At 46.6% G+C, this 71,218-nt stretch overlaps 3 protein-coding genes across 6 annotated transcripts in view; 1 reads left to right on the top strand and 2 right to left on the bottom strand.

Annotated features, from left to right (window-relative positions):
- The window catches only part of LOC141237983 (carbonyl reductase [NADPH] 1-like), a 15,347-nt gene extending 11,480 nt beyond the window's left edge, over nt 1–3,867 (bottom strand). Inside the window, exon 1 of the mRNA XM_073668383.1 lies at nt 3,484–3,867. Within this exon, the coding sequence (XP_073524484.1) occupies nt 3,484–3,769 (286 nt within the window). The 5' untranslated portion in view covers nt 3,770–3,867. The remainder of the gene's footprint in view (nt 1–3,483) is intronic.
- Nucleotides 3,868–26,186: 22,319 nt separating this feature from the next.
- On the bottom strand, nt 26,187–31,861 carry LOC141237967 (carbonyl reductase [NADPH] 1-like). Its single transcript, XM_073668382.1, has 3 exons — nt 31,458–31,861; nt 28,753–28,860; nt 26,187–26,785 (listed from the first exon to the last, which is right to left on the bottom strand). The coding sequence occupies exons 1-3, from the start codon at nt 31,741–31,743 to the stop codon at nt 26,349–26,351; spliced, it is 831 nt and encodes a 276-aa protein (XP_073524483.1). The 5' UTR covers nt 31,744–31,861; the 3' UTR covers nt 26,187–26,348.
- Nucleotides 31,862–34,139: 2,278 nt separating this feature from the next.
- On the top strand, nt 34,140–56,129 carry SETD4 (SET domain containing 4). Of its 4 annotated transcripts, none has more exons than XM_073668381.1 (11): nt 34,140–34,246; nt 37,682–37,771; nt 41,384–41,479; nt 45,688–45,725; nt 46,575–46,663; nt 47,114–47,426; nt 49,105–49,279; nt 49,477–49,558; nt 51,102–51,182; nt 54,086–54,209; nt 55,817–56,129. In XM_073668381.1, exons 2-11 carry the CDS (start codon nt 37,708–37,710, stop codon nt 55,943–55,945), a joined length of 1,191 nt encoding a protein of 396 aa, XP_073524482.1. In that variant the 5' UTR covers nt 34,140–34,246; nt 37,682–37,707; the 3' UTR covers nt 55,946–56,129. The 4 variants fall into 4 exon arrangements, with proteins under 4 accessions (XP_073524482.1, XP_073524479.1, XP_073524481.1 ...); XM_073668378.1 differs by having other exon boundaries at nt 47,114–47,543; XM_073668379.1 differs by lacking the exon at nt 34,140–34,246 and adding an exon at nt 34,262–34,433 and having other exon boundaries at nt 47,114–47,543.
- The last annotated feature ends 15,089 nt before the right edge of the window (nt 56,130–71,218 follow it).

Here is a 71,218-nt window from a genome sequence, read left to right as displayed (position 1 = left end):
TGCTCCTCACAATCAGTGTCCCAAGCTGGTAGCCTCAGATCTTTTTCGGGCGACGTGCAGTCCCCTGGACCCTCTGAGGCCACCTTTTCGGCAATGTTATTGTGGTGGTTGGCAGCTGCACCTTGAAAGTACAGTAGCCTCCGGTTATCTTGCTGAGCCTGATTCTTCTTCACTAGTTTAGGGGCCGGTCCCCTCTGCGGCCTGATCCCTCCATGTTCGTGTGGATTCAGGCGCACGGGTGGCATCCGCACTCACCGTGCCCCTAGGACCCCATCTGTCTCTGGAGCCTTCCCTCTGCTCCCGTCCTCTTCTCTCTCTCTTTCCTGGGCCTCTCTTACTAGGCCCCACTCCTCTCAGCTCCTGCTCCAAGCACTGGAGGCAGGAGCCTGGACCTCCTCCACTGCTCTCCTGAGCAGGACTCCGCTCTCACTGAACTCCTTCTAGATGGTTCCCTGCTTTCTTATACTCCTACTGAAGTGCTCCCCTAAACTACTTCCTCCACCCACACCCACTACATGGTTCCACCATCCAGCTAGGGATCAGAGACTGCGCTCTCCCTTAGGAGCAATCTCGCCCTTCCCTCTGAAGTGGAGTGTAATGGATACAAGTGTGTGGGTCCCGGGCAGTACTCCATCCTTACCTGAGAGTGGGATACCACACCTCTGGGTGAGATGCAGTACCTCTGTGGCGACTGAACCGCAGGGGCGCCACACATGTTTAAAGCATGAGGGGAAAACACCAGTTGTTAGTGATAGATTGAGGAGATGGGTTAGGGTTGGGATGAAGACTGTGGTGAGGCTTGGGATGAGGTGGGACAGGATCGAGTTATGTGCACAGGTGGTGAGATGTGATCTGGAGAGAAGAGAGGAAAGTTGATCTTCTGTAATGGTGGAGAAGCTGGTTTTGGAGGAGGAGGGCTGGGTAGTTATGAGGAAGAGCTGTGGGGACTATAGGCCAAAACTTTCTCTGATGTTATCAATCTTTTGCTTGACGAATGTGGCAAAGTCTTCAGTTTAGATGAGAAGGAGGAGGCGCTGGGGGACGGAGGAGAGAATTGAAAGTGTTGAATAGCTGTTTAAGGTTATGAGACAGGGAGGATATGAGGGATGAGAAGTAGGTTTGTTTTGCTGCAGTGAGTGTAGACTTGAAAGTGGTAAGGGACACTTTGTATGTGATGAGGTGCCTGTTGGAATAGGACTTTTTCCATTTCCGCTACGCAGCCTTGGAAGCACACCTCAGTTCTTTAGTCAGGCTGGGGTGCCAGGGTTGCCTGTTGATTGAGCGAGCTTTGGTATGTGAGGGGCGTCCGAATTGAGAGCTGCAGCTGTTGTGGTGTAGTATAAAGCGGCAGCAGCATCTGCATCGTGTATGGAACCTATGTCTGTAACTGGGAGAAGGGACTCAGAAAGTGACTGTAAATCAAGGTATTTGAGATTTCTGCAAGGCTGTGCAAGTTTGTGGAGTGGGGATTGTGCACCTGGAGAGGAGAGGGAAGAGAATGAGTGGTCAGACAGGGGAGAGGTGAGCTAGAGAGGTTCGATAGGGAACAGAGGCAGGTGAATATGAGGTCCAGTGTGTGGCCATCCTGTGGAGTGGTTGCGGAGGACCAATGAGCAAGGCCGAAGGAGTAAGTGAGCGCTAGAAGCTAAGAGACAACTGAGTATATCCCCCAAACTAGGCACTGTTCAATCAAAATACTGCATAAAACTCTTCAAGAAAAAAAAACTATTCCAGAACTCTTAAAACATCATCAAAATAACTTCAGGAAAGGCTTCAGGATAAAAAAAAATTCTCCAAAACCTACCACTAGTGATGAGCGAGCATGCTCGTTACTCGAAATTTACGAGCATGCTCGGGTGTTTTCCGAGTATCTTCAGCATGCTCGGGTGTTATGATGTTTCAGTCACTCCGTGCACATGATTTGCGAATGTTTGACAGCTTTAATACATGTTAGGAATGCCTGTTTCTTAGTATCTTTTCTTAGTGTCAGCCCTGCACTGCACCCTCAACTATACATAGAGTGTAACCCAAAACAACAACAACAGAACAGAGTGCACACAGACAGAGGGCGAGACACAGGGCTAAAGAAGTGTTATGAATAATGGAAGTAAAAGAAAGGAACCCAAAAGGACCTTTGGTATATGTGGAAACCCCCAGACCCTAAATGTAACAAAATGGAAACAGAGCTGAGAAGGGGAATACACAAACTGCAGGAGAATCAATGGAGAAAACCTCAGCAAGATAATCCTTCACTGAGGAGCTGGGACTCCAAATATCCACCTAACTTGGAATATAGCCAGGAAAGACTGCATGTGCCAGGAGAGAATAAATAGCCCGTTCTAAGATGTGATAGGATAAAACAAAAGGAGGAAGTGAAAATACCTGCCTAGAAGCAACACCGCAAAGCAAAGACAAAAGCATTATGGAAAAGTTGGAAAGATACAAATCAGGCTGTGGTCAAACAGAGAGGGAAACCTGCCCACAGCCAGAGATCAGCGGATCGAGTTCTGGGGCACAGCCATGAGACTACATCGTTGTACAAGCTTTTCATAAACCATTAAAGACAAGAGGAGAGCAAATTTGATTTTTTTTTCTCTCCAGGAGCCACAGTGGCTTCTTCTAAGGTATGTAAGTATTTGGTGAGACATAGTCTCCAGGACTGGGAGGGGTCAAACCTGAAGCTTGTGGTGCCCAACCATAACAAGACAGTATTGGTCTTCTCACATGGGTCAAAGGGAGCTTTTAGGCTCCCCTAGGTTTCAGGGTGACTGCAAGCCCTGCACCATGACTAGTTAAACCACTGGAGAGATCCTATGAAGACTGAAAATAGCAGGACTATGTGTAAGTAAAAGAAGAGGTATAGCAAATCAGTAGAGGAACTGGTAAAGTTGGACTCATCCAATTCAGAGCATCTCACGGTGGGGATCTGATCTAAAAAGAAGGCCTTACTACAAGGAGACCATGGACTCCATTAGGTAACAAACCCACCTACGGGGATATCTTAATTTCGATGATGAATCCAAGGTTTTATTAGGCAAAGCCTCTTCAGGAAAGAACCGTCAAGTCTTTTTTCTCAAGCAACTTATCTGGCAGTTTTGCCAACATCTCTTGATCTATAAAGAGCGGGTGGCTTCCGAACGAAGCCACCTGAAGAATGAGCATGCCACTTCTTCTAACTACTTCACGGTTTCCTGAAGAGGTTAAATGAATTAACAAAAGGCTGAATATGTACACAGCAATCTCGTTTTTACATTGCTGTGCAATATGTTCATTTTTTTTGCTGTCGTGCACATACCCTAAAGCTGTGCTTTGGAGTTGATATCTTGCCTCAAAGTACAAATCTCTCTTTTTTTTGGCTTATTCCCAAGTAACTTGTTTGTCACCACTGATGATATGATCTGTGTGTGCAGTGACAGCAGGTTTTATACGTCTTATAGCAATAAACTGTGTTATGATTTCTGGCTCTAATAGGACAGACCGTACCTCTAAATGCGATTCCAGCATTATAGATTAGAACATCCAGACCACCATACTTTTCCATCAAGAAGTGCCGCAAAGCCCGGATGCCGGTCACGTCGGTAATATCCAATTGATGGAAGAACAGGGACAACCCCTCATTCTTCAGGGTCTTGACAGCTTCTTCTCCAAGTTCTGGGTTCCTGGCTGTCAGATACACGTCTCCCTCGAACTGCTTGCACAGGGCCCTGACCACAGCCAGTCCGAGCCCTTTATTGCCCCCTGTGACTACTGCAACCCGCTCTCCAGCCATACTCAAAGCCTCGAATGAGAATGTACTAGACCTGGTAAATATGTTGTCATCTGGTTCGGTTAGTGGCTTCTGGAATTTATTACAAAAGCTCCACCCACAGAAGAGTAAGCCAGGACAGCAGATCATACAGTTAGAGTAATGATTATTATGAGCCTTAGAATATGTTGACATCCAGCGTGGCAAAGGGAAGTGAGATACTCTGCTTCACAGAGCTACAGCTGGGACACTTTTTGTATTCATGGTGACTAGTGTTGAGCATTCCGATACTGAAATATCAGGTATCGGCCGATATTCGCGGTATCGGAATTCCGATACTTAATTCCGATACTTTTGCAATATCGTATACCAGAATCGGAAGTTCCCATAATGCAATGAGCCATTTTCATTTTATTCAGCCAATGAGGATCCTAAGAAGTGTGGGCACATCCTGTTAGGCATGTAGGCATCTTAACTAATGGCATGGCTGTGATTGGCTGCTGAAATGATGTCATGATGCACTTTAAAAGCCGCCGCCGCCATTTTGAGCTCACTCTGCTGTGAGTTCAGTTAGGGATAGGATGCTGTTGTTCTGAGGGACAGTTTTAGCTACCTATTTGGTCTATTCTGCTTTACCCAAGCTACTTTATAAATCACTGTGCCTTGCAGTGCTAGTGCACAGTTCCCTGTGCTGTTCACCGCTGTCTGCAAGGTCTGGTGTGTGAGTGCAGCTCACCCTGTAGTGTGTGCTTCAACCCCGTCTGGTTGTAGTGCACTCAGTGTGTGTCACTGCCTCATACATTGTCCTTTATTGCCAATTCATAATTTTTCCTGATATCTCCTATTAGTGTGGTGGTTCCATCCGTATTCAGCTAAATTGGTTCCAAACACACTATATAGGAGTAGATAGAGAAATTTTTTTGGTCTTGCAGCGCTAGTGCACAGTGCTCTGCATCTGTACTGTTCACCGCTGTCTGCAAGGTCTGGTGTGTGAGTGCAGCTCACCCTGTAGTGTGTGCTTCAACCACGTCTGGTTGTAGTGCACTCAGTGTGTGTCACTGCCTCATACATTGTCCTTTTTTGCCAATTCATAATTTTTCCTGATTTCTCCTATTAGTGTGGTGGTTCCATCCGTATTCAGCTAAATTGGTTCCAAACACACTATATAGGAGTAGTTAGAGGAGCCTTTCTGCAGCATTGGGCCCTGCAGCCCCAGCCAGATTAGTATTAGCCTATTTTTTGCAGCCTCATCTATTGCATTGTAGGTTACCTTCCTACATTGTAATAGCTACAAAAAGTTTGTGATACTATCGTTATTACATCTTTAGGCACATCCAGTGTCTTTTTGTGACAAAAAAAACCTAAATAAAGTTCACCAAACACTCCACTTTACAGTTGTGTAGGCCACATTAGCTCATATTAAAGTCTAGTCCACACTTTATAAAATTAGTGTTTCTTATACCTGTTAGCAGCTGTTCAGGAATAAGCACACTAAGCCCTTAGTACTTTTCTGCCTATCTTTATCAGTCTACCAAGATGAAGAAGGCAGGGAGTAAGGCATGTGGTCGTGGGCGTGGGCGTGGAGTTTCTGCAGGGAGAGGACGTGAGGATTCTGTGCCTGCAGGGAGAGGACGTGGGGATTCTGTGCCTGCTGCGGGCACCAGTGACTCAGCATCCCCCAGTTTTACCAGGGAACAGTGTAACATACCTGGCGGCGTCCTTGCATGGTGGTCCATCTCCCACTGTGCAAGAGGGCGCACTTGATCTCCTGTCCAGAATGTCTCTCTGGCTTCCCTCCATGCTGTCTGTTTGTGTCTGTCTCTGCTGCTTAGGGCGGCGCCCGATCACTTCCTGTCTTTTGTACCTGCTGTGGGTCACACCCCTTGTGCGTCCTCAGCCTATTGCTGTCTGACACTTGGTATATAGCTCAGCAGCTCCCTTCTATCCCTGCCTGAGCATATGTGTTTCTTTCAGTGTGTGCTTGCACTCTGAAGTTGCCAGGTCCCGTTCCTGTTTCCCTGTCCGCCTTTCCTGGAGGCTGTATTTCCAGGCCTGTCTGAACTGTGTCCTGTATTTCTCCTGCCTTGCGGTGTCAGCTCCCGTGTCTGAACTGTGTCCTGTATGTCTCCTGCTTTGCGGTATTAGTTCCCGTGTCTGAACTAAGTCCTGTATTTCTCCTGCCTTGCGGTGTCAGCTCCCGTGTCTGAACTGTGTCCTGTATGTCTCCTGCTTTGCGGTATTAGTTCCCGTGTCTGAACTTAGTCCTTTCTGTGTTCTCTAGTCTGTCCTGTCTGTACACGCTCCTTGCCTGTTCGTCCCGCCTCTCTGGGGGCAGTATTCCCAGACCCGCTCCTGTATCCCGCTGCAGTGTCGGTCTCCTCCGTACACTCAGTTCCAGTCTGAACTCTCTCCTATCCTTTACCTGTTTTGCCTCTATGTCCGTTCCCTTCCTTTTTCTGCAGAGTCTGAACTCGTACCTAACTCCTGCCAGTTGTCTCTGTACTCCCGTTTGTGAGTTTGTGATCCACTCGCTACTTCACAGCAAGTACCCTGTGGGTGTCTGGCTCTGTCTTTCCCTTCCTGTCTGTTCCGTGTGAACAGAGTCCTGTCCTGCCCTGCTTCTACCCGCTGCTCCGGCAGTCCTGTCCTGCCCTGCTTCTGCCCGCTGCTTCGGCAGTCCTGTCCTGCCCTGCCTGTACCCCTCTGCCTGTAATGTTCCTGAGTCCCAGTGTGTACTGGGCCCTATCCTGCCTGTATTGTTCCTGAGTCCCAGTGTGTACTGGGCCCTATCCTGCCTGTATTGTTCCTGAGTCCCGGTGTGTACTGGGTCCTATTCCGCCTGTGTTCCTACCTGCTAGTGCCTCCCTGTCTGCACTCTAGCTGTGCTTGCCTTTACCCCCCTGCCTGCATACCCGCCTGCCTGCATACCAGTCGTGCCTGCCTATACCCACCAGTCTGTGTGCCAGCCTACCAGCCTGTTCCTGTATTCCCCTGTGTGGGTCAACAGCCGTGTCCGGGGTCTGTCCTGGAGTAGCACCTGGTCCCTCTGCTCGGTTCCTCCTTGGTGCACTGGCGTCGTATGCCGTCGTGCGACCCTGGTCGGATCGGGTGAATACTTAGTCACGCCCCTCCAGGCATACACTCTCCGGCACGGTCCAGTGGAATCACTATCAATCACACGCACACGCCGCTTAGCCCGGGCGTGTGCATAACAGCATGCTCAGGCCATGGTTCCCGTTGAGCCCCACGGCCTTCGCTCTTTGAGAAGTTTTTCCAGCGAATATATGCATTAAAATAAATAAATAAATTTTTTTTTCCCTTAGCTGAGTTCCAGGCGAATTACGCACCGTCCAGATGGATCTATCAGCTCTCGTTCCTGCGGATCCGCCACGTTACTATGGGGATCCGAGACAGTGTCGTGCATTTGTGGAGCAATGCATGCTACACTTTAAGGCCTACCCTCTTTATTTTCCTTCCGATTGGGCTAAAGTGGCCTTTATGATGTCTTACCTGGCGGGGGATGCCTTGGAATGGATCAACCCCCTATATGAGACACAGGATCCGATCCTCCGGGACCTAATGGCCTTCCTGGTGGCCTTTCTAATGGTCTTCGATGATCCTAACCCGGAGGCTCCTGCTGAAGCTTCACTTCCCAATATCCCGGAGCAGCCCCAATGGGTAATGTGTGTGGGTAGCGTAATAGTTCTCCAGCCCAATGAGACTACTGCCCACCCAGAATCCTCACAGGGTGACTACGCTTTCCGGAATACTTCTCCCAACCTCAAGAGGCAGTCCAGACGTGCTAGACTTAGAGGCAAGCAGTCACGCCTGGGTCTGTCCTCCCTGAGACCTCCTGAACCCTTCGGGGTGCTACCTGGTAACGAAAGGACAGAGACTCTCCTATACTCTGTACCTGATACCTCGCTCGCTTCGTCCAGTGAGTCCAACCTAGTGTACTCCGAAGCAGAGGTTACTCCCGAGTCTCTACACCCCTCCGACCAGGCGGAGGACCTCCAGTTGTGTTCAGAACCCTTCGGGGTGCCACCTGGTGGTGAATGGACAGAGACTTTCCTATACTCGGTACCCGATACCTCGCCTGCTTCCTCCAGTGAGTCCGACCTAGTGTTCTCCGAAGCAGAAGTTACTCCCGAGTCTCTACACCCCTCCGACCAGGCGGAGGACCTCCAGTTGTGTTTAGAACCCTTCGGGGTGCCACCTGGTGGTGAATGGACAGAGACTTTCCTATTTCCTGTACCTGATACCTCGCCTGCTTCCTCCAGTGAGTCCGACCTAGTGTTCTCCGAAGCAGAAGTTACTCCCGAGTCTCTACACCCCTCCGACCAGGCGGAGGACCTCCAGTTGTGTTTAGAACCCTTCGGGGTGCCACCTGGTGGTGAATGGACAGAGACTTTCCTATTTCCTGTACCTGATACCTCGCCTGCTTCCTCCAGTGAGTCCGACCTAGTGTTCTCCGAAGCAGAAGTTACTCCCGAGTCTCTACACCCCTCCGACCAGGCGGAGGACCTCCAGTTGTGTTTAGAACCCTTCGGGGTGCCACCTGGTGGTGAATGGACAGAGACTTTCCTATTTCCTGTACCTGATACCTCGCCGGCTTCCTCCAGTGAGTCCGACCTAGTGTACTCTGAAGCAGATGTTTTCTCTGAGCCTCTGTACTCTTCTGACCCGGCGGAGGACCTCCAGTTGTTTCCTGAATCCTCCGGGGTACCACCAGATAACAAAGAGACAGTGACTTTTCCTCATTATGTACCTGATAACCCGTCTATTTCTTCCTGTGAGCTTGACAAGATGTACCTCGAAGCAGAGATTACCCTCAAGTCTCTGTTCCCCTCCAACCCAGTGAACGACTGGTCCTCGAATTCCCTGCGGAAGATTCTGGCAGGCCTGAAGAAGAGGGGGCGTAAGGGGGGAGGTACTGTAACATACCTGGCGGCGTCCTTGCATGGTGGTCCATCTCCCACTGTGCAAGAGGGCGCACTTGATCTCCTGTCCAGAATGTCTCTCTGGCTTCCCTCCATGCTGTCTGTTTGTGTCTGTCTCTGCTGCTTAAGGGCGGCGCCCGATCACTTCCTGTCTTTTGTACCTGCTGTGGGTCACACCCCTTGTGCGTCCTCAGCCTATTGCTGTCTGACACTTGGTATATAGCTCAGCAGCTCCCTTCTATCCCTGCCTGAGCATATGTGTTTCTTTCAGTGTGTGCTTGCACTCTGAAGTTGCCAGGTCCCGTTCCTGTTTCCCTGTCCGCCTTTCCTGGAGGCTGTATTTCCAGGCCTGTCTGAACTGTGTCCTGTATTTCTCCTGCCTTGCGGTGTCAGCTCCCGTGTCTGAACTGTGTCCTGTATGTCTCCTGCTTTGCGGTATTAGTTCCCGTGTCTGAACTAAGTCCTGTATTTCTCCTGCCTTGCGGTGTCAGCTCCCGTGTCTGAACTGTGTCCTGTATGTCTCCTGCTTTGCGGTATTAGTTCCCGTGTCTGAACTTAGTCCTTTCTGTGTTCTCTAGTCTGTCCTGTCTGTACACGCTCCTTGCCTGTTCGTCCCGCCTCTCTGGGGGCAGTATTCCCAGACCCGCTCCTGTATCCCGCTGCAGTGTCGGTCTCCTCCGTACACTCAGTTCCAGTCTGAACTCTCTCCTATCCTTTACCTGTTTTGCCTCTATGTCCGTTCCCTTCCTTTTTCTGCAGAGTCTGAACTCGTACCTAACTCCTGCCAGTTGTCTCTGTACTCCCGTTTGTGAGTTTGTGATCCACTCGCTACTTCACAGCAAGTACCCTGTGGGTGTCTGGCTCTGTCTTTCCCTTCCTGTCTGTTCCGTGTGAACAGAGTCCTGTCCTGCCCTGCTTCTACCCGCTGCTCCGGCAGTCCTGTCCTGCCCTGCTTCTGCCCGCTGCTTCGGCAGTCCTGTCCTGCCCTGCCTGTACCCCTCTGCCTGTAATGTTCCTGAGTCCCAGTGTGTACTGGGCCCTATCCTGCCTGTATTGTTCCTGAGTCCCAGTGTGTACTGGGCCCTATCCTGCCTGTATTGTTCCTGAGTCCCGGTGTGTACTGGGTCCTATTCCGCCTGTGTTCCTACCTGCTAGTGCCTCCCTGTCTGCACTCTAGCTGTGCTTGCCTTTACCCCCCTGCCTGCATACCCGCCTGCCTGCATACCAGTCGTGCCTGCCTATACCCACCAGTCTGTGTGCCAGCCTACCAGCCTGTTCCTGTATTCCCCTGTGTGGGTCAACAGCCGTGTCCGGGGTCTGTCCTGGAGTAGCACCTGGTCCCTCTGCTCGGTTCCTCCTTGGTGCACTGGCGTCGTATGCCGTCGTGCGACCCTGGTCGGATCGGGTGAATACTTAGTCACGCCCCTCCAGGCATACACTCTCCGGCACGGTCCAGTGGAATCACTATCAATCACACGCACACGCCGCTTAGCCCGGGCGTGTGCATAACAAACAGTCCTTTATGCGCAGCTTTGTAGGAGCTAGCCGTACCCCACTGCTGCGCGAGGACCAAATTGAAGCCGTTGTCGGATGGATGGCAGCTAACGCATCGACTTCAATTAGTTCCAGATCCTCTCAGGTCCTGAGCACTGAAGAGCACCCATCTGTCTCTTCACCACCTGCCAAATTGCCCAGGCAGTCAGAGAGCCCTGGACAGGAGCCATCTCTACTTCTGTTTTCTGAATCTCTTGGCTTGGAAAGAGGGGGCCAGCCAAGCAGAATTCTAGAATTTGAAGAAGAGGTAGTATGCAGTGATGCGCAACCGTTTTGTCTCTCTGAATCTGAAGAGGCGGGTGGGCCAGTGCCTATGGTCAGCAGCACACCTCAGTACGCATCTGATGATGAGACTCAGGTGCCACTTTCTGGTGCGTACTGTGCTGTCGAGACTACCCAGGAGAAGCAGTTGTTTGAAGAGGGTGGTGTAGATGATGAGGTCCTTGACCCATCATGGCGTGAGGGACATGAAGGTGGTGGGAACAGCTCTGAGGAAGAGATTCCCCGAACGGCCCAAAAAGGAGGGAGAGGGAGGGGGCAGACTTGGTTGCCTGTAGCCTCCACTTCGGCACCCATTAGGAGCATGGCTCTTCCAAAATCCAAAGCGGGCGCTCCCAAGACTTGCAGTGCCTGGTCCTTTTTTGACACAGTTGCAGATGACATTTGCTTTGTCAAATGCAAGCTGTGTAATCAGAAGGTGAAAAGAGGGAAAAGTGTCAGCAACCTCAATACCACAAATATGTGGAAACATGTGCGGACCAAGCACGTGGTGGAGTTACAAAAACACACTGAAGACCTAGGCCAACCTACAGCGCCACCTACCACCTCTTCAGCTCGTGTTGTAGCCTCTTCCTCCAGCTCACACACAGCTGGTTCGGCTTCCTCACAGGATCGCCATGGAAGAATCTCTGGCACTGTTGTACAGAGACACAGTGTAATTCCACCCACAGCACCACTTTCCCAGTCATCCTCACACTCCCAGGCCAGTCTACAGCCATCGTTAGCACAGGCATGGGAGAAAAGGCGCCCATACTCGGCAAACCACCCCCGAGCACAGGCTCTGAATGCTGGCATTGCTAAATTACTGGCCCTTGAAATGCTATCACTCAGGCTGGTGGAGACTGACCCATTCCGTAACTTTATAGCATTGGCAGTCCCACAATACAACGTGCCCAGCCACTTTTATTTCAGCAGGCAAGCCGTCCCTGCCCTGCAACATCATGTGGAGGGAAAAATTAAACATGCGCTACAAAACGCCGTCAGTAGCAAGGTCCACCTGACCACCGATGCGTGGACCAGTAAGCATGGACAGGGACGATACCTTTCCCTCACTACCCACTGGGTAAATGTTGTGGAGCCGGGTACAAATCTTGAGAGTGGCGCTGTACGTGTTCTGCCAACTCCAAGGATTGCAGGAATCCAGTCTGTACACATTGACTCCTCCTCATACTCCAGTTCCTCTGAATCAGCGCTGCAGGAGCCGTCACGGTCTACCTCCACATCGACCCGTGAACGGTTACCTGTTATGATGACCGATATGAGCACAGCCGTGGCCAAACGTCAACAGGCCGTATTAAAATTAATTTCTTTGGGGAATCGAAGCCACACAGCGCAGGAGCTCTGGAATGCCATCAAGCAGCAGAGCGACGTGTGGTTTGTGCCAGCGAATCTCCAGCCAGGCATGGTAGTGTGTGACAATGGCCGAAATCTGGTGGCAGCTCTGGGCCTAGGCAACCTCGCGGATGGCGAGTGCAGATGATGCACTAGTCAGCATGACTATCCCTCTTATCTGCCTGCTTGAAAAAAAAAAAGAAGTAGAATATGAAGAATGTAAAAAAAAGAATAATACGAAGAAGGTGAAGAAGAAGAAGGTGAAGAAGAAGTGGATGAAAAAGATGCTGAGGATGATGAAGGAGAAAGTGTGGGAGAAGTAAAAAAGAAGGTGAAGAGCATGGAAGTAGTGAAACATAAATATATAAAATACTTAACATAGTCAATATTTCCGTAACTCAGAACGTCTTAAAAAAAAAAATTAATTCAGCATCTTTTTCATCCACTTCTTCTTCACCTTCTTCTTCTTCACCTTCTTCGTATTATTCTTTTTTTTTACATTCTTCATATTCTACTTCTTCATCTTCTTCATCTTCTTCTTCTTCATCATATTCTTATTTGTGGCAGGCATTCCTGTAGTTGTTATCTATAAAAGGTTGGACATTACACCTTTCGTTCTGCCCGTCACAAAAGATTTACAACAGGATTTGTCCGCGTTCAGTTTGGCCTGCAGCAGCAGGTCTTTTCCAGGGGCACCACGAGGAGGAACGGACTCACCCCCATACACTGCTTAGTCATCTTCTGCTTATAATTTAGATATTATCTTTTGCTCTGATTTTTAGTCTTATGCTTAATGTTCTTCCGCTTTTTGTTCTGCAGCTTCTTGTATTTCTGCTTCTTGGCTTTCTGTCTCTTGCTCTTCTGTATCTTGGTGCTTGTCTTCTCTTCTTTGTCCTCTTGGTCAACTTCTTCAGGGTCATCTTCTTGGTCTTCTTCGGGGTGGTCTTCAGGGTCGTCGTCTTCGGGGGTCCTCGTCTTCGGGGTCCTCGTCTTCTTCGGGGTGGTCTTCAGGGTCCTCGTCTTCTTCGGGGTGGTCTTCAGGGTCCTCGTCTTCTTCGGGGTGGTCTTCAGGGTCCTCGTATTCAGGGTCGTCGTCTTCGGGGTCCTCGTCTTCTTAGGGTTGGTCTTCAGGGTCCTCGTATTCAGGGTCGTCGTCTTCGGGGGTCCTCGTCTTCGGGGTCCTCGTCTTCTTCGGGTTGGTCTTCTGGGTCCTCGTCTTCGGGGTCCTCGTCTTCTTCGGGGTGGTCTTCAGGGTCCTCGTCTTCTTCGGGGTGGTCTTCAGGGTCCTCGTCTTCTTCGGGGTGGTCTTCAGGGTCCTCGTATTCAGGGTCGTCGTCTTCGGGGTCCTCGTCTTCTTAGGGTTGGTCTTCGGGGTCCTCGTCTTCAGGGTCCTCGTCAGGGAGATATAGAGTGATTACCAAGAACCATTTCAAAAAGCTTGAACTTGGAAATGTAGCAGAAGGTACAAGAAAGCTGAGGAACTACCGAGAACCAGCTGACGGTACTGGAACCCGGATGGGTAGCAGAAGGTACAAGAGCCAATGGAACTGCCAAAGACCAGCTGACGGTACTGGAACTCGGTTACTAAGCAGGAGGTACCTGTGCCAGAAAGCACTACCAAGGACCAGCAGACGTTGGTGGAACTTGGATACCGAGAAGGAGGCACCTAATCCAAAGGCACTGCCGAGAACCAGCTGACGGTACTGGAACCCGGATGGGTAGCAGAAGGTACCCATGTAAAAAAAAGTTCAAGGCCGCGAGCCGGCCGCAGTTACCAAAACCCACAGTCCTACAGGGGGTGCTTGTCCTATTGGCACTATGGAACCAGCCTTCATTGCCAGATCCCGCAGCCCACATAGGAGTCACCTAAACTGCAGGCACCATAGAGTCGGCTAACCCGACCGCAACACGACAGGACAACGCATTGGAGGCAAAGTGACGTTGACACTACCCGGAAACAGCTGGCGTGCTGGAACCAGGCTGGGCAGGAGGGAGTACCCGTGCCAAAGTCACTGCCGAGAACCAGCTGACGGTACTGGAACCCGGATGGGTAGCAGAAGGTACAAGAGCCAATGGAACTGCCGAAGACCAGCTGATGGTACTGGAACTCGGTTACTAAGCAGGAGGTACCTGTGCCAGAAAGCACTACCAAGGACCAGCAGACGTTGGTGGAACTTGGATACCGAGAAGGAGGCACCTAATCCAAAGGCACTGCCGAGAACCAGCTGACGGTACGGGAACCCGGATGGGTAGCAGAAGGTACCCATGTAAAAAAAAGTACAAGGCCGCGAGCCGGCCGCAGTTACCAAAACCCACAGTCCTACAGGGGGTGCTTGTCCTATTGGCACTATGGAACCAGCCTTCATTGCCAGATCCCGCAGCCCACATAGAAGTCACCTAAACTGCAGGCACCATAGAGTCGGCTAACCCGACCGCAACACGACAGGACAACGCATTGGAGGCAAAGTGACGTTGACACTACCCGGAAACAGCTGGCGTGCTGGAACCAGGCTGGGCAGGAGGGAGTACCCGTGCCAAAGTCACTGCCGAGAACCAGCTGACGGTACTGGAACCCGGATGGGTAGCAGAAGGTACAAGAGCCAATGGAACTGCTGAAGACCAGCTGACGGTACTGGAACTCGGTTACTAAGCAGGAGGTACCTGTCCCAGAAAGCACTACCAAGGACCAGCAGACGTTGGTGGAACTTGGATACCGAGAAGGAGGCACCTAATCCAAAGGCACTGCCGAGAACCAGCTGACGGTACTGGAACCCGGATGGGTAGCAGAAGGTACCCATGTAAAAAAAAGTTCAAGGCCGCGAGCCGGCCGCAGTTACCAAAACCCACAGTCCTACAGGGGGTGCTTGTCCTATTGGCACTATGGAACCAGCCTTTATTGCCAGATCCCGCAGCCCACATAGGAGTCACCTAAACTGCAGGCACCATAGAGTCGGCTAACCCGACCGCAACACGACAGGACAACGCATTGGAGGCAAAGTGACGTTGACACTACCCGGAAACAGCTGGCGTGCTGGAACCAGGCTGGGCAGGAGGGAGTACCCGTGCCAAAGTCACTGCCGAGAACCAGCTGACGGTACTGGAACCCGGATGGGTAGCAGAAGGTACAAGAGCCAATGGAACTGCTGAAGACCAGCTGACGGTACTGGAACTCGGTTACTAAGCAGGAGGTACCTGTGCCAGAAAGCACTACCAAGGACCAGCAGACGTTGGTGGAACTTGGATACCGAGAAGGAGGCACCTAATCCAAAGGCACTGCCGAGAACCAGCTGACGGTACTGGAACCCGGATGGGTAGCAGAAGGTACCCATGTAAAAAAAAGTTCAAGGCCGCGAGCCGGCCGCAGTTACCAAAACCCACAGTCCTACAGGGGGTGCTTGTCCTATTGGCACTATGGAACCAGCCTTTATTGCCAGATCCCGCAGCCCACATAGGAGTCACCTAAACTGCAGGCACCATAGAGTCGGCTAACCCGACCGCAACACGACAGGACAACGCATTGGAGGCAAAGTGACGTTGACACTACCCGGAAACAGCTGGCTTGCTGGAACCAGGCTGGGCAGGAGGGAGTACCCGTGCCAAAGTCACTGCCGAGAACCAGCTGACGGTACTGGAACCCGGATGGGTAGTAGAAGGTACAAGAGCAAATGGAACTACCGAGAACCAGCTGGCGGTGCTGGAACCCAGGGTAAATACTAAAAACAGAGTGGAGCCAGAGGTGTAATTGGAGCAAGTTTTAAATCCGTAGTACAGTGGATGTGGACAAAGCAGGAGAATTTGCCGGACACACAGCTGGGGATCAGCTGACGTTACTGAACCCCAATAACACTGGAGCAAGCGTTGACTGTGCAGACAGCACTTCTGAGCAGCAACTAGCGGTATTGGAGCCCAGGGTAAATACTAAAAACGGAGGAGCCAGAGGTGTATTTGGAGGAGGTTTTAAATCCGTAGTACAGTGGATGTGGACAAAGCAGGAGAATTTGCCGGACACACAGCTGGGGATCAGCTGACATTACTGAACCCCAATAACACGGCAGCAAGCGTTGACTGTGCAGACGGCACTTCCGAGCGCCAACTGGCGGTGTTGGAGCTCAGGGATAATACTGAAAACAGAGGAGCCAGAGGTGTAATTGGAGAAACTTTCAAATCTGTAGTAGTGAGAATGTGGACAGAGCAGGAGAAATTGCCGTCCGCACAGCAGGGGAACAGCTGACGTTACTGAACCCCAATAACACGGCAGCAAGTGTTGACTGTGCAGACGGCACTTCCGAGCGCCAACTGGCGGTGTTGGAGCTCAGGGATAATACTGAAAACAGAGGAGCCAGAGGTGTAATTGGAGAAACTTTCAAATCTGTAGTAGTGAGAATGTGGACAGAGCAGGAGAAATTGCCGTCCGCACAGCAGGGGAACAGCTGACGTTGCTGAACCCCAATAACACGGCAGCAAGTGTTGACTGTGCAGACGGCACTTCCGAGCGCCAACTGGCGGTGTTGGAGCTCAGGGATAATACTGAAAACAGAGGAGCCGGAGGTGTAATTGGAGAAACTTTCAAATCTGTAGTAGTGAGAATGTGGACAGAGCAGGAGAAATTGCCGTCCGCACAGCAGGGGAACAGCTGACGTTACTGAACCCCAATAACACGGCAGCAAGTGTTGACTGTGCAGACGGCACTTCCGAGCGCCAACTGGCGGTGTTGGAGCTCAGGGATAATACTGAAAACAGAGGAGCCAGAGGTGTAATTGGAGAAACTTTCAAATCTGTAGTAGTGAGAATGTGGACAGAGCAGGAGAAATTGCCGTCCGCACAGCAGGGGAACAGCTGACGTTACTGAACCCCAATAACACGGCAGCAAGTGTTGACTGTGCAGACGGCACTTCCGAGCGCCAACTGGCGGTGTTGGAGCTCAGGGATAATACTGAAAACAGAGGAGCCAGAGGTGTAATTGGAGAAACTTTCAAATCTGTAGTAGTGAGAATGTGGACAGAGCAGGAGAAATTGCCGTCCGCACAGCAGGGGAACAGCTGACGTTACTGAACCCCAATAACACGGCAGCAAGTGTTGACTGTGCAGACGGCACTTCCGAGCGCCAACTGGCGGTGTTGGAGCTCAGGGATAATACTGAAAACAGAGGAGCCAGAGGTGTAATTGGAGAAACTTTCAAATCTGTAGTAGTGAGAATGTGGACAGAGAAGGAGAAATTGCCGTCCGCACAGCAGGGGAACAGCTGACGTTACTGAAACCCAATAACACGGCAGCAAGTGTTGACTGTGCAGACGGCACTTCCGAGCGCCAACTGGCGGTGTTGGAGCTCAGGGATAATACTGAAAACAGAGGAGCCAGAGGTGTAATTGGAGAAACTTTCAAATCTGTAGTAGTGAGAATGTGGACAGAGCAGGAGAAATTGCCGTCCGCACAGCAGGGGAACAGCTGACGTTACTGAACCCCAATAACACGGCAGCAAGTGTTGACTGTGCAGACGGCACTTCCGAGCGCCAACTGGCGGTGTTGGAGCTCAGGGATTACAGTTCAGGTGGTAGAAACATGAACAGAACAGGAGACCTGGATACTGTTGCCAATCAATTATTTATTCTGGAAGAGGACTGGCAAATTCATGAGAGATCCAGGCCTTGTTCATTTTGAGAAAAGTAAGCCAGTCAATGTTATCGGAGGATAGTCGCATGCGACGGTCTGTTAGTACACCACCTGCGGCACTAAAGACGCGTTCCGATAATACACTAGCAGCAGGGCAAGATAGCACCTCCAATGCATACTGACTAAGCTCTGGCCATGTATCCAGCTTACAGACCCAAAACTTGAAGGGAGAAGAGCCGTCTGGGAGTACACTAAGAGGGCAAGACATGTAGTCTGTCACCATCTGACGGAAACATTGCCTCCTGCTGACTGGAGCCGTCTGTGATGGTGTAGACATTTGTGGCGGCGGGGACACAAAACTTTGCCACATTTCGGCCATACTGGTCTTGCCTTGTGCTGAGGCGCTGCTTCTGCTCCCTCTTTGTGCAGAGCTTCCTCCACTGCCTCGACGCACTGAGCTGCTTTGTAAAGCACTAGCAGCACTGCTCTCGGTTGGAATGGAGAACATGATGGAATGCACCAGTGCGTCTTGGTACTCCCGCATTTTACGCTCCCGGTTCAACGGTGTTATGAGGCTTTGTAAGTTGTCCCGGTAGCGAGGATCTAGGAGGGTGGACACCCAATAATCAGCCGTGTTGAGAATGTGGGCGATGCGGCGGTCGTTTCTCAGGCACTGCAGCATGAAATCAACCATGTGCTGCAGACTGCCAACTGGCCAAGAAACGCTGTCCCCTGCTTGAGGGGTGATCTCTGCCTGCTCTGCATCACCCCACCCTCGCTCTAGATACTGACTACTAGAGCATTGTGTACCTCCCTCCTCTGGACAGATGTCTTCCTCATCCATTGACTCCTCCTCATCCTCCTCACAAAGTGTCCCCTGCCTAGGCCTTTGTGAGGAACCACGTTGCGCAGACTGTAGAGAAGCAGATGGCATTTGTGACTCCTCATCCTCCACCTCTTCCAAAACCTCGTCCCTTAGTGCTTGCAGTGTTTTTTCAAGCAGGCAGATAAGAGGGATAGTCATGCTGACTAGTGCATCATCTGCACTCGCCATCCGCGTGGAATAATCGAAGGCACGCAAAACGTGGCAAATGTCCTTCATAGAGGCCCACTCAGTGGTGGTGAAGTGTGAACGGCGCGCACTGCGACTTGTTTGCGCCTGCTGCAGCTGGTACTCCATTACTGCTGCCTGCTGCTCACACAACCTCTCCAACATATGTAACGATGAATTCCACCTGGTGGGTAGGTCACATATGATGCGATGTTCCGGAAGACGTAATCGGCGCTGCAGAGCTGCAATGCGTGATCTTGCATTGCTGGAACACCACAAGTGAGCGCACTCTATGCGGACCTTGTGAAGCAGTGCATCAAGATCCGGATAGTCCCTCAAAAAACTCTGCACGACCAAGTTGAGCACATGTGCCAGACATGGGATGTGAGTGAGGTTGCCTAGGCCCAGAGCTGCCACCAGATTTCGGCCATTGTCACACACTACCATGCCTGGCTGGAGATTCGCTGGCACAAACCACACGTCGCTCTGCTGCTTGATGGCATTCCAGAGCTCCTGCGCTGTTTGGCTTCGATTCCCCAAAGAAATTAATTTTAATACGGCCTGTTGACGTTTGGCCACGGCTGTGCTCATATCGGTCATCATAACAGGTAACCGTTCACGGGTCGATGTGGAGGTAGACCGTGACGGCTCCTGCAGCGCTGATTCAGAGGAACTGGAGTATGAGGAGGAGTCAATGTGTACAGACTGGATTCCTGCAATCCTTGGAGTTGGCAGAACACGTACAGCGCCACTCTCAAGATTTGTACCCGGCTCCACAACATTTACCCAATGGGCAGTGAGGGAAAGGTATCGTCCCTGTCCATGCTTACTGGTCCACGCATCGGTGGTCAGGTGGACCTTGCTACTGACGGCGTTTTGTAGCGCATGTTTAATTTTTCCCTCCACATGATGTTGCAGGGCAGGGACGGCTTGCCTGCTGAAATAAAAGCGGCTGGGCACGTTGTATTGTGGGACTGCCAATGCCATAAAGTTACGGAATGTGTCAGTCTCCACCAGCCTGAATGATAGCATTTCAAGGGCCAGTAGTTTAGCAATGCCAGCATTCAGAGCCTGTGCTCGGGGGTGGTTTGCCGAGTATGGGCGCCTTTTCTCCCATGCCTGTTCTAACGATGGCTGTAGACTGGCCTGGGAGTGTGAGGATGACTGGGAAAGTGGTGCTGTGGGTGGAATTACACTGTGTCTCTGTACAACAGTGCCAGAGATTCTTCCATGGCGATCCTGTGAGGAAGCCGAACCAGCTGTGTGTGAGCTGGAGGAAGAGGCTACAACACGAGCTGAAGAGGTGGTAGGTGGCGCTGTAGGTTGGCCTAGGTCTTCAGTGTGTTTTTGTAACTCCACCACGTGCTTGGTCCGCACATGTTTCCACATATTTGTGGTATTGAGGTTGCTGACACTTTTCCCTCTTTTCACCTTCTGATTACACAGCTTGCATTTGACAAAGCAAATGTCATCTGCAACTGTGTCAAAACAGGACCAGGCACTGCAAGTCTTGGGAGCGCCCGCTTTGGATTTTGGAAGAGCCATGCTCCTAATGGGTGCCGAAGTGGAGGCTACAGGCAACCAAGTCTGCCCCCTCCCTCTCCCTCCTTTTTGGGCCGTTCGGGGAATCTCTTCCTCAGAGCTGCTCCCACCACCTTCCTGTCCCTCACGCCATGATGGGTCAAGGACCTCATCATCTACACCACCCTCTTCAAACAACTGCTTCTCCTGGGTAGTCTCGACAGCACAGTACGCACCAGAAAGTGGCACCTGAGTCTCATCATCAGATGCGTACTGAGGTGTGCTGCTGACCATATGCACTGGCCCACCCGCCTCTTCAGATTCAGAGAGACAAAATGGTTGCGCATCATTGCATACTACCTCTTCTTCAAATTCTAGAATTCTGCTTGGCTGGCCCCCTCTTTCCAAGCCAAGAGATTCAGAGAACAGAAGTAGAGATGGCTCCTGTCCAGGGCTCTCTGACTGCCTGGGCAATTTGGCAGGTGGTGAAGAGACAGATGGGTGCTCTTCAGTGCTCAGGACCTGAGAGGATCTGGAACTAATTGAAGTCGATGCGTTAGCTGCCATCCATCCGACAACGGCTTCAATTTGGTCCTCGCGCAGCAGTGGGGTACGGCTAGCTCCTACAAAGCTGCGCATAAAGGACTGTTCCCTGGTAAAACTGGGGGATGCTGAGTCACTGGTGCCCGCAGCAGGCACAGAATCCCCACGTCCTCTCCCTGCAGGCACAGAATCCTCACGTCCTCTCCCTGCAGAAACTCCACGCCCACGCCCACGACCACATGCCTTACTCCCTGCCTTCTTCATCTTGGTAGACTGATAAAGATAGGCAGAAAAGTACTAAGGGCTTAGTGTGCTTATTCCTGAACAGCTGCTAACAGGTATAAGAAACACTAATTTTATAAAGTGTGGACTAGACTTTAATATGAGCTAATGTGGCCTACACAACTGTAAAGTGGAGTGTTTGGTGAACTTTATTTAGGTTTTTTTTGTCACAAAAAGACACTGGATGTGCCTAAAGATGTAATAACGATAGTATCACAAACTTTTTGTAGCTATTACAATGTAGGAAGGTAACCTACAATGCAATAGATGAGGCTGCAAAAAATAGGCTAATACTAATCTGGCTGGGGCTGCAGGGCCCAATGCTGCAGAAAGGCTCCTCTAACTACTCCTATATAGTGTGTTTGGAACCAATTTAGCTGAATACGGATGGAACCACCACACTAATAGGAGATATCAGGAAAAATTATGAATTGGCAATAAAGGACAATGTATGAGGCAGTGACACACACTGAGTGCACTACAACCAGACTTGGCTGAAGCACACACTACAGGGTGAGCTGCACTCACACACCAGACCTTGCAGACAGCGGTGAACAGTACAGGGAACTGTGCACTAGCGCTGCAAGGCACAGCGATTTATAAAGTAGCTTGGGTAAAGCAGAATAGACCAAATAGGTAGCTAAAACTGTCCCTCAGAACAACAGCATCCTATCCCTAACTGAATTTACAGCAGAGTGAGCTCAAAATGGCGGCGGCGGCTTTTATAGTGCATCATGACATCATTTCAGCAGCCAATCACAGCCATGCCATTAGTTAAGATGCCTACATGCCTAACAGGATGTGCCCACACTTCTTAGGATCCTCATTGGCTGAATAAAATGAAAATGGCTCATTGCATTATGGGAACTTCCGATTCCGGTATACGATATTGCAAAAGTATCGGAATTAAGTATCGGAATTCCGATACCGCGAATATCGGCCGATACCTGATATTTCAGTATCGGAATGCTCAACACTATTCCTGCTATTCCATTTGATTGGGCTAAACCTCTATGCCTTTATTGTCTCCCCCACCTCCCCCAATACATTCTACATTATTCTTAGTTGTTTTCCTTCATGTAGAATTAACCTACAAGTAAAGAAAGGGTTTATTTTCATTCCGATATTTCTGTCCCATTGACTTGCATTGGTTTCCGGTATCGGAATCGGCGATATCTGATACTTTTTCGGTATCGGTCCGATCCAATCCGATCCGATATTTCCCGATATCGGAAGGTATCGCTCAACACTAATGGTGACAGATAAAACTTCTACTTTACTGTATATTTGTCGTTGTTAAAGAGAGGAGAGGGGAGATATTGTCTTCACCTTCACCTTAATGTTTGCAGATTTAAGAACAAACCTTTTTATGTTACTCATATTAATTTCAACCCCTTTTTAGCAATGGCATTACAGAAGCAGAGTATAGTTTACCTAGAAAATGGCCATTTATTCTCCTTCAGTAAAGGCAAATATTCCTGGTGGTTTAGGGGAGACCGTAGACAACAAACCCAATGAGCAGGCCAGTGGAGGGGTCTGCAGTAAAGTCCGGGCGGTCTAAATCAGTAATGGAATGAATGATAACATTCCTGGTGGTCTAGAGCAGTAGTGGAATGAATGATAACATTCCTGGTGGTCTAGAGCAGTAATGGAATGAATGATAACATTCCTGGTGGTCTAGAGCAGTAATGGAATGGATGATAACATTCCTGGTGGTCTAGATCAGTAATGGAATGAATGATAACATTCCTGGTGGTCTAGAGCAGTAATGGAATGAATGATAACATTCCTGGTGGTCTAGATCAGTAATGGAATGAATGATAACATTCCTGGTGGTCTAGAGCAGTAATGGAATGAATGATAACATCCCTGGTGGTCTGTAACACTAATGAATGAAAACATTCCTGGTGGTCTAGAGCAGTAATGGAATGAATAACATACCTGGTGGTTTGAAACAGTAATCCCTGGTGGTCTGGAGCTGTAATGGAATGAATGATAACATTCCTGGTGGTCTGGAACTGTCATGTAAGGGATGATAACATCCCTGGTGGTCTAGAGCAGTAATGGAATGAATAACATCCCTGGTGGTTTTAAACACTAATTCCTGGTAGTCTGGAGCTGTATAGAAATTGGCATATTTCCTTTGGGACCTGCAGCTATAACTAGTGCTTCTTTCAACAGGTGCCACCGTATTAATTCTGCTAGTGGTACGGTGATGGGGAAAATGATGGGACCAGAAGCTCTAGGTGCCGCAGGCTTTGTCCAGCCACTGATTAGGATGGCTCGGACCTGTAGTACCGTCAACTGGAATAATCAGTTCCCTATGTGACATGCAGAAGTAGTGCTGTTGCTTCAAAAGCATCCAGAAACTAGAAGAGTCAACACAATCACAGAAGACAGGAAGTGGTTTGCTTCAGAAGTATCCAGCAACTAGAGGGGTTAACACAGTCGCAGGAGACAGGGAGTGTTTTAGCAAAGCCCCACCTAAGGGGGATTGTGGGGAACTTGTTATTATAGTCTGGCTGAAGCCAAAGAGAAAGATGGTGGTGTGTTATCTGGATCTGACAGAAGGCTACTGAACAAGATTCAGATCAGGAGAGAAGCTAAACACAGGTCAGATAAACTCCCTGAATTAACAGTGCACAGTATTATCGGGCAGGAAGATAAGGACTGGAAGGAATTGTGTGACAGGGATCATATCCTTCATTAAACCCTCCCCCCTCCATCTCCATGCAGGATAAAGAATGCTGTGTACTATTGTGTCCTTGTGAAGAAAAAGCCTGTGGTTGTGTATGCATAGAAGTGTGCTGCTAAGAGATCTAATCTATGCTGAATTAGGTTACTGAAGAGACTGTAATACTGTGCTTTGTGAAGAAACTAGTGGATTGTTACTGGAGTCGGTTGCTCAAGAAACTCAGACTGTACTGTAATGAAGATTGTTGCTGTAATATCCCTGAATTGCACTGGCCGTGCTTCAGATTCCACTGTTAAACTGTTGAAAAAGACTCGTCAAATGTGTCTGGTCAGCAATTGAATCTATCGTGTGCCTGAGAGAAGCTGCAGCCTATGGTATATGGTCGCCCTGAGTATCGGTTCCCCCAGGATTCCAAAGAATTCATGAAACCAGTCTCGCCCTATCTGAACCTAGCGGCGTGCGTGTAACACCTACCTTGGCCAATTAGACAGCACCGCACCATATGAAGGCTCCCAGCTTACTGCTGGAAGCTGCCAGATATCTGTCTTCTTGCCCATTGATTTTCAGCTTCTGGGCTCTAGTGGGTTTTCCCTATTTCTGATCTCAGCGCATATATTGACCATTCTGTTGTCTGACGTTTTTGTACTTTGCCCTCCTGGTTCTGACCAAGCAGCCATTTCCGTTGCACTGGCCCTGGGGGCCATGCGTCAGCCCAGGTTCCTGTACAGGCTTTAAAGGATGAAGGCCAAGGCAACCCCTAGCATCTGGTAAATGGAGTGGCTAGCACCAAGCCTGGTCAAGGTAGCCATTTTTAGAGCTGCCAGGCAACTACAAACAATGCCCCTGTTATAGTCATGAATGATAACATCCCCGGTGGTCTGGAGCAGTAATTGAATGAATGATAAGCCCTCCATACACATTAGACTAATGTTGGCCGAATCCATCAATTTCAGCAGTCTATAGTGGATGGGGGCCCCAAAAAGTTTAGATCACCCCTTTTTCCCAGAACATAAGTAACATTACCTGAAAAACAAAATAAGTTATATCTCTTATAAGGCAAAGAGGAAAAATCTAAAGTGAAGAGGAGTGAAGGCCAAAGGGGCTCAAGGACTTGAAGAAATGAAAATGGTGGTAAGCCGGTAGAGCAGCTTGTTTGCAGATATTCGCCGCGTTCATCCCGATTACAGTAGTTCATGTTATATACCTCGTACGGACACCACTTACATACGTCCATATCAGGAATTTGAGAACTTTAATACCAGAAGATTGTTGGCGACACAAGGACACTTTTCATACACGAGATCTTTTGTGCATCGAAGGACGAATGTCTATTAAATACTGGGAAATTTCGTTATACTTTTAGCCTTGTAGATTGTTATCTGCAAAGGCCAAATAACATTTTTATTGGGTCAGTTCCAAAATGGCAGACAAGTAGGGCCCCAGTTATTAAGACTGGCTTTGTTCATTTTAGTCTTAGGCTATGTTCACACTAGGCGTTTTTTCTTATGCTTTTTTTATGCCAATTTTCAGCTGCGTTTTACAGTAGTAAAAGTCTATGAGATTCCAGAAGTCTCATGCAGACATCTTGGTTATTGTTTGATCAACACATCTTGGTTATTGTTTGATCAGTATTTTGTGCTTTGCATGTTTTTTTTGTTGCACAATAGAGCGTGTCACTTCTTTCAGTGTTTTTTCAGTGAACAGGATTCAGATCAGGAGAGAAACTAAACACAGGTCAGATAAACTCCCTGAAGCAAGCATGTGACTTAATCATTGGATTGGATCTGTATTGCTGTTCCCGTTTCTCATGGGATGAATCATGCTGTAATTTATTGGCTAATTATGTTCATGTGAGACCTTAGTCCCCATTACTGTACTATTGTCCGATATTTATATATTTTTCCCTGCCCTATTTTGTATTACTCCTGTTATTACGTGGCACTTTGGTGTCATCTCTCTCCCTTGAATTATTTACTCCTTTGAATAATGTCTGTTTTTATTGATTTTTGGTCATAAAATTTTAACTTTTATTTGATTTGCTCCTGATTCCATTTTTCTATTGGGTTATATACAGTACAGACCAAAAGTTTGGACACACCTTCTCATTTAAAGATTTTTCTGTATTTTCATGACTATGAAAATTGTACATTCACACTGAAGGCATCAAAACTATGAATTAACACATGTGGAATTATATACTTAACAAAAAAGTGTGAAGCAACTGAAAATATGTCTTATATTCTAGGTTCTTCAAAGTAGCCACCTTTTGCTTTGATGACTGCTTTGCACACTCTTGGCATTCTCTTGATGAGCTTCAAGTGGTAGTCATCGGAAATGGTTTTCACTTCACAGGTGTGCCCTGTCAGGTTTAATAAGTGGGATTTCTTGCCTTATAAATGGGATTGGGACCATCAGTTGTGTTGTGCAGAAGTCTGGTGGATACACAGCTGATAGTCCTACTGAATAGACTGTTAGCTGCTTTTTTCTTGCCATAATACAAATTCTAAGTAGGTCTCATTCCTTAGTGAATGAGACCTAAGGAATAGAAAAGCATTCTTTGGTCCCTTCAGGATCATATTGGTGGGATATCGCCGATGCTACAACCGTACAAGATCAGAAAAAGAAAATCAGACATTTTAGGTAAAGTCATCGTTTATTTTTAAGTGCAAAAAAACATTTCACATGAAAAAAAAAGGAAAAGGATTCATCATATCAATGAGTGCGAATCTTAGGACCAAGAGCTAACATAAGGGTATAGCGGCTTAGGAGTTACACGGAATCACGGGAATTTTACATCTACCAGGTGACGGCTTTCTTTTCCATCACCATCTCCCCATTAGGCGAATCCACTGAAGTAGGGAGAAGAGCCAAAAATACTGGGGTTATGGCACCTTCATCTGGGGACTTGGTGGCATTAGGACCTGCCATATCAGTCCTCACCCACCCTGGGCAGCAAGCATTGAGAAGAATGCCCTCCCCTTTCCTGGTCTCCTTTATTTGTCGTGCGTGAATTCTGGACAACACTGTCACCCCGACTTTGGACACCCCATAAGAAGTGTTTGGCCAGCCATTTTTTTCATGGACTCCATTCTTGGCATCTTCCACAAACTTCTCCATCAGTTTCGTCAACTCGTCCTCCGTGATGGTGTCACTGCGGAATTTCTCCTGAAGTTCGGGGCTGCACTTCGCGAGAGATGAGAGGCTGACCATACTGGATACATTGACGACTCTTCCTGTACGAGAAAAATACATGGTGTTCACTTCAAAAGTGTACACTCCCTGACAGAAGTTATGTCGCTTATCCATGTTATGTAAATAAAAGCTTATAACCTGATGTTAAATTCATCCATTGGTTTTATAAATTACTCTTTTGAAAGCTGAAACCCTCCCAAATTTGGTTTAGGTTAAGAAAATAAATTGGCATCAATGCTGAAATATTGATCATTTAATGAACACAGAATGGTCAGATTTTGGCAAGACAAAAGTTGTGTCGTCTGGTCATATAATGCACCCAATCCTAGTTTACATCCTCACCAATGCTCAGTAAATGATCGGTTAATTAGTGGGTGTGTATAAAAAGAAACCCAGCACCCCAGACCTTCACTTGAACTGCAACTTGAGCTCTGACAACATGCCAAAAATCCACCCTGCGACCAAAGCCTTGATTATCAAGAGGCTGAAGACCAGATCCACTGCAGAGGTGGCTGGCACCTTTAATGTGTCTCAGCGTCAAGTACAAAGAATTAAAAAAAGTTTTGAAGAGACTGGAGATGTGTTTGACAAGCCCAGGTCCTGCAGACCCCGCAAGACAACTGCTCAGGAGGAACGTTTGTTGGTTAGAAAATCCAAAGCAAGCCCCTCTTCCACTGCAGCAGAGCTCCAACAAGCCTGGTCACCTCAAGTCCCTGTGCCAACTAGAACACTTTGTAGGATTCTGTCTCGAAATGGCCTCCATGGTCGAATCAGTGCCCAGAAGACAGCACTAAACAAAAGGCAAATAAAAAACCGTGTGGCATTTGTAAAGTCCCACAGCCTGCTAAACAGATGGACGCTGGAAAAGTGTCAGAAGGTGGATTTCTCTGATGAATCTTCAGTAGAATTACACCACATCCGCCGCAAATACTGCAGGAGACCTACTGGAGCCCGTATGGATCCAAAATACACCCAGAAAACAGTTAAATTTAGTGGTGGAAAGATCATGGTCTGGGGTTACATTCAGTATGGGGGTGTGCAAAACATTTGCAAGGTGGAAGGCGATATCAATAGCCTAAAATATCAAGAAGTATTAGCTACCTCTTACATTCCAGCAGGATGGTGCTCCATCTCAGCCATCCATCTCTACAATAAAGTTCCTCCAGGCAAAAAAGATCAAGGTGCTCAAGGACTGGCCAGCCCAGTCACCAGACATGACCATCATTGAGCATGCTTGGAGTAGGATGAAAGATGAAAGCTTGGAAGACAAAACCAAAGTATCTAGATGACCTCTGGGAGGCATGTAAGATGGCATTCTTTGCTATTCCTGATGACTTCATTAATAAATTGTATGAATCATTGTTGAACCGCATGGATGCAGTCCTTCAAGCTCATGGAAGTCACACAAAATATTAAACATGACTCTAATAGCACCACAACTTCATTCACCAATGTTATGCAACATATATTTGTATTTTAAGATAATTATTTGTTTGAATATCACATTACTTTCTGTGGGCGACAAAACTTTTGTCTTGCCAAAATCTGACCATTCTGCTTTCATTAAATGATCAATATTTCAGCATTGATGCCAATTTATTTTCATAACCTAAACTAAATTTGGGAGGGTTTCAGCTTTCAAAAGAGTAATTTATAAAACCAATGGATAAATTTAACGTCAGGTTCTAAGCTTTAATTTACATAACCTGGATAAGCGACATAACTTCTGTCAGGGAGTGAAAGCCAAGCCAGACCCCTTACAGAAAAAGGGGGCTGTCCTAGGTAATGAAAAAAGATAGACAAAGTCTCCTTCAAGGAGGTCACTAGGAAGGTGTCAACGCAGAGAAGGGAGAGGAGAATCTCTGCTGTGGCAGCGAGCTATTCTGCTGAAACAAAGTCATCGATGGAGTTTTACAATTAAAGTATATTAGTTTCATCAATTTACATTTAACATTTTTTTATGTGACTGAACCCCTTAAATAACCCCCAACCATCTCTGTGCACTTACCATTTGGTTTAATAATCGGAAGTAGCTCTCTAGAAACATCTTGTGTGCCAAAGAAGTTGGTCTTCAGAGTGACTTCCGCTTGGGTGGCAAATGGGGCTGTGTCAGCAACTGGAAAAAGAGGTCATGTTACTGACGTAATAGGCACGAATGGAGAACAAGTGAGCAGGTGTGATGAACCTTCTACCAGAGAAATGGGGGGCAAGGCTAAGCCTCCTTTCTAGGGATCAGAGGGGTGTCCGAACAATCAAGATATTCATGGCACAAGAAATCAAACTGGTTGATCAATAAAAGAGGACTATCAATGAGAGCCGGTTTACAATATGGATAGAGGGGTTGTCCCAACTTAGCAGGTGACAACTTGCTGATCCTGAGGAACCGGACAAGAAAATGCTCCTTTTCAAGGGGTAGATGGCAGTAAGCCAAGTTCAGCGCTCAGCTATCTCTAACAGATAGTGAATGGCGGCAGTGGCACAAATGTGGCCATCTCTCTACCCAATCCAGGCATCTGAGAGCCATCGGGATCGGCGGGAGTCCCAACGATCAGCAACTTCCTAAGTTGGGATGGCCCTAATTAATGGTTCCAACATTCAATTGAGGCACAAATAATACGATTGCTTAGTGTTGGAAAATTACCTGGACACTTATACTGTAACCTGTTCGCTTCACTAGAGACACTCAGGACTATTACTTCACACAGTCCTTAAAAGGAATCGGTCAGTAGGATCGTCCCTCCTCAGCTGTCTACATGGGCATGCAGGTCATAGAAAGCTGAATAAAATGATACCTTGATATCGGAGATCCGATGTCTTATTCCAAAGAAATACCCTTTTTTCCTTAATATGTAAATGAGCTGTTAAGATCTATGGGCCGGACATAGATCTCCCCGAGACTCCGCCTCCAGGGCTTATTATAAATGAAAGAGGGAGTTACCAGTGTGAGACATGTAATGACTGACAGTCTGCTCTCCTGATCTACATGTCTCACAATGGTAATCCTTTCATTTATAATAATCTCTGGAAGCAGATTCTCAAGGAGATCTATGTCCGGCCCATAGATCTGAACAGCTCATTTACATATTAAGAAAAACATGGATTTCTCTGAAATAAGACATCGGATCGCAGATATCAAGGTATCATTTTATTCAGCTTTCTATGACCTACATGCCCATATAGACGGCTTAGGAGATTTGATTCTACTGACAGATGCTTTTAAAAAGACAATTGCCTTTCCAACCTGATGACCAGAATCAGCACAAAACACTGCAGAACACCCAAATCTACAGTCACCCTGCTTGGCTCTCAATATCTGCTCACTTTCTGCTTTTTTAATAACTCCAGGCCTTGCTCAGTACCAGGCAAACTTTCATACCTGCCTCTCTGGGGGTTCAGCCTACTGTCTCCTCAGTAGACATGCTATTCAAGCGCAAGTAAACCGGGAGACTATCCGTAAAAATAGGAGCCTTTTTTGAGTGTCCATAAAAAAAAGCAATAATAATAATAATAATAAAAAACAAAAAAAACCCCGACAATAAATAAAATAGAAGAAGCCAGAAGCATTTTCTCACTTGAACCGGTCATTGTGACTTATTTTACAGCTCACAGTAAATGCTGGTAATGTGTTTTTATCCCGTATACAGTATATTGCACTATAGACTCACAAAGTGATATAAAGATGGTATAAATGTACACTAAACGGACTAAAGATGCACCAAAATGATCATGGACGACTACGGAGAAGAAGATGCATCACTGCATAGTTCGGCATAACATGCCCTTCAGGAGACTGGGAAAGCGGGATGACACTTGGAAGTCACTCAGCTTTATCAAGACCCGGATTTACAGTACGTAATATAGAGAAAAAAAATAAAACAGAAACTCTTCATAAGAAAAAGTAGGAAAATGAGACCTGGAATAGAAGTCAAAGGGAAAACCAAACTCAGCATGACTGTGCATTTCAGGCAAAAGTGGACGGAGCCTGGTACAACCCGCTTTATCCTGCAGACTATTACAACCCCCAGCATGACCCCACGGCCCACGATCAAGATTATAAAAGCCCCAGCACTACAATATGTGAAGAGATTATAAAGGGGTCCTCTGCTGCAGACAATCCTTTGTTAGGCTATGTGCCCACGTTGCAGAAATGAAGCAGAAATTTTCTGCATGTCCTCTCCCGGAAAAACGCATGCAGAATTCCACACGCGTTTATCGTGCATTTATCGCGCGTTTTCCACATGCGGAATTGCCTTGCGTTTTTTATTGCATTGCAAAGGCAATTCCGCTTGCGGAAACGCAAAATTAATGGACATGCTGCGGATTTTTGCGCGCATCAAAAACGCTGCGGAAAAATCCGCAGCATGTGCATAGAACTTGCGGATTCCCCTTGGGGGACCATGGGGTGCGGATTACCTAGCGTTTCACAAGCGTTTACGCTGCGGAAATTCCGCAGCATATACGCTTGAAAAACACTACGTGGGCATACAGCCTAAGAAAGGTCAGACTACGATAAACTGAATGCAGATTATTCCGCTGCTGGGACCCCCAGCGATCAACTGTGATCAGTGAAGCAACCTAGTAGCCAAGGGTTCAATTCTCCTACAGCGCCACCACAGGAAAGATAAAGTATTACACCATGCTCATTGTAGAATATATGGACGCGATGGGTCCCAAAAGTTGCCCTCTAAGGATCTGCGGTCCCAGTAGACGTACCTTTAAATGCAATTCCGGCATTATTGATCAGAACATCCAAACCGCCATACTTTTCCTTTAAGAAATCCCGCAGGGCCTGGATACTGACCGGGTTATTAATGTCCAGCTGATGGAAGTGCGGGGACAAGCCCTCCTTATTCAGGGCCTTAACAGCTTCTTCTCCAAGTTTGGGGTCCCTGGCTGTCAGATACACATCCCCCTGGAATTGTTTGCACAGGGACCTGACCACAGCCAGTCCAACACCTTTATTGCCGCCTGTGACTACTGCAACTCGCACTCCAGCCATGCTGACAGCTCTGACTATGTGCAGAAGAAGAGGGAAGCAAAGACACAGGCAGAGCTTCTTATAACTGGACTCTGGAGGAACTGGTGCAAGAAAACAGCAGAGCTCCTCCCTGCAAGGACTGATCTCTGCCTCCTGCCCATAGACCTGTGTGACAATGCTGCCATCTAGTGGGCAGAAAGGACAACTACGCTGCTAAGTTACATATGGGCTCCTCCATGACACTTTCACACGACAGATCCACGTTCTCTAAGGCCTCGTTCACATGTTCAGTATTTGGCCAGTATTTTACATCAGTATTTGTCAGATAAAATCAAGAGAGGAACAATTAGAGGTAAAGTATAATAGAAACACGTCACCACTTCTGCCTTTTTCACCTACTCCTGGTTTTGGGTTGCAAATATTTATGTAAAATACTGATAGTGTGAACGTGGCCTAAATTTTAATGGTCTGTATTTTCTCTCAGACGTAAAACCAAACAAAAAAAAAAAGGTCTGATTTCCATCAGTGTTTTGGTTCAGATTTCCATCAGTGCTTGGTCTGTATCTCAGTTTTTACCATCAGTTTTTCATCACTTTTTCTTATAGGCAAAAAAACAAACAAAAAACAAACAACAGATGAACGGTTCTCAATCTTCTTGCAAAGGGTTATTAAAAAACGGACAGCACTTGGATGCAACTAGGATGCCTTCAGTGAGCTGAAGGAGTTTTTCATGGACCTGTAGACTTTAAATTGAGGAGTTTAATTCACAAATCGGGTAAAAAAAGGACGCACCTCTGTTTTGCAGTCTTAAAAAACAATCCGGATAGCACATGAATGAGGAGAATGAATGTCTGAATATGGTGGAAAAACAATTGAATGGATTTTCTCAACATTCTAGTTAAACTTGCAAAGTGCTTGTAAAAACCAACAACTTTGCAATGTACTAGGTTGTTTAGGTTACTGACCACCTCTGGAGCTAATCAGTGGTGGCCGTTTTCCAAGCAAGGCAAGGAGCACAGCGCTAACAAGCTGCTTCCAATATAGAGCTTGTAAGTGGTGCTCTGAAGCCGACTGTATCCGAGCAGCCTCAGTGCCCCTGCACAGCTCCAACAACAAAAAGTCTTCGCCTGGGAAAATTTGGCGTCTAAAACGCACCGTGTGCACATGCCCTAAAGAGTTTTTTTAGGCTTCAGAAAACCAATGCAGTTTTTTTTTTTTTAAAAGGAAAAAAAAAAAAGGTTTACTCACCCTCCCCAGGTTTGGATCTGAGCTTCCACCGCTGCTCCTGGTATCAGTTATTGTCTGTAGCGCGGACGCCACCCAGACAGAGCTGCAGCCTCCAGAATAGGGTTCCTGTGCAAGAACAATGTATGGTCCCTTTGCAGTTGAATAGCTCCCCATAATGCACAATTCCACATTTTGGAGGAGAATGTGGCCCCCTTACCTCTTGGGCCCTTGTGCGCCTGCACAGGTTGCACCAATGCAGCCAATCAGTGAGCGGTTTGTACCGTCAACAAGGTCAGAGCTGCTGAGCTCACTGATTGGCTGCAGTGCTGTTGTCAGTGCTGTAGTCAATAACAGACACCAGGAGCAGGGGCATAGACCCAGCGCTGGACCTGGGGAGGATGAATAAAGCACACATTACTGTTTTTTTTTTTTTTTTAATAAACTGCAGCCAGACATTTGTGAATGTAGAAAACCCCTTTGATAGATCTTACAGAACTCAGCGGGGTTTTTTTGCTTGTGTTTTTTTCCCATAGATTCAGTGGAAAGCATCAATGGTTCATGCAAAGTCTTACACTGTGTTTTATGTGCAGAATCGCAGCATTTCTCCCCACAACAAGATACAAGATAAAAAAAATCACTGTCAAATCTGAGAAAAAAGTGAAAAGGCATAAAAAAAAAATCAGTGCGGATTGTGCATTCTGGTGTCTAATACATATGTGGCAAAGCCGCAGCATTTCCTTCATGTGTGAACATGGACTACGTGACTTTCCAACACGGGGATCGTTCTGCTTCATTTTTCCTGCAGTTTCTATGGTTGTGTCCACTCAGGTCCGAGTCTCCATCACAGATTCTGACAGAAATGCTGGCTATAGCACTACATAACACACACCACCATTTTTGAGGATGTTTTCACACCCAGTTACAACTGTTGCCCCAATTTTAAGTCACAGTCCACATTATATAAAAAAAAATCCAACATGTCTTGTCATTAATGGTCTATTTGATTAACACATAGCATATAGGGTCGCTAACAATGGCGTCTCACAACAAAATGTGTCATGTTTTCTACATAATTCACTTTATGCGGTTGTGAGAGCTATAGACGCCGGCAAGATGGCGCCCGTAAACTGCGGACATACTGAAGAGACCGCGTGAAACAGTTACTTTCACCCTTGTAACGCTTTGTCCGTGACGTCAAACAGCGTTATCCAATGAGACGTCTCGGCGGAAGAGGCAGACCCGGAAGCACAGGGCTTGTCCCCCCACATGGAGTCCTTAGCTTCAGCTTGCGGCGGATGTAAGCTTTGTTTCCTGCATTATTCCCCTGCCATGTTCTTGTCTGGTTTATATAGCGCGAAATAAGATAGTGACCACAGCTGAGAGTTTGTTACATTGTTACAGTCTGTAGACAATCAGCCAAAACATGGGGTTTGCTGTGGAGAATGGTGTAAGACTGAATACATTGTGACAGACTGGAGCCATAGGTGTGATTATAGGGGGTGCATGTGATAGAGGGGGCAGAAGCAATCATGGGTGATGCCAAACGGATCAGTACAAGGGAATGACTGGCCCATTGTTTTATTGTTTTCATATGGCCGTCTGAACCAAGCCTTAGGGCTAGTTCACATTTGTCACATTTGTAGCGGCCAGGACAGGCTATGCGTCTGTAATATGGACAAGAAGCTATGGCTGTGCTTATGAGTCTTTCCCAAAGCCAGGTTCTGGCAGCCATATGAAAAAATTGTTATTTTTTTTTCCATCCAGAAATAGACCACTTTTCATCTGTATTGTGTATATCCATTTTTCAGATATTTTTGGTAACTTTTTTTTTTTTTTATACAACCTCAATTCCAAAAAAAAGTCAGGCCGCAGTGTAAAATGCAATGATTAAAAAGATAAAAAGGGCTGTGGAATATGTTGGCGCTATAGAAATACATTATTAATGATTCGCCATATCTTATTCACAGCAGAACATCAAACAGAAGGTGAACGTTGGACATTTTTCCCATTTAATTTGATAAAATTAATTAATTTAGAGATTGATGGCGGCGACACATCTCAAAAAAGTTGATAAGTTTCCAGCCTTTTGTCAACCCTGTAAGTGGGTACTAATGAAAAACAGCCGGAGGGTCCATTTTCATCTAAGTTTCAGACTGTATAGAAAGGCAAAGATGGACCGAGGTCACCAATCTGTGAACAACTGCATCTAGACATTGTGGAACAAGTTCAGGAAAATGTTCCTCCACGCAAAATTGTTAAGACTTTGAATATCCCACCGTCTGCAGGATATAATATCATCAAAAGATTCTGGAGAAATCCATGTGCACAAGGTCGATGGTCAATATTGGATGCTTGTGTTCTACGGGACCTCGGGCGGCGCTGCAATAGAAACAGGTACGATTCGGGGTGCAAATCACTGCGTGGGCTCAGGAATAATCCAGAAATCATTGTCTGTGATCACAGTTCTGTACAATCTACAAATAGAAGTAAACAGCTCTGTCATGTAAAGAAGAAGCCAAATATCCGCACAATCCAGAAATGCTGCCGTCTTCTCGGCGCCAAAGATAATTTATAATGGACAGAGGAAAAATGTGGTCGGAGGAATAAAAATGTGAAAATTTCTATATGGAAACCACGGACGCCGTTTCCTGTAGACTCAAGATGAGAGGGACCATCCAGTTTGTCGAGGAGAGGGACCATCCAGCTTGTTTTCGAGGAGAGGAACCATCCAACTTGTTGTCGAGGAGAGGGGCCATCCACCCTGTTGTCGAGGAGAGGGGCCATCCACCCTGTTGTCGAGGAGAGGGGCCATCCACCCTGCTGTCGAGGAGAGGGGCCATCCACCCTGCTGTCGAGGAGAGGGGCCATCCACCCTGCTGTCGAGGAGAGGGGCCATCCACCCTGCTGTCGAGGAGAGGGGCCATCCACCCTGCTGTCGAGGAGAGGGCCATCCACCCTGCTGTCGAGGAGAGGGGCCATCCACCCTGCTGTCGAGGAGAGGGGCCATCCACCCTGCTGTCGAGGAAAGGGGCCATCCACCCTGCTGTCGAGGAAAGGGGCCATCCACCCTGCTGTCGAGGAAAGGGGCCATCCACCCTGTTGTGGAGGAGAGGGGCCATCCACCCTGTTGTGGAGGAGAGGGGCCATCCACCCTGTTGTGGAGGAGAGGGGCCATCCACCCTGTTGTGGAGGAGAGGGGCCATCCACCCTGTTGTGGAGGAGAGGGGCCATCCACCCTGTTGTGGAGGAGAGGGGCCATCCACCCTGTTGTGGAGGAGAGGGGCCATCCACCCTGTTGTGGAGGAGAGGGGCCATCCACCCTGTTGTGGAGGAGAGGGGCCATCCACCCTGTTGTGGAGGAGAGGGGCCATCCACCCTGTTGTGGAGGAGAGGGACCATGAACCCTGTTGTAGAGGAGAGGGACCATCCACCCTGTTGTAGAGGAGAGGGACCATCCACCCTGCTGTCGAGGAGAGGGACCATCCACCCTGCTGTCGAGGAGAGGGACCATCCACCCTGCTGTCGAGGAGAGGGACCATCCACCCTGCTGTCGAGGAGAGGGACCATCCACCCTGCTGTCGAGGAGAGGGACCATCCACCCTGCTGTCGAAGGAGAGGGACCATCCACCTTGCTTTCGAGGAGAGGGACCATCCACCTTGCTTTCGAGGAGAGGGACCATCCACCTTGCTGTCGAGGAGAGGAACCATCCACCCTGCTGTCGAGGAGAGGGACCATCCACCTTGCTTTCGAGGAGAGGGACCATCCACCTTGCTGTCGAGGAGAGGAACCATCCACCCTGCTGTCGAGGAGAGGGAGCATCCACCTTGCTTTCGAGGAGAGGGAGCATCCACCTTGCTGTCGAGAAGAGGGACCATCCGCCTTGCTGTCGAGGAGAGGGACCATCCGCCTTGCTGTCGAGGAGAGGGACCATCCGCCTTGCTGTCGAGGAGAGGGACCATCCGCCTTGCTGTCGAGGAGAGGGACCATCCGCCTTGCTGTCGAGGAGAGGGACCATCCAGCTTGTTATCAGCGCACAGTTCTGCATGTGTGATGTATGGATGACATTATTGCCTATGGCAGGGGCAGCGCATACATGTAGGGGCGCTATCAATGCTGAACATTATATAGAGGTTATAGAACAACATTCACTACATTCAGACAACATCTACCTCAGGGAAGGCCTTGTGTATTCCAGCAGGACAATGGTAAACCACATACTGCCTCCATCACACCAACATGGCTCCGCAGAAGAAGAGTTCGGGTGATGAGCCGGCCGTCTGCTGTCCGGACCTTTCACCAACAGAAAACATTTAGCGATTATGAAATGAAAAATCCGGCAAAGAACTGTGGATCAGTGAGAAGTGTATGCCGGACTGGGGCAGTGCAAATAGAAATGCTCATCAGAGTTTGCTCTAGTTTGTATATTTCATTCCAGGACATGCTCGGGGTTTCCAAATAAATGTAGAGCTGGACAATCCTTTTAAATAAACCCCCCAAAAATAATGTATATGAGGACTTGGCGAAGGATGTAAACTGCACTAAATCTATAAACCGTAACAGCCATCAGATGGAGAAAGGGAAAGCGTCTGTCATATCAAATCTCATTTTTTGACAGCAAGCAGAGGTCTTGACAGTTGTGAGAATTCAACCTAAACGTGTAAATGGCGGGAAGGCTGCGTACTTCTGCACGAGGGACACAAGCTGATATTTGTCTTCTGCATTTTATTAAAGGGTCCAAAGAAGTGTGAAGACTGAAAATGAATCCTAAACGAGGGCGGACGGGCAGACGGAGGAAGAAAAAATTTCTAGGAACATCCACAGGTAACCGATTCTCATATAGCACCACACCATTCCCGGCCCCTGGGGGAAGTACAGACTAATTCCCCCTACACCGACTGGTGACATCTCCATGATAAGCCAATTGTGTAGTCATACTGGTATCTGGGTCCAGGACATTCAGGGGACACAAAGCCCATGAGGGTCATGAACAGGGCTGAACTATGACTATCGAAGGCTCCCGTAAAGTACTTATGCCCCATATGCCCCCATTATCAAGTAGCAATGTCATCAGTGCCGCCATATAAAGTACTTACGCCAGAAGTGGCCCCTTATCAAGTATTATGCCCTCAGTACCCCTCATATAAAGTAATAATGACCCTGGTGGCATCTTATAAAATACTTCTGCCTCAAGTTCCCCCTTATGAAGTAATATTGCTGTGAGTGCCCCCTTAAAAAGTAACAATGCCTCAAGTGCCCCCTTATAATGTGATAATGCCTGAGTGCCCGCTTAAAAAGTAACAATGGCCCAAATGCCCCCTTATAATGTGATAATGCCTGAGTGCCCCCTTATAATGTGATAATGCCCCAAGTGCCCCCTTATAATGTGATAATGCCCAGAGTGCACCCTTATAATGTGATAATGCCCAGAGTGCACCCTTATAATGTGATAATGCCCAGAGTGCACCCTTATAATGTGATAATGCCCACAGTGACCCCCTTAAAAAGTAACAATACCCCAAGTTCCCCCTCATACAACCCCTGGCAAAAATTATGGAATCACCGGGCTCGGAGGACGTTCATTGAGTTGTTTAATGTTGTTGAAAAAAAGCAGATCACAGACATGTCACAAAACTAAAGTCATTTCAAATGGCAACTTTATGGCTTTAAGAAACACTAAAAGAAATCAAGATTAAAAATGTGGTACTCAGTAAGGGTAATTTTATTCAGACCAGGCAGAGGGAAAAAATTATGGAATCACCCTGTAAATTTTCATTTCCAAAACTAACACCTGCATCAAATTTGATCTGCTCGTTAGTCTGCATCTAAAAAGGAATGATCACACCTTGGAGAGCTGTTGCACCAAGTGGACTGACATGAATCAATGCTCCAACAGGAGAGATGTCAATTGAAACAAAGGAGAGGATTATCAAACTCTTAAAAGAAGGTAAATCATCACGCAATGTTGCAAAAGATGTTGGTTGTTCACAGTCAGTTGTGTCTAAAATCTGGACCAAATACAAACAACATGGGAAGGTTTTTAAGGCAAACATACTGGTAGACCAAGGAAGACATCAAAGCGTCGAGACCGGAAACTTAAAGCAATATGTCTCCAAAACAGGAAATGCACAACAAAACAAATGAGGAACGAATGGGAGGAAACTGGAGTCAATGTCTGTGACCGAACTGTAAGAAACCGCCTAAAGGAAATGGGATTTACATACAGAAAAGCTAAACACAAGTCATCATTAACACCTAAACAGAAAAAAACAAGGTTACAATGGGCTAAGGAAAAGCAATCGTGGACTGTGGATGACTGGATGAAAGTCATATTCCGTGATGAATCATGAATCTGCATTGGGCAAGGTGATGATGCTGGAACTTTTGTTTGGTGCCGTTCCAATGAGATTTATAAAGACGACAGCTTGAAGAGAACATGGAAATTTCCACAGTCATTGATGATATGGGGCTGCATGTCAGGTAAAGGCACTGGGGAGATGGCTGTCATTACATCTTCAATAAATGTCCAAGTTTACATTGATATTTTGGACAGTTTTCTTATCCCATCAATTGAAAGGATGTTTGGGGATGATGACATCATTTTTCAAGATGATAATGCATCCTGCCATAGAGCAAAAACTGTCAAAACATTCCTTGAAAGAAGACACATAAGGTCAATGTCATGGCCTGCAAATAGTCCGGATCTCAATCCAATTGAAAATCTTTGGTGGAAGTTGAAGAAAATGGTCCATTACAAGGCTCCAACCTGCAAAGCTGATCTGGAAACAGAAATCAGAGAAAGTTAGAGCCAGATTGATGAAGAGTACTGTTTGTCACTCATTAAGTCCATGCCTCAGAGACTGCAAGCGGTTATTAAAGCCAGAGGTGGTGCAACAAAATACTAGTGATGTATTGGAGTGTTCTTTTGTGTGTTTGTTTTTCATGATTCCATAATTTTTTCCTCAGAATTGAGTGATTCCATAATTTTTTCCCTCTGCTTGGTCTGAAAAAAATTACCCTTATTGAGTATCACAATGTTAATCTTGGTTTCTTTTAGTGTTTCTTAAAGCCCTAAAGTTGCCATTTGAAATGACTTTAGTTTTGTGCCATGTCTGTGATCTGCTTTTTTTCAACAACATTAAACAACTGAATGAACATCCTCTGAGCCTGGTGATTCCATAATTTTTGCCAGGTGTTGAAATGTGATAATGCCCAGAGTGCACCCTTATAATGTGATAATGCCCAGAGTGCACTCTTATAATGTGATAATGCCTGAGTGCCCCCTTATAAAGACGTAATAGTCTGCACGGCACTTATAAAGTCATTCTGCTCCAGGTGTCCCTCATCAATTGAAGGGATTGGCCAGGACTTTATATTGATGGCCTATCCTTAGGTCATCAGTGTCTGACCAGTGGGGGTATGACACCCGGTACCCCCGCCAATCAAATGTTTCCGGTGTCGGTGGCGTCCGGAACTGCTCAGCTATGGAGCTGCACGGCACGCTCTTTTCTGGCCTGCCCCCGGGAACAATTGATCGGCGGGGGTGTAGGGTGTCGTACCCTCACCAATCAGACATTGATGACCTATCCTAAGGATAAGCCATCAATATAAAGTCCTGGAGAACCCCTCTAATATTGTCCTACTTGCCTTGAGTTCCAAGCAATAGTGCCCCTGTGGACACCAATACAGGTGAGCATGGCACTCGCCAGAGCATACAGCCACGAGCCACACATCAGGGGCTGGAGAGACACATGGGGCTCACTAGCCGCTGGTAGGGGACCCCTGGTATAGGCGACCAAGCGATTGCAGTTTTAAGTCCCTCCAGGAGACTAAATAAAAAATCTAGAATGCAAAAAAACATATAAGAAAGAAAAGAAAAATATAGTTTAAATCAGACCTTCCTTTTTTTCTTACCTTTAAATAGTGAAATTTAAAAAAATTAAACAATTAACATATTTGGTATTGTGTGTAAGCGTGTAAGTGTTTTATACCAAAGTGTGAATGCTGAAAACAAAATCAGAATGGCAGAATTGCTGAAGAATTTCTTAAAAAAAAAAAAGAAATGAAAAACGATCATAAAGCCACCTAAAACCCAAAATGGTATAACTACAGCGGCCCAGCTAAAAACATAAAAACAAACCCATTGCCAGTAAAATAATAATAATAATAATAATAATAATAAAAAATTAAATCTCTGAGAATATGGCAACTGAAGACCATTTTTTTTATTGGGGGGGAGGGTGGGTATTATTTTTTTTTCCTTTATGTAGTAAATACATAAAGAGCCTATAGAAAAGTGTTATCACCAAGACCATAATGACCCCTGGAACAAAGGTCATTTTTATGGCACAGTGAAAGTGGTAAAAACAAAACCCAAAAGACAACGGTAAAATTACGTATTTTTTTTTTTCACCATTTTCCTGTTGTTACCTTTAGTGAACCTGAGTCATGAGGGGCAGTATGTGCAGCTGATGAGGTGGATGAAGGAAAGAGGGTTTCGGGACAAGCGCCTGAGGACGGCACATTTTCCAGGTAAAAATGATGAAGATAATAAAGCTAAGCCGCCATATTGGAGTGGAGGTCCTTTGTGTGCTACCAATCTGTCCCGAATGATGCGCGTCCGGGTGGTGGAACCTCTGTGCTGTGAAGCAAGGAGGGACCAGAGGGGCGTAACTAAGTGCCTACCTTGACCGACCCTGGCCACACGGCGGCTTAGTCGACTCCGTGAACCAAGGAGGGACCAGGAAGGTGAACCAGGTGCCACTCTGGGACCGACCTTGTGTGAGAGCAGGTGAATCCCACGGGTCAGATGGCTGAAGCTGACAGGTACAGCAGATGAGCACGGCCGGTAGACAGACAGGTGATACAGGTAGGCAGGCGGGCACGGCAGATAGACAGGCAGGCGGGCACGGCTCATAGACAGACTGGCGGGCACAGGGACCTGAGGACTGAGGAGAGTGTTAGCACACAAACAACAATCTTGCACAAGCACCTTCAAATAGGAGTAGTCCTCCGGCCATTGGCCGGGGACTCTTTAGGACGGCGCGCACAGCTCCCTTCAAGAGGGAGGGAGCGCGCGCGCCCTAAGCACAGTGCCCGGGAAACTGCGCGAGGTGCGGGCACGCAGGGCAGCAGCAGGGGAGCTGGAGGACGCAGGATCGGGACCGCGGCGGTGAGGGGATCGGCGTCTCTGCCATGCCGGAGGCAGAGACGCCGACGCTATAGTACCCCCCCCCCTTTACACCCCATCTTCTTTAGGCCCCAAAGAAATTTTGCAAGAAGACGAGGGCATGAATGTTCTCCCTGGGCTCCCAAGCCAAGACCTCTCTTCAGGACCGAACCCCTTCCAATGCACAAGAAAGAAAGTCTTTCCTCTTACCCTCTTGATGGCCAAAATATTCTCTACCTCAAAGACGTCCTCAGCGGAGACTGGAGCTGGAGTGCTACCTGGATCATCAGAGAAAGGATTAAGGACAACCGGTTTGAGGAGAGACACGTGAAAGGAATTGGGAATCCGTAAGGAGACCGGGAGTTTCAGCTTGTAAGCCACTGGGTTTATTTGGTTCAGAATCTCGAACGGACCGATGAACCGCAGACCCAACTTGTATGATGGTATCTTGAGACGGACATATTTGGAGGAATGCCAGACCTTGTCTCCCGGATGGAATAGAGGTGTATCCAGACATCTCTTATCAGCATGCTTCTTCATCCGCTTAGAGGACTGAAGAAGCGCAGACCTAGTGTCCTCCCAGATCGCTGAAAATTCACTGACGAGAGAATCCGCGGCAGGATTGTCCACTGAAGCGGAGAAGGGAAACGGAATCCGGGGGTGTCGACCGTAAACCACAAAAAACGGAGACTTAGCAGAGGACTCACTCACATGGTTGTTATAGGAAAACTCGGCCCAAGGCAGGGGCTCTACCCAATCGCTATGGTGAGCGTTGACAAAGTGCTGAAGAAAGCTGATAAGGATCTGATTGATACGTTCCACTTGACCACTGGACTGAGGATGATAGGCCGAAGAAAAATCTAAAGTGACATCCAGCAGCTTGCACGTGGCTCTCCAGAAGCGAGAAGTGAACTGAACTCCCCGGTCCGAGACAATGTGGAGGGGTAAGCCATGGAGACAGAAGATATGACAGATGAAGTCCTTAGCCAGCACAGGTGCAGACGGAAGACCAGGCAGAGGGATGAAGTGAGCCATCTTGGAGAAGCGGTCGATGACCACCCAAATGACAGTACAACCGGCCGATACAGGAAGATCCGTGATGAAATCCATTGCAGTATGTTGCCACGGAGCGGAAGGCACGCGAAGAGGAAGGAGACGGCTGGCTGGAAGGTGCCTAGGTATCTTGTTACGTGCACAAGAGGAACAAGCCGCGACAAAATCTGCAACATCCTTGCGCAGGGTGGGCCGCCAATAATGTCTGGTAATGAGCAGAAGCATCTTCCTCTGGCCGGCATGACCAGCCAGTTTGGACGAATGACCCCAGAGTAAGACCTTCTTCCGATCCTGAGCCGCTACAAAGGTCTTACCAGGAGGTAGATGAGACAGGTCGAACGGAGCTACAGTCATTATTCTGGAGGGGTCAATGATGTGTAGAGGCTCCTCCTCTTGGTCGGTAGACAGAAATGAACGGGATAGTGTCGGCTTTACTGTCCTTGTCTGCCGGACGGTAATGAAGAGTGAAGCAGAATCGAACAAAGAATAAAGACCAGCGGGCCTGACGCGGATTTAGTCTTTGGGAGGTCTGCAAATAAGCAAGGTTTTTATGGTCAGTATAGATGACCACCGAGTTCAGAGCCCCGTCAAGCAAGTAGCTCCACTCCTCCAGCGCTAATTTGATGGCTAGCAGTTCACGATCTCCTATGGAGTAATTGCGCTCGGACGGAGAGAAGAGTTTGGAGAAGAAGCCGCAAGACACCATTCGCCCGGACGAGGATTTCTGGGTGAGCACTGATCCGGCCCCGGAGGAAGAGGCATCAACCTCCAGGAAGAACTGTTTATTGCAATCCGGACGGTGCAGCACTGGAGCGGAGGAGAAGGCTTGTTTAAGAGAGACGAAGGCATTCTCCGCCTCGGAAGACCATTCTCTGGGATTTGCTCCTTTATGGGTGAGAGCAGAGATGGGAGCAGTCCAGGAGGAGAAATGAGGAATGGAGAGACAGTAATAGTTGGTGAATCCCAGAAACCGCTGAATAGCCTTCAACCCCTCAGGTCGGGGCCACTTTAAGACGGCAGACACCTTCTCGGGATCCATCCGCAGTCCGGTTTCAGAGATGATATACCCCAGAAATGGTAGGGAGGTCTGCTCAATCCTGGTAGCTAATGACACCAGGTCGTCCAGGGAGAGAGGTATGTCACGACCAGCTAGCTCATCCTTGATCTGTCCGGAAAGGCCCTCCCAAAAGGTGGACACCAGAGCCTCATTGTTCCAGGCAAGTTCAGATGCAAGGGTTCGGAAACGCACGGCATACTGTCCCACAGAGAGACTCCCTTGGCGGAGTCGGAGAAGAGCGGAGGCAGTAGAAGATTTTCGTCTAGGCTCATCGAACACATTCCGGAAAGCCTCGAGGAAGGACTTGAGATTGGACACCAAAGGATCCCCCCTCTCCCACAGAGGGTTAAGCTACGCCAACGCCTCTCCGGTGAGTTGAGACGTGATGAATGCCACCTTGGCCCGGTCGGAGGTGAACTGGTGTGCCAGGAGTTCAAAGTGCAGCGTGCACTGATTTATGAAGCCCCTACATAGGGCAGGGTCACCACCAAAATGTGGAGGAGCAGATAGCCGGGGTCCAAAGCCGGATGCCACAGAGCCACTGGGTTGAGGTGCCGCCGGAGCGGGTGCCGCTCAGTTAGAGGCGGACACAGTCTGGGTGGACAGCACATCCAGGCGGGAGTTGACTGTCCGCAGGTAGGACAGGATAGTATCCTGTTGGGATCTCTGGCGAGAGACCTCTTGGTACAGGTCTGAGAGCGAAGGAGCCTGGGAGCCACCGGATTCCATAGCCTGTGCAAACTTACGGGTCCAGGTGGTGGAACCTCTGTGCTGTGAAGCAAGGAGGGACCAGAGGGGTGTGTCTAAGTGCTTACCCTGGCCACACGGTGGCTTAGTCGACTCCGTGAACCAAGGAGGGACCAGGAAGGTGAACCAGGTGCCACTCTGGGACCGACCTTGTGTGAGAGAAGGCAACTCCCATGGGTCAAATGGCTGAAGCTGACAGGTACAGCAGATGAGCACGGCCGGTAGACAGACAGGTGATGTTGGTAGACAGGCTGGCGGGCACGGCAGATAGACAGGCTGGCGGGCACGGAGAATAGACATTTCCATTTTGGAGGAGGTGCTTTAAATAGGAGTAGTCCTCCGACCATTGGCTGGGGACTCTTTAGGATGGCGCGCACGGCCCCTTTGAGAGGGAGGGAGCACGCGCACACCCTAAGCACAGTGCCCGGGAAACTGCGTGAGGTGCGCGCACGCAGGGCAGCAGCAGGGGACCTGGAGGACGCTGGACCGGGACCGTGGCGGTGAGGGGATCGGCGTCTCTGCCTGGCAGGAGGCAGAGACGCAGACGCTACACATATCACTTTGACTATGCAATTCCTAGACATTCCATTGTGTCACCATGGTTACAGACTACAAACAAACCCCGTGTAGTCTGATCCTCCCCTTCTTGCTTGCCTTCCTCTGCTTCTTCTCTGATTTCACACTTTCTAACTCCTGATTTTCGTTGTCTTCCAGATACAGGGAGGGGGCTGATGAGCGCTCAGCGGCTGCAGGTCGGTGATGATACTCTTACAGTAATAATTTATATAGAATATGGAATTAAAGTGGTATTCTAGTCTAGATAAATCATCCCCTATCCACTAGTTAGGTGGTAATTATTAGATCAGTGTGGGTTCAACCACTAAGAACATCTCCGATTGCCAAAACCTTATGCCCCTCGTTCTTCCCTGGCGACAAGACCAGGAGGGATTGAATGAAGCGTCAGTCACATGAGCGGCTCAAATCAGCCCCTCCTGGTCATGATCGATGAGAACATTGGAGACAAGTCCGCCATTGTGATAATCAGCGGGGATGCCATCGGTGGGACACTTATCAGTGGATAGGGGATAATTTATGTAGACAGGAATATTTAACGGGTTGTCCAATTATGGGGACTTTTTTTTTTTTTTTACTGAAATGCATGTATTTGGGGCTTAAAAGCAGGTTTCATTACTAATGTTTCACCGTTTGGCTTTTATTTCCTGCACATTCAACTTTGATGCCGTCTGTGGTCATAAATCAGCTGAGAAGAACTTAGGAAAAGAAAGATAAATGTTAGAAACTTTGTCATTAGACCATTAGGATGAGCTCACTGATAGATTCTCAGATAACTCATTCTGCAGCCAGCAATAGTCAGTACAACATAGAGGCTTTAGAAGGCAAACAGTGCAGAATTTTTAATGACACCCAACTGCAAAAATGATTTTTAGCCAACAATACATGCATTTAAGTAAAAAAAAAAGACCTCAATAGTGGCCAACCCCATGGCTCGCTGTCAACTATGTTGCCCTGATTTTAGGAAAAAAAAAATAATTTTATGAGACCTGAGACTCAATTTCCGCTGATTTCTGTTCTTTTCTCAGCCAGGAGAGCTGATCATTTCCTTACCAGAGTCTTGTCTGCTCACCACCAGCACTGTCCTCTCCAGTTACCTTGGCAAGTACATCCGCAGGTGAGGATTTCATGACTCCATGTTGGCTTTGGTACCTGTTCTGGTGACAGGACCACTTATGTTCACCATTGACTTGGATGAGATGTGTCCTTTTTCAAAGACATTTGTTTTTCTTCCAATGTGTCTCCCATTCCTACCGTTTTTGGTCTCTGCAGCTCCAATGCAGAACTATGTGTCTCCATAGTAACAGACAACAAACATAATCTGACTCTGCAATTTTAATCCTTTCTGTCCATCCGCTAAGTTTATCTGTACCTTAGAAAGAAGTAGGGGACAGATAGAAGAAAATGTGTCTATAGATTCTGTTTGTAGTCTGTTACCATGGAAACACAAAGGTCTGCATAGGAGCTAAAAACACAAAACGGTAGGAAATTTTTAATTACTATTTTTAGGAAAGTTACATCAGTGGTACGTCCAAGGAACGCTATTACTTATTATGTTTCTGGCTAGGTGGCGCCCCCCTGTGTCCCCTTTGTTGGCTCTGTGCACATTTTTGGTCCTGGAGAGGCACATAGGAGAACGGTCCCCATGGAAGCCGTACTTGGATGTATTACCCAGTGCCTACGACTGTCCAGTTTACTGGGAAGCGGAGACCGTGAATTTTTTGCCCGATCCTGTTAAACATAAAGCCGTGGAGCAGCGGAGCGCCGTTCAGGAACTCTTCTCTTCAGCGCAGCCGTTCTTCCGGTCCCTGAATCCATTGTTTCCCGAGATCCTGGAGGACATACTGACCTATGAAGCTGTGCGGTGGGCCTGGTGCACGGTGAATACCAGGACGGTGTATAAGAATCACGGCCAGAGGGAATGTTTTACTGCGGAGCAGGATGTATACGCTCTGGCGCCATATTTAGATTTACTGAACCACAGTGTAGGGGTGCAGGTAACCCATAGACTACATGGCAGACTGAGTGCCGCGTATGGGGAGTGCATGGACGAGCGCCGCGTATGGGGAACGTATGGACAAGTGCCGCGTATGGGGAGTACATGGACGAGCGCCGCGTATGGGGAGCGTATGGACAAGTGCCGTGTATGGGGAGCGTATGGACGAGTGCTGCGTATGGGGAACGTATTGACGAGCGCCGCGTATGGAGAGCGTATGGACGAGCGCTGCGTATGGAGAACGTATGGACGAGTGCCGCGTATGGGGAGCGTATGGACAAGTGCCGTGTATGGGGAGCGTATGGACGAGTGCTGCGTATGGGGAACGTATTGACGAGCGCCGCGTATGGAGAGCGTATGGAGATTGTATGGATATGGAGGAGCGCTACGTATGGACGAGTGCCGCGTATGGAGATTGTATGGATATGGAGGAGCGCTACGTATGGACGAGTGCCGCGTATGGGGAGCGTATGGACGAGTGCCGCGTATGGGGAACGTATTGACGAGCGCCGCGTATGGAGAGCGTATGGACGAGTGCCGCGTATGGGGAGCGTATGGACGAGTGCCGCGTATGGGGAGCGTATGGACGAGTGCCGCGTATGGGGAGCGTATGGACGAGTGCCGCGTATGGGGAGCGTATGGACGAGTGCCGCGTATGGGGAGCGTATGGACGAGTGCCGCGTATGGGGAGCGTATGGACGAGTGCCGCGTATGGGGAGCGTATGGACGAGTGCCGCGTATGGACGAGTGCCGCGTATGGGGAGCGTATGGACAAGTGCTGCGTATGGGGAGCGTATGGACGAGCGCTGCGTATGGGGAGCGTATGGACGAGCGCTGCGTATGGGGAACGTATGGACGAGTGCCGCGTATGGGGAGCGTATGGACGAGTGCTGCGTATGGGGAGCGTATGGACGAGTGCTGCGTATGGGGAGCGTATGGACGAGTGCTGCGTATGGGGAGCGTATGGACGAGTGCTGCGTATGGGGAGCGTATGGACGAGTGCTGCGTATGGGGAGCGTATGGACGAGTGCTGCGTATGGGGAGCGTATGGACGAGCGCTGCGTATGGGGAACGTATGGACGAGTGCCGCGTATGGGGAGCGTATGGACAAGTGCCACGTATGGGGAGCGTATGGACAAGTGCCGCGTATGGGGAGCGTATGGACGAGCGCTGCGTATGGGGAACGTATGGACGAGTGCCGCGTATGGGGAGCGTATGGGGAGCGTATGGACGAGTGCTGCGTATGGGGAACGTATTGACGAGCGCCGCGTATGGGGAACGTATTGACGAGCGCCGCGTATGGAGAGCGTATGGACGAGTGCCGCGTATGGAGAGCGTATGGACGAGTGCTGCGTATGGAGAGCGTATGGACGAGTGCCGCGTATGGAGAGCGTATGGACGAGTGCCGCGTATGGATGAGCGCCGCGTATGGAGAGCGTATGGACGAGTGCTGCGTATGGATATGAACAAGCGCTGCGTATGGAGAGCGTACGGACTAGCGCTGCGTATGATCTTTGATCTTATCATTATTCTGACTTTTTAATTTACTCTTTTTATATAAGGTGGAAGCAGCTTTCAATGAGAAGAGTCGGTGCTACGAGATAAGGACAATGGTCCCTTATAAGAACTATGAGCAGGTGTTTATATGCTACGGGCATCATGATAACCAGCGCCTCCTCCTGGAGTACGGCTTTACTGCAGCTAACAATCCTCATCAAAGTGTGTATGTGACAGAAGGTGAGAATAATGTCAGTGTATCTATAATTATATACTTATATAGCACCATTGATTGCATGGTGCTGTACTATCTATCTATCTATCTATCTATCTATCATCTATCTATCTATCTATCTATCATCTATCTATCTAGCTATCTATCTATCTATCTATCTATCTATCTATCTATCTATCTATCATTATTCTTTATATTGTAGATACAATTCTGCAGTTTGTGTCCAGAAAAGACAAACAATTACAGAAGAAATGGTCACTGCTTAAAGAAAATGGCTTTTTAGAGTAAGTTCCTATCGTCCTCTTTTGTCATAAGAAAATTTCCTATTGCTTAAAAAGTTAACACAGGATCCACCATTCCCAATAGGTGATGTCACAGCTCACCTCCTCCTCCTCCTGTACAATGACTGATAACACCTCTATATACAGTAGATAACACAGGATCCACCATTCCCAATAGGTGATGTCACAGCTCACCTCCTCCTCCTCCTGTACAATGACTGATAACACCTCTATATACAGTAGATAACACAGGATCCACCATTCCCAATAGGTGATGTCACAGCTCACCTCCTCCTCCTGTACAATGACTGATAACACCACTATATACAGTAGATAACACAGGATCCACCATTCCCAATAGGTGATGTCACAGCTCACCTGCAACTCCTGTACAATGACTGATAACACCTCTATATACAGTAGATAACACAGGATCCACCATTCCCAATAGGTGATGTCACAGCTCACCTCCTCCTCCTCCTGTACAATGACTGATAACACCTCTATATACAGTAGATAACACAGGATCCACCATTCCCAATAGGTGATGTCACAGCTCACCTCCTCCTCCTGTACAATGACTGATAACACCACTATATACAGTAGATAACACAGGATCCACCATTCCCAATAGGTGATGTCACAGCTCACCTGCAACTCCTGTACAATGACTGATAACACCTCTATATACAGTAGATAACACAGGATCCATCATTCACAATAGGTGATGTCACAGCTCACCTCCTCCTGCTCCTGTACAATGACTGATAACACCTCTATATACGGTAGGTAATACAGGATCCACCATTCACAATAGGTGTTGTCACAGCTCACCTCCTCCTCCTCCTGTATAATGACTGATAACACCTCTATATACAGTAGATAACACAGGATCCACCATTTACTATAGATGATGTCATAGCTCACCTCCTCCCTTCACAATTAACCTTGCCTTGATTAGTGCATGCTCAGATAATGCGTCTATATAAGCAAGAAGGGTCTGACTGAGTCTATTGCTGCTAATGTCAATGTGAAGAACAGGAAGTAGGAGTCTGACCTTGGGTCTTAGTGATAATTATTTTTTTTATAGATATGAAAAATTAAACTAAAATATTCTCTTTAGTTGGGTAGGAGATCGCCCTTTTCCTCCCCCAGCTCCATGCCAGCTGTGTATCTTCTCATCTGCACTTTTTAATTGGGAGTTTCCAGTTTATCAGTATTCTGCCTGCACAATAGGTGCTGGAACATGCTAAAATATTCTCTTTAGTTGGGTAGCAGATCACCCTTTTCCTCCCCCAGCTCCCTGTCAGCTGTGTATCGTCTCATCTGCACTTTTTAATTGGGAGTTTCCACTTTATCAGTATTTGGCCTGCACAATAGGTGCTGGAACATCCTTTGTCTAACTTCTCATAGCCCAATGCTTAGCTTGGCCTGCCACGCTGTTAAGCATCCAACAACCTTTTTTTCGTATCTCCAGGAGGTATTTTGTGGTGGAAGTAATTTCTTGTTATCCATTAGAGTCTGTCATAGGTTTGTCTCCTTCCAGGAATCTGACGTTTGGACTGGACGGTCCCTCCTGGAGGCTCCTGACGGCGTGCCGACTCCTGAGCCTCGGAGCTGATGAATTGTAGGAAATGCCTTTTGTTTCTGAGAATATTCTGAATTTTACCTTCACCAGATAATGATTTCTACCGAGTCTGCGATCAGTATGAATCCCCCCACCCATCGGACCAATAAATGCCCATGTGCTTTGAGATACTTTGTTCTAATGTCTCACCATCTGCTGCAGAACCTCTTTAATTAAGACGAATGGTTGTTAATTCAACCAGTCAGTGACTGACATAGAAATTTCTCTTCTCTTTTCAAAGAGGTTCTGCAGCAGCTAAAGTGTATACTGCAACAGCTAAAGTAATGCACCTTCTAATATACACCCCGGCTATCGCAGAAGGTATCTTTTCATGAATCTACAGCTTCTCAGCCAAAAAGAGGTTCTGCAGCATCATTTTAACCACTGTTACTCAGCTCTTAACAACTTTCCATCGTTGCTTTTATTTATTTTTTTGCTCCTTTTTTTTTCTTTTATCTCTTTTTCCAAAAACCATAACTTTTTTTTATCTTTCCGTCCATGTCGCCATATGAGGGCTTGTTTTTTGCTTTTTTTTTTGGGGGGGGGGTGTTGTGGCACGGGGGGGGGGGCGAGTTTTAGTTTTGAATGACTCGTGTGCGTTTTCCCATATAATGTGCTGAAAAATGGAAAAAAAAAATCCAAGTGAGGTGAAATGGTGAAAAACCACAATTTTTTGGTAGAATGGTTCTCCGGGTTAGTACGATTCCGGCAAAAACCAAACTTGTATAGTTTTTTTTTTTTTTTTAGATTTTAGTAGATAAAAACAATTCAGAACTTTGTAAAAGAAAATTTTGTTTTTTTTGACAATTTTTTTTTTTTTTACATTCTAAGCTTTTTTTTTTTTTATTTGTCCTTTGATCCGATTGCCAATGATAGAGGCAAATACCAGCTGCCCCTGAGGATGGTCCATAGACCCACACCGAACCAGAAAGAGTTAAAGGATAGGAAAAATTTTATTTTTAGCTTGCAGTTTTCGGATAAAAATGATTTATGCAATAGTTTCATTACAATTTTTTTTTTATTTTTTGGCTTCTACAGACTCTGTGTCCGATTCATCAAAACTTTTTTGCCAGAAAAGTGGCGTAAAAGCTTTGAAAAGTTGTAAATTGTTTGCACACATTTTGCACCTTTTTCTGCTAGTTTTGCATCATCTCCAAAATGGGTGGAGCTGGCGAGGAGCCGGGGGCCGGGACAGGGGCGTGTCCAGGAGACCTGCCTCTTAATTAATCTGCCGCCTTGATCTCTACCATTGTTGGCATAGTGCGAGCGCTACATCAGTCTTGAATCAGCCCTTCCGTGTTGCACAGAACAGTTGACTGCAGAATGAGTTTCCTGTGACTCCATCAGTGAGATAATTTTAATGGCAAAGTTTGTATCTTGAAAGGGAAATGTGGAATCAAAAAATGACCTATTGTTTTAATCAGATTTTGTGCTGCATGTATTTTTTTGCCAATTGGTTTTCTATATCATGATGTTTATTGAAAAAGAAAAAAAAAGTTAATATTCTTTCAGTTTTCACACTGGCCACTGGGGCTTTTCAGGAAGAGTTTACAGTAGTCTCGTTATCATCAGAGGCATAAATACAATGACGCCTTCTCCTCCTTCTGTACAATGACTGATAACACCTTTATATACAGTAATACAGTAGATATCTCAGGATCCACCATTCACAATAATTGATATCACAGCTCACCTCCAACTCCTGTATAATTTCTGATAACACCTCTACATACAGCAGATAACACAGGATCCACCATTCACAATAGGTGATGTCACAGCTCACCTCCTCCTCCTCCTGTACAATGACTGATAACACCTCTATATACAGTAGATAACACAGGATTCACCATTCACAATAGGTGATGTCACAGCTCACCTCCTCCTCCTCCTGTATAATGACTGATAACACCTCTATATACTGTATATAACACAGGATCAACCATTCACAATAGGTGATATCACAGCTCACCTCATCCTCCTCCTGTACAATGACTGATAACACCTCTATATACAGTAGATAACACAGAATCAACCATTCACAATAGGGGATGTCACAGCTCACCTTCTCCTCCTCCTGTACAATGACTGATAACACCTCTATATACAGTAGATAACACAGAATCAACCATTCACAATAGGTGATATCACAGCTCACCTCATCCTCCTCCTGTACAATGACTGATAACACCTCTATATACTGTATATAACACAGGATCAGCCATTCACAATAGGTGATATCACAGCTTACCTCATCCTCCTCCTGTACAATGACTGATAACCCCTCTATGTACAGTAGATAACACAGGATCCACCATTCACAATAGGTGATGTCACAGCTCACCTTCTCCTGTAGGATAACTGATAACACCTCTATATACAGTAGATAAACAATGTCACAACTCACCTCCTCCCATTGCTTAAGAATGACTTTTGCACACGCTCATTAGATGCTTTAATACAAAATATAGAGCCTGGATCTGATGCTGTTAATGTGCAAGTGTTGTTTCCTGAACCAACAGGAAATTTGAGTCTTAAAAAGCCCCTTTAAGTGCTGCCCATTGCCGCCATCTTTGTGCACCTGTGAAGCGCAGCCACACTGCTATGTTTTCTATACACCGTAGGGTTACCATATTGCGGTATACAGTGCCAGCGATCAGTGGATGCCAGAGTGAAGGGGATTGTAGTAATAATAATTAAATTGGTTGTAAATCATCTAGTTTATCCCGGACTCGTCCTCACTTTCCAGCCTGGTTGTAGGCGTTGTACCTTACAGACTATTCTTACTGGAACATGTAATGTTTTCTGCAGAGAAAATACAAAATTAATGAAATAAAAATAAATTCAGTCATTTTTTCCCCATTTTTTTTCCATGCTATTTTATCCCCTCCGTGTTTTGAGTTCAGCCCGTGCTGGAAAAAAGTTCTTCTGGGAAGTTTTGTTTCGGAGTCCTGTGAACGGTCCTCTGTGGAGCTCGCGAGGAAAATCTGCCTCCATTTACTAGAACAGACGTCCCGAGCTGCGGACCAGGTGAGTCAGGAAAAATGGGACGTTTTCTTTTGTTTTTTTTTCTGCCAAATTAAAGGGATATTACACTTTTGAAAAAAATGTAGCTTTTTTCGACTTTTAAGGGGCTCTATGAGATTAACCCCTTAAAGGGATTCTGTGTGAAATAAAGTGATTACCTATTCACATGATAGGGGATAACTTGCTGATTGGATCACTGGGATTCGCACCGATCGGTAGATCAGGGAAGTTTTATGCCCCGTGATAGACAGGATGCCCGGCCGCCCTTTCTTTCAATCTCTACAAGGCTTTCGGGAAAAGCTCTGCAGCCCCATAAGGAATAACTGGGATAACAGGAGATAATACCCTCCCATCACCGATCAACGATAGATAGGAGATAACTTGTTCTTCACCAGACAATCCCTTTAAGGCCTAAACACAAACTATGTACTCATTAGTACTAAGGCTAATTTACTTGCCCATATGTATATATGAATGTACCTTGTTACGTAAAAACAAAAAACATGTTAAAGGGAATCTGTCACCAGGTTTGTCTTTGTAAGCATGATGTAGGGGCAGTGACACTGATTCCAGCAATGTATCACTCACTGGGCTGCTTGCTGTACTTTTGATAAAATCCCTGTTTTCCCTGCTGCAGCTCTATCAGTTCTCGGAATGCTGAGCTCTGTGTAACCCCGCCCACACCTCTGATTGGAAGCTTTCTATGCATATCCAGAAATCTGCCAATCAGTGGTGGGGGGGGCGTGGTTGGACTAGGAGAAAACTAGAATTGTAGAGATAATTTCCTGCTGATAAAACACTTATTTTATTTGAAACTACGACAAGTAGCCCAGTAAGTGACACATCACTGGAATCAGGGACTCTTCCCCTACATCATGGTGCTGTCAGATTAATTAGCAAAAGCCTGGGATCAGATTAAGTAAAATACCTGTGACTAAAAAGAAAAAAAAAAACACACAATTCTTTTACGTGTAATACATTTTATTTTATAACGAGTACAAAGCAATCAATAATGTACACAAATCAGGTATCGACATGTCCGTCACAGCCCATTTTATAAACCTATTACATTATTTAAGATGATTGGTGAATAATGTGATATAAAAGTATAAAAAAATATATTTTATCACATTGAAATCATAAAAAAAAATAAAAATAAAAAAATAATATACTGGATGTACCCAATAATGTTACCATGAGAAAAAAAAAAAAATAATCCCACAAAAACAAGGCCTCATACAAGTATATTAAAGGGGTATTCCCATCTCCAAGATCCTATCCCAATATGCAGTAGGTGTAATAATAATATTAGCAAATACCTCCAATTAGAAATGTAGTATAGTTCTTCTGATTCACTATGTCACTTACCTCATGTGCAGGGCATTGCAGTAGCTTAGGTATGCATAGTTACGACCACTCATATAGTGACAGATAGTTGCCAGTGTTCGTAACCATGGATACCTAAGCTACTAGAATGCCCTGCACATGGCAAATCAGAATAACTATACTACATTTCTAATTGGAGGTAGTTGCGCTGTGCTGTTTCCAATATTCATCTGCCCTCCTGAATGCTGCAGTAATGTGTCGCTCTCACAATGTTATTTTTTCAGATCTCATGTCAGAAAAGCAAGAAGAGAGCAGATCCTCACCTTGTTTTAGTGGAAGCTTTAAGACGAGAAGAAAAGGAGATTCTGACATCATCGGCCGATATCCTACAGAATGGTGACGACACGACCTGAAATTCCAGCAGCAGTGTACGCCCCTGTGGATGGAGCAGTTCTGCTTACGCATGGCCGCCACTAGGGGAGCTAGCGATCAATTGGGTCATAGCGATAATAGTCCCTTTGAAAGGGGTTCTCCACTACTACTCAAGTTTTCTCATCTCCAAGATCCTATCCCAATATGTAGCAGGTGTAATAATAATAATATTAGCAAATACCTCCAATTAGAAATGTAGTATAGTTCTTCTGATTCGCCATGTCGCTTACCCCCATGTGCAGGGCATTGCAATAGCTTAGGCATTCATGGTTACAACCAATTATATAGTGACAGCTAGTTGCTAGCGGTCGTAACCATGGTTATATAAGCTACTGCAATGCCCTGCACATGGGGTAAGCAACATAGCGAATCAGAAGAACTATACTACATTTCTAATTGAAGCTATTTGCTAATATTATTATTATTATACCTACTACATATTGGGATAGGATCTTAGAGATGGGAATACCCCTTCAATCTTATTGTAATGGAGAACCCCTTTAAGGCCGGTAACAATTTTGAGAAAAGTGGTATTATTATAAGCAGATATGGCAGCGTTTGATTTGTACCATCATGGTAAAAACGGGGCGCACAGTAAAAAAAACAATTTTGCCATTTTTTTTTTATTTATTTTTATTTAGCAGTGAGTACAAGACTTTATTGTGCAGTTACAGACGAGTGTGTGTTTATATTTGTATATTTTGTATATGTTTTTATGACTTTTATAAAGAAAATTGATTTATTTAAAAACTATGCATTAGTGGGTTTTTTTACCTTTTTTTTTTTCTACATTTTCATTTAGTCCCATTTCCGCGACTGTAAAATGCACAAACTTCAGTTATTTATTTTTTTGCAAGTTTGATCGCAGCCTGAGGTCTTTATTCACACTGATGCCATGGGACAGGGGTGACCGCACCATCATGATACTTAGGTGTCTCTGCAGCGTATGACACTTGACCATGGCGGCTCCTTAATACATAGACTTCAAGGGAAAGTGTCATCAGAATATTATCTATTATTTATTTAGGTTTTTATGTAAAATTTATCTTTTAAAACTTTTTGATATATATATATATTTTTATTTCACTATTTAGAATAGAAATACAGGAGGAGGAGGTGAGCTGTGACATCACCTATTGTGAATGGTGGATCCTGTATTATCTACTGTATATAGAGGTGTTATCAGTCATTGTACAGGAGGAGGAGGTGAGCTGTGACATCACCTATTGTGAATGGTGGATCCTCTGTTATCTACTGTATATAGAGGTGTTATCAGTCATTGTACAGGAGGAGGAGGTGGGCTGTGACATCATCTATTGTGAATGGTGGATTCTGTGTTATCTACTGTATATAGAGGTGTTATCAGTCATTGTACAGGAGGGGGAGGAGGTGAGCTGTGACATAACCTATTGTGATTGGTGGATCCTGTGCTATCTACTGTATATAGAGGTGTTATCAGTCATTGTACAGGAGGAGGAGGTGAGCTGTGCCATCACCTATTGTGAATGGTGGATTCTGTGTTACTTACTGTATATAGGGGTGTTATCAGTCATTGTACAGGAGGAGGAGGAGGTGAGCTGTGACATCACCTATTGTGAATGGTGGATTCTGTGTTACTTACTGTATATAGAGGTGTTATCAATCATTGTACAGGAGGAGGAGGTGAGCTGTGACATCACCTATTGTGAATGGTGGATCCCGGGTTATCTACTGTATCTATTATACTGTTCAGAAGAGTTTTCAGCAGTCCCATTATCATCACAGACACAAAGCATGAATCTAGTACCAGGCTTTGTGAAAATTGCAAGATTTTGTATTTTTTAATCTAATCATATGGAAAATTTAAACACAATTATCAATTGAAAAAAAAATTTCATACAAAAACCTAATTTAAGCAATAATTAATGTTCTGATTATATATTCCCTTTGAGGAGCTCTGTGGAATTGATGGCATATTTCTTCACCGGTCTTCCTATCTCTTGGCTCCTCATCCTCCTTGATGCCATTAGTGCCACGATTAGTATACCTGTCCATAGTAAACCACCGATCTAACCACCAAAATCTCCCAGAAGATCTCTCAATTTGTCCCTGCTCACATCACCCAGGGCAGAACCAGGTCTATGACCCCTACACTCTCTCAGATAAAGCATCACATATGTGTTTGGGGGGGAATTGGAGAGCAATTCCGACAGGTCAATATTATATTAATATTTATAGATTTTTTCCTTTTTTTTTGTGGTTTACTACTTTTAAATTGTTACTTTTGCTATTGGGAGGAGGAGCATGAGGTGACTGTTATACTTCACTCCAGTGCTGGATTCACAGCCACACAGCTCAGTACTTCTGTCTAATGTCCACCATGCAGCTGATGCTTCTTTCAGTGTGATACATAGAAGCAGGAGTCCCTCGTGTCTCTGTGTGCCGTGTGTGGGAGACATCATAGCCGCTTGTCTCCACATGGGGACAAAATGATCACTGTCATAGGGTGACCGCAACCGGGCGCGAGGAGTCAGGGAGCATGTTGACACAAGCGCCATTTTCAGCTAACTGGACGGAGAACATTATTACAAGATGGGTGCCACGACAGCGAACATTATACAGGGTGCAAACATTTATTACAGGATGGGGGCCAGTATGGGGGAAGTTATTACAGGACGAATACCATTATTCCAGGATGGGGGGCATTAATACAGGACGTGTGGGTCAGGATGAGGGACATTATTACAGGACATTGGCCAGAATGGGGGACATTATTACAGGAAAGGGCTTTGGATGGAGGACATTATCACAGGAAGGGGCCAGCATGGATGACATTATTACTGGAAAGGGCTTAGGATGGGGGACATTATTACAGGACATTAGCCAGGATATAGGGGACTTTATTACAGGAAAGGGCTTTGCATGGGGGACATTATCACAGGAAGGGGCCAGGATGGATGACATTATTACTGGAAAGAGCTTAGGATGGGGGACATTATTACAGGACATTGGCCAGGATATAGGGGACATTATTACAGGAAATGGCTTTGGATGGGTGACATTATTACAGGACATGGGCCAGGATGGGGGACATTATTACAGGAAGGGGCTCAGGATGGGGGACATTATTACAGGAAGGGGTCAGGATGGGGGGCATTATTACAGGGCATGGGCCAGGATGGGGGACATTATTACAGGAAGGGGCTCAGGATGGGGGACATTATTACAGGAAGGGGCCAGGATGGGGGACATTATTACAGGGCATGGGCCAGGATGGGGGACATTATTACAAGAAGGGGCTCAGGATGGGGGACATTATTACAGGAAGGGGCTAGGATGGGGGACATTATTACAGGGCATGGGCCAGGATGGGGGACATTATTACAAGAAGGGGCTCAGGATGGGGGACATTATTACAGGAAGGGGTCAGGATGGGGGGCATTACTACAGGGCATGGGCCAGGATGGGGGACATTATTACAGGAAGGGGCTCAGGATGGGGGACATTATTACAGGAAGGGGCCAGGATGGGGGACATTATTACAGGGCATGGGCCAGGATGGGGGACATTATTACAAGAAGGGGCTCAGGATGGGGGACATTATTACAGGAAGGGGCCAGGATGGGTGACAATATTACAGGACATGGGCCAGGATGGAGGACATTATTACAGGAAGGGGCTCAGAATGGGGAACATTATTACAAAAAGGATGGGAAATATTATTACAGGGGGCCTGTACATGTGACCAACATGTTGGTGAGGGCCCAGGTCCAAATTTTGTACCAGGGCCCATAGGACTCTAGTCAGGCTACTGTCTGTCCCATTAGCTCAGAGACAACTTATAACTTGTGATAGAGCCTGCAGAGGAAGAACTGGCGAAAATGCCGGATACACATCATATAATGGCCAGAAATGGTGTTATTCCTCATGTACACACATGACAGCTTATTCTGAAAGTCACCTGAAACTACCGGTTCACTAAAAAAAAACAAAAAACACTTTTATATTAAAATTAGCTTTGTGCCACTATATGATAAAAGTGTTTCTGTTGGGGGCTTGTTTTTTTGGTTCTTTCGTTGTAGTTTTTATTATGTTGGGATACATATGACTTTTTGATTTCTTTTTATTACTTTTTTTGGGGGAGACCAGAAATTCTGCGTTATTGAATTTAGTTTGGTCCATTATGGACATGGTGATAGCAAATATGTTTATTTAGATTTATTTTTTGTGCGAATTTTATTTTATGGTTACTTATTTTGGTGTTGTATTTTGTCTCCTATGGAAACCTAGATAGCTATATTGTCATGGTAGGTAGGAGCAGACTGTCCATACCCAGGATTCACCATAAACATTTGGACTCTTTTCCAAGATCAATTAAAGAAATCTCGTTCTTAGACATATTTAAAACAATTACTAAAGGGATTGTACAATCGTCAGTTTTTTGGAGCGCACTGCTCCCCTTGCTTCCTTTTTATCGGGGGGGGGGGTGCACTCCTGATTGATTTCCAGTTTGGACCGGCGGCATAGATGCGTCACTGGCCCAAACTGAGCATTCTCCGTTACAAGCAGAAGCAGCCTTCCCTTTCAGCATTGCTGTTCTTTAAAAAAAAAGAGTTTGGAAGTGCTGCGCTTGTTGCCTAGGAGATCGACTACTGCTAAAAGACTGCAGAGGTGAACGGTAAACAATATAATTAAAAATCCTTCATTATTGAGAATGGAGAGGATTTTTTTTTTTAATAAGAGATAAATTGCATATTTTGTTTTGTAATTCTAACCATTTATGATTCTGAGGAAAAAAACCCTTTAAGGAGGACTACTCAAAAGTGGCCTTGTTTTGTTGTTATTTTATTCCTGCTGCTCCTCTGAGTTTCCCCTTTTTTGTTTTTTGAAAATCCGACATACGGTTACAGAGATATGGGCCTTTTTTATCCGGTTCTAAGACACGCCCCCAGAGAAAGCTGTGAGCCACGCCCTCTTTGTAAACACCATAGAAGTTAGAAGTAAATAGCAAGGCCCATATCTCTGGAACCGTATGGCGGATTTAAAAAAAGCAAAAAACAAAATAATCAGGGGACCGGCGGAAATAAAATAAGAGCAAAAACTGGCCACTTTTTTTCCCAGTGCCAGGTCCCCTTTAACACACTTACTCACTACACAGAACATTATAACCACACTGATTGATTTATCCCTGGACTATTTGACATTGGGTTGCACTGCCTGTGATTACTGATGAGCTTTAGAGACATGGATTGAACTATGTAAAAGGGTTAAACGGCCCGTAAAGAATTATGCCTGCATTGCACACACTGTCCTGTAGGTGTCACTGTGGACTATAAGATTTCCCCTCCACTTGCCAAGCCATTGCTTAAGCTTGTAAGGACTGCGATTTATGAGAAGAGGAAATGGCTCACACTTTATAAAGTTTATAGCAGACTTTCAAGGGCTTTTCATGATGTCAGATTGAAAATAAACTGCACTGAATATTCCCGTACTTCACAGAGGGATTTGGCAGCTGTAAACCTTTTAACTTGGCAGGAACCAGTAGCTGAGCTGAAGTCTGCGGGGAGGTGAGAGGTGGAGGTCACCAGTGCGAAATGATGGAGTCACAGACAGGAAGCTGGAACCAGAAATGTCCCTCAATCTGGTAAATCCCAAATGTCAAAAAGTAGCGGCATCCTCAGCGGAGCGAGTATTAAATCTACGCTTTAACCTCTTCCCTGTCCAGGCAATTTTTTCATTTTTTTTTTGTGCCTTTTGATTTTTTTTTTTCGGTGAATGATGCCGAAATTCTCATTCCTTGCAGAGATTGACAGCGGCATTTAAATGGTTAAGCCGTAGTGATCGGAGCTAGCTCCGGTCGCTGCTGTTTAAACACGGGTGCTGGCTGTCCCAAAAGTTGTAAGGAGGTTTTCCTTCAAGCTGTATCTAGGACTTGGTGGCTTGTTGGCGCTCCTCCATAACCTTGAGCATATATAGGTAACTCCCTTTGCTTGCACCTTCTCCTAAAAATTCAGAAATCCATACTTTCTTTTTTTTTTCAACGAGATTGTTTTTACTTTTGCTGAGTCTTTTTTTATGACATTTTTTAATGCATTTTTTTTTTTGCAATATCGAGTTTCCACAAGGAATCTGCATCAAGAAATTACATGTCAATTCTTTTTTTTTTTGGCGCCGCAGTTTTACAGAACTGAAAATACCTGTGAAAAAAAAAATAGTAAACTTTTTCAGAGAGAATTTTAGAGGAAATATTACAAAATCCCCTATCCTAACTATACTCCAATTATGTCCAGTCTGTAAGTCTTGTGTGTGCTACAGAGCCCGGCCACTATGAAAACTTCAATTGAAGGGGTTTTCCCACAAAAAAACATTGATCATTTATTCTAGAGAAGAAATATGATTACTGGAATTTTCGTAAATAATAAGGATTGGGGTTCCGTGCATCTTTAATGCACAAGGTAAGGAAAAGTCGTGGAGATTTGCTGCATGCAAAGATGATAGGAGTGACAGCGGAAGTCTAAGCATTGCTTGGGGCTTGTGATTCTGTGTGTAATTGCAATATGCAACCAGTGAGTGTCGCTATTGTACTGCACGAGACGTAATTTTGTCCATGTTCAGTAAATGGCTTTTGATCTGAGTGACGGTTCATGTCCCGTGCGCAGAACCTGTAGTGCGCTCCGACAGATGCTGTGTGTATGGAGGATACAGACTGGTGGTGCAGAGCTCCCTGATACCAGCGCGGTCCTGTAATAGGAACCACCGGGGTAACAAGTCCGTTCATGACATTTCTTCCTCCTGAATCTGTGAGTGATATTATTGAGAAGTGGAAGGAACCGCTGCACGAAGTGGAGACCCCATAACATTACAGAGCGAGAGGTCGAGTGCTGAGGAGCAGGGGGCAGAAAAGTCGCCACCGCTCTACTGACCCCATAACTGCAGAGTCCAGACATCCTCTGATATAACATCAGCACAAACACTGCGCCCCCGCCGGGAGCTTCATGTTAGAGCAGCTACATGCAGCCGTACATCACCAAGCACAATGCCTAGCGTCGGATGGAGTGGTGTAAAGCCGCCACCACTGGACTCTGGAGGAGACGTGTTCTGTGCAGTGACGGATTGCACTTCTCTTTCTGCGTCTGATGGAGGAGTCTGGGTTTGGTGATTCCAGTAGGACATTACCCCCTGACTGCATTGTGCCGCTGGAGGAAGATAATACTATGGGCTGTTATCATGGCTCGGCCCCTCAGCGTCAGTGAAGGAAAATATGAATACTTTAGCATAAGACTTTGTGGATAATTGTAGCTTCCAACTTTGTGGGAACAGTTTGGGGTTCGCCCTTTTCTGTTCCCCATGACTGTTCCCAGTGCACAAGCTCCTTACAGATATGGCTGGTGGAGTTTAGTGGGAAGAACATGACCAGTCCCACAGAGCCTGGACCTCAACCCCCTCCAACAACAAGACCAGAGATTGTGAGCTCGCCCTCTCCCCAACATCGGTGTCGGACCTCACAAATTATCTTCTGGATGAAGGGGCAAATATTCACACAGACGCCTCCAGAATCTTGTAGAAATCCCTTCCATATAGGAGCTGGAGCCGTTATATCTGCAGAGGGGGAACCAACTCCATATTAATGTCTATGGGATGTCTTAGAAGCTCCTGTAGGTGAATGTGGAGGGGCCACAGTCCCTTTTTTCATATAGTCCTAATTGAGTCATAAGGAGCAGATCACATTGGAACGAAATCTAGAAGGAAAAAACCCTCCGGCTTCTTCTGTATGAAATCACTGACTGTTTTAATCCAGTAAAATATTTCCATTAACCAAACTTAGAGTCGCAACGTCATGGAAAAATATCCCTACAAGTGGCAATCACTGGTGAACCTAAACACCAGGTTTATGGTTGATCTTCGTTCACACCGGCCAGTTATTGGTAAAAATACTCTGATACTGCAGATCAGTCTGGGACGATTGGTCACTGTAAAGAGGTGCGAGAAGTATGAAGTCTATAAAGAAGAAAGTTTCCATTCTCTAACAAGAAACAAAAGGGAATTAGGCTAGAATATTTTTTAACGTAATCCAAAAATGACGACTGATAGGTCGTGGAAACTTAGGACCCAATTCATTATTGCATTTGCACAATTTTTGTCTATTTCTTTACTGTTTTTGATCTGCGGTAAATTCTACTTTTAATTTGCACCCTTTTAAAGTCTTTTTTTTTTTTTTTAAAGTCTTAAACTTTTGTATAAATGTTCTCCTGTCCTTCCCATGCGGAAGGTGAAAAAAAAACATGAAAGTAAAAAATAAAGAACATTTTTAATTTTGTGCAAAATTCATGAGCTGCGTGCACCATTTTGATACATTTGGCGCAAAATCGTCGGCAAAAACTATAAGGAAAAAAAAAAGTCAAAATGTTTTAAAAAAAAAATCGCGAAAGATGAATCAGCCCACAATTTTTTGGGGCTTGATATTTCGCTAGGACTGTCCTTATATGTAAGGCCTACATACGTTCGTATCATGGTCTTTTAATATTAGTGAGTGCCTTTTAAAATTTCCTAATAAAGATTTTTTTAATTTTTTTTCTTGCTTTTTGGCAAGTATGGTGTCCATATACATCTTACAGGGGTCCTACAAGAATGTAATAAAATGGCCCCCATCACATAATTCAAACAGCAGCCTGTCTTAGTGACATGTCAGAACACGCTGCAGTCTGAAGTAATACAGCTCCTGAGACTGGTGTCTCAACTGACAGAGGAGCTGTATTGTTAGTACACCTACCTCTGTGAGCTGAGGAAAAAGACTGTGACATCAGAAGAAATACATTTTCTACAGTCTCAGTCGCCCAGTGTGCAGTCAGCTGAAAAAAACATTTATTTCTTCTCCTGTCACAGCGCTTCTCCTATAGCTCACCGTTAAGTGACACAACTCCTCTGTCACTGAGAAACAGGTCTCAGGAGCTGTGTTTCTTCAGACTGTAACCCATCCTGACACATGACTTGGATGAGCTGCTGTTTGAATTACGTGATGGGGGCCATATCATCATATTCTTGGAGAACCCCTTTAAAGAGTTGTGCAGCTTAATCAGTAAAGTGCCCCATTACTCCTGCACAAGCGTTATTCCACTAACATCTGTGCTGCTGATCCCTGTGGCAGATACAGTCAAGTGGAAATGCAGTCAATCAGCGGCCATTGATCGTCTGCAGCCTTTACTATTTCAGAAGAGTAGTCGACCACTCTGATGGAACATTGATGAGCTGCAACTGGTCAGCGACCATGACTCACCTCCTGCAGTGGCACCACTGCAGCAATGTTGCCACTGCTGTTCCATGGTGGGTGAAGTGTCATTGTTGTGTCATGTGACCGCTGCAGACAATCAGTGGCTGCTAATCGGACGCAGCCTTTACTATTCAGAGCGGACACTCACTCTGATGGAACGTTGATGAGCTGCAACTGGTCAATGAAGACGACTCGCTTCCTGCAGCGCCATTGTTGGAGCGATGTCGGCGCTGCCATTCCATGTAGGGTGATATGACATAGTTGTCACGTGACTGCTGCAGACAATCAGTAGCTGCTGATTGGACGCACCATTTACTATTCAAGAGGGGATGTCGGAATATTGAGGAGCTTCAGGTGATCAATGGTCGCGTCACCCACTGGAAACAGCACCGACATCTCTGCAATGTTGTTGCTGCGGGAATTAAGTACACCTTGTTTTTATTTTCTATGGGCCACTGATTAAGCAGGGGTTGTCCTCTACTTTAAGCCTTAACCACAAGTTGCAGAAGTAGCAGTAGCAACCAGACCTGCCACCAAGGAAGATGACTGTATTATAAATGACACATGGTAGGTTGGGGGGTCCCGTTACAGATTTTGCATCGGGGGGCCCAGGAGCTTTTTTTTGCACTTATGACTGAACTCTTCCATGGCGGTCAATATATGTCAGGAAGGATCTAATATGAACATAAACCTCTTAGTAACTGTAATGTACTGTACCTCACACGTCAGAAAACATATCCAAATTACAATAGCGGTGTCTTAATGGATGCCTGGAGGTGACAGGGATAATTCCTGTGAGTGATACTACATACTGGGATGGATGGGTGGTCTACCTTAGACAATTGTGGTTAAAGGGAAAAAAAGAGTTTACGCGGTAAATAAATCACACTCGGCCTGGCAGCGATGAAACGTGTTAGGACGGAGCGCTCGCCATACAGCTGTATATACACAGTAAGTGTGAGGAAGGCAGAAGTCGATTACAAGCAGATGTAATGAGGTGACAGCACCCTGATCCACAGGTGGAAGATCCCCTGAGGTCCTGCCAAGGACCAGGAATGATGAGGTGCGGGGATGAGGGCTGTCATGCGGACGACCAGGAAAACAATGAAAATATGAAGTGACCTCGGTTTGGCGGGGAGGGTCGAGAAAAAAAAATTCCTTTGATAAAAAATGTAAAAGAAAAGTGTAAAGTTTAAGACCCCCGGTCCAGATTAAGTATGTGTTGGGTTTTGAATTCAAGCTGTGACCTATAAATTTGAGGAGGAAAAACACTAAGCTCTACATTTTTTCCATAAGGTGCACATACTTTTCATCAGTTAGGCAAAACAAAAATCTGAAAACTGATTTGTAATGACTTTCTTCTAGGCTGAGATATGGTCGCCTGAAGCTACAGGTCCGAAGCCTGAGGGTGCACAACTGAGACCTTCTGACGTCAACATGTCCTCTTCTGGGTTGGGTGCAGTGTAGCAATAGAGGCCTTGAGTGGATTCAAGTCATCAAATACATCTAATTTATTCCTGTTTTTCACGGTGATATGTACAGTATGTGTACACATGTCTGAACATCTTTGTGCGTGGTACTCATAAGTAGTTTAGATACCCGCTGCTAGATGTGGTAGGGTGGTCTTCTTGGTTGCCCTGATGAAGAGCTGTAATTCACTGGTGAGACCACTGAGATAAGACGATGGCAAGTGAAATTGAGACCTGCACGGGGACTGTTGACGTCATTAGGTGGATGTGTGATTGGATACAGAGGTGCTGTTGTAGCCTCTCTTATAAAGGCACTCTTGTAGGCTGATTCTTATGGATGTACTGTGGTTGACTCTCTCATCAAGGCACTGTTACTGAAGAAGTGTTTTAGGCTGGTGCTGTTGTATGGCACTATGGCTGACTCTTACGGTGGCTACTGTGGTTGACTCTTATATTAAAGCCCTGTTATTGATGTATTGTTGTAGGCTAGCTTTGTTATACGGTGCTGTGGCTAACTCTTTTGGAGGTACTGTGGTTAACTCTCATGGAGGTACTGTGGTCGACTGTGTTATTGATGTATTGTTGTAGGATGGCTCTGTTATTTTGCACTGTGGCTGTTTCTTATGGGGGTACTGTGGTTGACTTTCATGGAGGTACTGTGATTGACTCTTTTATTTAAAGCCCTGTTATTGGTGTATTGGTGTAGGCTAGCTTTGTTATATGGCACTGTGAATAACTCTTATGGAGGTATTGTGGTTGACTCTATTATGAAGGCCCTGTTATTGATGTACTGCCATAGGATGGTCCTGTTATATGGCATTGTGACTGACTCTTATGGAGTCACTGTGGTTTACTGTTACTGTAGGCCCTGTTATTGGTGCACTGTTGTAGCTGTGTTATATAGTGCTTTGACTAACTCATATGGAGTTACTGTGGTAGACTGTTATTGAAGGCCCTGTTATTGATGTATGGTTAGCTTTGTTATATGGTGCTGTGACTAACTCTTTTGGAGGTACTGTGGTTGACTCTCATGGAGGTACTGTGGTGGACTCTGTTATTGAAGGCCCTTTTATTGGTATATTATTGTAGGCTAGCTTTGTTATATGGTGCTGTGACTAACTCTTATGGAGGTACTATGGTTGACTCTCATGGAGGTACTGTGGCAGACTGTTATTACATAGTAACGTAGGTTGAATAAAGACCTAGGTCCATCAAGTTGAACCTTTCTCCCCCAGTTGTACTCCCTACAAAATTATATTTCTCGTCTTGAGATATGGTCTTTCCAGAAATTGAACTTACAAGCTACATCATTGCAGGCAGCAGCTAAAGCCATGAGCCACAACTTACACTAAAATGTAATTTTCTCTTTTTTGATGAAGTCTCACCGAGAATTGAACCCACAACCTCTAACATTGCAGGCAGTGGATAAAGCTATGAGCCATAGGCTGCTCTAAAAGTTCTACTGCTTCTGGGATTTGAACCCCAAAGCTCCACTCTATGAGGCTGAAGCTTTACCAGTCAGCCTTTGGGTCAAGTGATTATTGATGTACTGCTGTAGGATGCTTCTGATATATTGCACTCTGATGGAGGTTGTAACATACCTGGCGGCTTCCTTGCATAGTGGTCCATCTCCCACTGTGCAAGAGCACGCACTTGATCTCCAGTCCAGTCTGCTAGCCTGGCTTCCCTCCATGCTGTCTGTTTACCTCTGTTTCTGCTGCTTAAGGGCGGCGCCCGATCACTTTCTGTTTCTTGTACCTGCTGCGGGCACACCCCTTGTGCGTCCTCAGCCTATTGCTGTCTGTCATCTGGTATTTAACCCAGCTCCTCCCAAGAAACCCTGCCTGAGCATTGTGTTTCATTCAGTGTGCTCTTTCACTCTGAATGTGCCAGGTCCCCATCTGTGTTTGCTTGCCTGCCCTTCCTGGAGGCTGTATTTCCAGGCCTGTCTGAACACTCTCCTTGCCTGTTCTTTCCGCCTTCTAGGGGCCGCATACCTAGACCCGCTCCTGTATCTTGTCTGTCCTGTCTGAACACGCTCCTAGCCTGTTCCTCCCACCTTCTAGGGGCTGCATGCCTAGACCCGCTCCTGTATCTTGCTACTGTGTCTGTTCTTGTCTGTATTCTCTTCTAGCCTGTTTCCTGTGTTTCTCTATGTCCGTACCTTTCCTTTTTCTGCAGAGTCTGAACTCGTACCTAACTACTGCTCGTTGTCACTGTACTTCCGTTTGTGAGTTAGTGGTCCACTCGCTACTTCACTGTAAGTACCCTGTGGGTATCTGGTTCTGCCTTTCCCTTCCTGCCTGCTCCGTGTGTACATAGCCCTGTCCCCCCTGCTCTGCCTTGCTCACCGCTCCGGCGGTTCTAGCCTGCTCTGCCTTGCTCACCGCTCCGGCGGTTCTAGCCTGCTCTGCCTTGCTCACCGCTCCGGCGGTTCTAGCCTGCTCTGCTTTGCTCACCGCTTCAGCGGTTCTAGCCTGCTCTACCTTTGCTCACCGCTCCGGCGGTTCTGGCCTGCTCTGACCCTTTGCTCACTGCTCCAGCAGTCTTGCTCCGCTCTGACCCTTTGCTCACTGCTCCGGCAGTCTTGCTCCGCTCTGACCCTTTGCTCACTGCTCCGGCAGTCTTGCTCCGCTCTGACCCTTTGCTCACTGCTCTGGCAGTCTCACTCCGCTCTGACCCTTTGCTCACTGCTCCGGAAGTCTCGCTCCGCTCTGACCCTTTGCTCACTGCTCCGGCAGTCTCGCTCCGCTCTGACCCTTTGCTCACTGCTCCGGCAGTCTCGCTCTGCTCTAACCCTTTGCTCACTGCTCCGGCAGTCTCGCTCTGCTCTGACTACTCTTGCTCACCGCTCCAGACGGCCTCGTCCTGCTCTACTCACGCTCACTGCTCCGGGCGGTCTCGTCCTGCCCTGCTCTCGCTCACCACTCTGGGCGACCTTACTCTGCTGTGTTTGTCCGCCACATCTGTGGTTCTGTTCCTGAGTCCCAGTGTGTACTGGGTCCTATCCCGCCTGTGTTCCTACCTGCTAGTGCCTCCCTGTCTGCACTCTAGCCGTGCTTGCCTGTATACCAGTCGTGCCTGCCTATACCCACCAGTCTGTGTGCCAGCCTAACCTGTCTGTTCCTGTATTCCCCTGTGTGGGTCAACAGCCGTGTCCGGGGTCTGTCCTGGAGTAGCACCTGGTCCCTCTGCTCGGTTCCTCCTTGGTGCACTGGCGTCATATGCCGTCGTGCGACCCTGGTCGGATCGGGTGAATACCTAGTTACGCCCCTCCAGGCATTCACTCTCCGGCACGGTCCAGTGGAATCACACGCACACGCCGCTCAGCCCGGGCGTGTGCATTACAGAGGTACTGTGGTTGACTGTGTTTTATTCGGAAGTATTGTTGTAGACTGGCTGTGTTATAGTGGCACTGTGGCTGTCACTCTTCTAAAGGTAGTAAATGTTGCTGGTATGGTAATGGGAACATTGTGGCTTACTTTTTGGGAGGGAATATAGCTATTCTGTTGGAAAGGCACTATTATAGAAACACTGTTGTAGGCTGGCTCTGGTATAGTGACACTGTAGCTAGCTTTATTCTGAAGTCACTACTGCTTATATGGTAACAAGAACACCATGGGAAGCTTTTCGGAAGCAACAGTATTTAGTGAAGTGAGCTGTGCTGTTCTCTCCTGCTGCTATCTGTCTCTCATCTTACTTGTAATTTTGTGAGAGGTGAGACTGGAATCTGATGTGGAGAACTGTCCCAAATGTAAAAAAGTATACCCCGTAAAAATAAATAAATAAATAAATGAAAATATATATAATATAGATATACACTAACATCTTAAAAATGTTACATACTTTTTCTAACCCTAACTGCGGATAAGGCTAGAACTAGACTCATGGTTTGGGCTAGGGTTTGGGCTAGGGTTTGGGCTAGGGTTTTGGGCTAGGGTTTGGGCTAGGGTTTGGGCTAGGGTTTGGGCTAGAGTTAGGGCTAAAGTTAGGGCTAGAGTAAGAACTAGGGTTATGAATTGAGCAAGCGCTAGGATTAGGGCCAAACTTAGGGCTATAGTTTGGGCAAGAGTTAGGCCTAAAGTTAGTCTAAAAATTCTGTCTATTGTTCTGGCTATGCTGTCTGTTTTTAATATTAGAGTAGGGACTCGCAAAACCGTGAGGACCCTTGACGATGGGTTGCGAGCTTACGTATTTTGGCCAAAATATCAACTAATACCTCATATGATATTTTTTGCACTTTTTTTATCTGCCAGGGCATGGCCAGGCCCAGTAATGGTGACCTTGTGAGTGGGGGCTTCACAACTCTGCGATGCACGGATAGGGTGCCGGGCATCCCGCCTAGTCGAATAGTAGGGGCGTGTAATAGGATGCTGGCTAGGCACGGTGCCGCGAGTGTGTGAATTGCACCCTACTGCAAGTTTCATCTGTGTGCAGTTTTAGTGCTGGGTAGTCGCCCCTCCAGTGAGAGTGGTTGAGGGCGATTGTTCATTAGCATTCTGCACCTGTGTTACCTCCTTCTAACAAAAAGGGGGCCG

Source organism: Phyllobates terribilis, unplaced genomic scaffold, assembly GCF_046119375.1.
Source record: "Phyllobates terribilis strain yellow unplaced genomic scaffold, ASM4611937v1 Scaffold_2__4_contigs__length_985480577, whole genome shotgun sequence".
Taxonomy (NCBI): domain Eukaryota; kingdom Metazoa; phylum Chordata; class Amphibia; order Anura; family Dendrobatidae; genus Phyllobates; species Phyllobates terribilis.
The sequence above is the reverse complement of the archived record's forward strand: the minus strand, read 5'-3'. Positions and strand labels throughout refer to the sequence as shown.

Bases quoted from the DNA above. Each gene is read 5' to 3' on its own strand.
- LOC141237967 (XM_073668382.1), bottom strand. From the start codon at position 31,743: ATGGCTGGAGTGCGAGTTGCAGTAGTCACAGGCGGCAATAAAGGTGTT. The intron at 28,861-31,457 runs GTACGTCTACTG...CTCTTTTTCCAG, and splicing joins TGCCGGAATTGCATTTAAAG to TTGCTGACACAGCCCCATTT. The intron at 26,786-28,752 runs GTAAGTGCACAG...TTTCTCGTACAG, and splicing joins TCCGATTATTAAACCAAATG to GAAGAGTCGTCAATGTATCC.
- SETD4 (XM_073668378.1), top strand. From the start codon at position 37,708: ATGAATCCTAAACGAGGGCGGACGGGCAGACGGAGGAAGAAAAAATTT. The intron at 37,772-41,383 runs GTAACCGATTCT...TGTTACCTTTAG, and splicing joins ATTTCTAGGAACATCCACAG to TGAACCTGAGTCATGAGGGG. The intron at 41,480-45,687 runs GTAAAAATGATG...GTTGTCTTCCAG, and splicing joins GAGGACGGCACATTTTCCAG to ATACAGGGAGGGGGCTGATG.